General features: G+C 37.8%; 3 protein-coding genes and 1 long non-coding RNA gene across 7 annotated transcripts in view; 3 read left to right on the top strand and 1 right to left on the bottom strand.

Moving 5' to 3' along the window:
• Nucleotides 1-17,158, bottom strand: part of PLA2G15 (phospholipase A2 group XV) — a 21,261-nt gene extending 4,103 nt beyond the window's left edge. The window contains exons 1-5 of one of the 3 annotated variants that reach the window (XM_042877008.1): nucleotides 16,992-17,158; nucleotides 9,398-9,554; nucleotides 6,713-6,831; nucleotides 5,094-5,192; nucleotides 3,517-3,741 (exon numbers count right to left, since the gene is read on the bottom strand). In XM_042877008.1, coding sequence (XP_042732942.1) covers nucleotides 3,517-3,741; nucleotides 5,094-5,192; nucleotides 6,713-6,831; nucleotides 9,398-9,554; nucleotides 16,992-17,133 — 742 coding nt within the window. In that variant the 5' untranslated portion in view covers nucleotides 17,134-17,158. Of the gene's footprint in view, nucleotides 1-3,516; nucleotides 3,742-5,093; nucleotides 5,193-6,712; nucleotides 6,832-9,397; nucleotides 9,555-16,085; nucleotides 16,192-16,991 lie in introns of those variants that run through there. The other 2 variants (XM_042877009.1, XM_042877010.1) reach the window with 2 other exon arrangements.
• An 11,115-nt stretch (nucleotides 17,159-28,273) lies between these two features.
• LOC122183405 lies at nucleotides 28,274-66,069 on the top strand. Its single transcript, XR_006180255.1, has 7 exons — nucleotides 28,274-28,357; nucleotides 48,927-49,041; nucleotides 59,332-59,484; nucleotides 59,753-59,891; nucleotides 60,647-60,835; nucleotides 61,779-61,899; nucleotides 65,638-66,069. It is a non-coding gene; the product is annotated as an uncharacterized LOC122183405 (long non-coding RNA).
• On the top strand, nucleotides 33,313-35,693 carry LOC122183404 (leukotriene B4 receptor 1-like). The gene has a single exon (XM_042877304.1). It carries the CDS (start codon nucleotides 33,376-33,378, stop codon nucleotides 34,381-34,383), a length of 1,008 nt encoding a protein of 335 aa, XP_042733238.1. The 5' UTR covers nucleotides 33,313-33,375; the 3' UTR covers nucleotides 34,384-35,693.
• A 5,339-nt stretch (nucleotides 66,070-71,408) lies between the features above and the next one.
• The window catches only part of ESRP2 (epithelial splicing regulatory protein 2), a 44,003-nt gene continuing 43,322 nt past the window's right edge, over nucleotides 71,409-72,089 (top strand). The window contains exon 1 of one of the 2 annotated variants that reach the window (XM_042877077.1): nucleotides 71,409-71,505. The gene's annotated coding sequence lies outside the window, so the exon portion shown is untranslated. Of the gene's footprint in view, nucleotides 71,516-72,089 lie in introns of both variants that reach the window. The other variant, XM_042877078.1, reaches the window with a different exon arrangement.

The raw sequence follows: 72,089 nt of genomic DNA, 5'->3' as shown, positions 1-72,089 counted from the left end.
TTTTATATAAAACTTAGTGGATGAACGCCTGACAGACAAACTAAGAGTACTGCTTCTATTCTGATAGAAGCATGTAGAAAGGACAAAATACTTCCTGCACTGGTCAAGTGAGAAATCAGCATTTCTTAGGAATTCCAGCATGTGAAAGTTTTATTTTAAATGTTATTCCAGAAGTATGTTTTATATCTATTCCGTACCTAGACCATGGTTTCACTGAAAGAAAAGATTACTATTTTAGACATGTAATAACTCTTGAAGAGATCTTGCAGGCTGAACATTTTTAGGTTTGCACATTCAAAACAAGCAGAGTAGTATTTCATTCAGAATAGCTATTAACCATACAGTGACTTTTTCTACAAGTTGGTGCAGAGCATTTCAACATGCACGCCCTCTGTAAAGAGATCTACCAGGACATGTCTACAGTTCAAGGAAAACAGGAGATTTCTGTAGTATAAAGCAGAGACAATAATTCTTGCTTTAAATACTATTGAGTAAGAATCTTAAGTTCCACAACTAATTCGGTCTCCTATCATGAGTCAGTGAGTTGATACTTCTTAGCATCTGGGAGAGACCATGGGATACCACCAATACCAGCATCTTCCATTCCAGTCAGCATTTCAAGACTGCTGAAACACTTGTATTTCTCAGAATATAGGTTTTCTGTAATATTGTAGCACTACTGTTTTCAAGCATCTCTTGTAATCTGAACTTTATCTTCACTTGGAAAACAACAGTTCTTCAAAGCCCAGTTAGTAACTACTTTATTTGAGAAAAGTTTTCACCTGGTCAAGCTTTAAGACTTTTAAAATTAAGTCTAGAGAGCTAAACTTTATGAACAATACATGTCTATATTACCATTTACCTCAAACAAAGTTGAACAATTTTAGACAGTTTAGACTTAAGACATAACTGTTTGACCAAAAAATTAAGAACAATATCCTGTAGATACGAAGGCTGTACATTTTCCTTGGCAGTTAGTGAATAAGTTATAATTTTTACCCAAGTTCCTTCATATTTTAACTATTCCTCTTGTCTTTCCCCATAAAAAACAAAGCCATTTATACATAGCACATAAGTGATTATGGAATTACTTAAGACTGACAGTCGTTCATGGTGACTGGCTGATCAGACTTATTCTCCATAATCATAATTGCTGGCACTCTTCAATTCATTTACTAGCTGAAATTGAATCAGGTTATTTCATTATTAGGTCCAGGGGGCTGCAACAGGTAGCAATTCAAATCAACTATATTAGAAAAACTCAAAGAGTCTCAAAACCAAAACCACTGTTCCTGAAATAGCACTAAAGTATGTATGTTTCAACTCCATAAGGTGGCACTATTGGTTCAGCAAAAGGACCTGAAGTACAGTTTAGTCTTCACTACCATTTTTAGAAGGACTGCATGGAGACATTACAATCATAATCCTGTCAAATGGACAAAGATGAAATTCAAGAGCACAGCAAAAAGGGCAAACATCCTAAGTTTGTTTCACATTGCTGTGCTGTATAAGTACCTAACTGTGCACACTCAAATTTAGCAAACACTATTTGCATGTTTTCCTCAAAAAAAAAAAAAAGTAGGGAATCTGCAGCAAGTTCATTTAATTCCTGTGGAACAATAAGTACAAAACCTGACTCTTTTCCAGCCTTTTCTTCCAGAACAGCTCATCAATGCTTAAGTCCTGCACTTTTCTCCTGAAGTGCAGAAGTACTGAGGTCGGTATCACACTTCAGTCAGCAGGCACTGACATTGTAGTGTATGAAATACTAGGTCTAAAGAAAAAACACTGTTAGCATCCCAAGCTGGCAACCAGAGAAAAGAATCACTGAACTCTGCATATGTGTCTGCCAGGGAGTGGAAAGAACAACTTTACTATTAGCAATAGAATTGTTATAAGCTCTGATCCTGTGGAGCACTTGAGTACGTAGCAATAAGCAAAACAAGATCCAGAGAAAGTAATTCCACCTCCTTACCACTTTAACAAAAACTGCAGCTTTAACAAGCTCCTGGTCATTTATATACTATAAACAGGAATAGGAGCAGGGAGAACATATTCCTGCTCGAAACCTTGCCTTGTCTTTCTAGCAATGCAGTAGTTTTTGCTCAAGTAACAACCCCTCTACATACTAGCACTCTTACAATTTCACAAGCTATAACTAGACTACCATCATCCGAACATGAACACCTATGGTGATTTTTTACCTGTGGATATTTAAGAGACGTAACTAGCCTAAAAATGCACATTCTGATACAGTATTCTGCCCACTTCAGTTTCCTATATCATTCTTAACTTTCTGCTCCAGAATCTGGAGTAATACCACAGACATGCAGATTGAGATTACATTTTACCCTAAATCTAACTATTCACTGTATATTTGCATAGCTAGCCATCTTGGATGAAACTCATAATGGATAAAATATGAGGCACAAAAATTAAATCCAGAAGAAATCAGACTGGAATTGTGTAGTCTTTTGGAGTTTTATGAAGGCAATTTTAATACTGCTTACTTCCTGCCATTTCCCACAGGCTTCATCTGACAAGTGTGTATGCTACAGAAAAGGTAAACCAATTTTTGACAGTGCCACTGCAGTTGAATTAATAATGTATAACTCTGTACAAATGCCCAGTTTAAGTTTTTGGATTTTGCATTAACTGAGTTGTGCACTCCTATTCAGAATCAAATTCCTTTGCTAAGCAAAGCATTCTTTTGATCTGTCCATGCATGGCTGGCAACTGCCACGTGCTCTGCATTTTGATCAAGTCCAGTTGCTGATTTCAGCTTTGTTTGGGAAGGAAGACTGATAAACAAAGCTAATAAATCAAAAGCAAATCAGACAACACAATTAAAATGCCAAAGCACAAAACATAGTGTTTTGCCATGAAATAATTACGGTATTACATGATCCACGTTATGTGGTAAGCAAGTTTCTGTTATTAGAGTTGCTTGGCAGAACATACTTTTCCCTATTAAAGTCAAAGGCATACCCAGCATTCTAAATGTAAGATCTCAGATTCATTTCCTTTTTCTGCAAACCTTGAACTTCAGCAGGCATCTGTGCTGTGGGCAGCACACCACTTCATCATTGCATCCACAAGTTTCCCTTTATGTTCAGCAGCTGTGTGATATTTAATCAAAGGGAACTATTGAATGATCTGCTGTTTGTGTCGGCTCAGCAAAACTGAACGGAGAACAATCATGCTGAAGGCAGAAGTGACAGAAACAGAAGGCACCAGGCCAAACAGCAGCTTGTCTCATCTGCTGTAAAGAAGTTAGGAGAATCAAGAGGAAGCACACAGCTCATCATTAGAGGATGTTAAGGCTTTGTCAATTCCATTCTTGTCCAAGACAGACAGTCAGGTTAAAGGGCTTGAAACCATAAAGGTGCGATCACCTAAAGACTGCTGTTTTTAACTTCATATTATCTTCAACTTTCATCCTCCATTTTTAGTATCATCCATGTTTAGTATCTTGCACTATTAAGAAAATACATTGCAAACCCTCACATTACATACCTGAAGCCAGCACACGGAGAGTTTTGGCCACTCCTCCCCATGGAGCACCTAATGACACGTAGTCTTTTATGTATTTGTCTTTCCATTCCTGAGTCTGATGGTTGAGGAAGTACAGGGTATACATATTACCCATGCTGTGGGCAATTAAGACAACAGGACTTCCATACTGCTCGTACATCAACTCTATCATCTTGCGAAGGGCCACAAAATAATCTCCATTCTCATCTAAATAAAATACACATTACATGGTTATAATCACTAAAGGTCAATGTTGTCCTTTAACACAATTCTTTACAAGGTTATATTCTGAAGATTCAAAAAAACCTAATGCTTCTTTACATCATTAGTTTACAAAAGGGTGAGTCTTTAAAACCTCTTTTGTTTCCCACATCTCTGAAACAAATATATTTGAAAAAGATCTCCAGTTTCTCCCACTTCTAAAAATAAATTTAAGCCCAAATTTTTCTCAGAAATATTCCATGCTAATGGAATAATGCTAATATTCTCCCACAAAAATCCATCCATATTCTCTAGAATCTACATTTTTTTCGCCCCAAAGAAGATAGGAAGTTGACAAGTCCAGAAAGACTTCTGAGTTGATGGAAAACAGAAGTAAAACTTGTTAGATCTAATAAAGGGTACATAAACCAGTTACCAGCTTATGTTAGACAATTTCTATCGGCAAGGTTAAGTGAGAATTCCAGCAGATTCCTGCTGGCACAATATGCTTTATCTCTATTACACATAATTAAATGAGCTATAAAAGTAAAGAATAAAGAAAAAAAAAAAAAAAAAAAAAAATCAATAAAATGCATTTCTGTAGCCCTGTAATAAGATACCAATTCAGTGTAACAACTGCAATATAACTTTGAAGTAGTCACATCAATAGCAAAAGTCAGCATTGTTGATTTTCTTCAAGCAATGTTCCTGGATGCCAAGACCACATGCTTCATTTCTGTGGGCCAAGGCAAACTTGATACTAGAATATTGTCATTAATAGTAGATACATTATTTCTTCAGTACAAGCTCACAAACTGTATGAAGAGTCTACAAATCACTTGTGCTCCTATGGAATATAATGAGATGAAGAATACAGAGGTCTAATACTTGAATAAAGATAGATTTAGAAAAACGTAGAAAGCCTTCTTCATTTTTGAGGACAAAATAATTTATTCCTCAGGATGTAATCACAGCAATTGCTGGATTTGGTGTGACATTAGAACCAGGAAAACTATGGTCTTACTGAAGTTCTATCTGCAGAACTGGTATATGCTGTGGTTAGAGATTGTGCCTCTGATGCACAGTGAGGTATGTGGAGGGTGTTCTTATGGAATTTTATAGGTTTCACTGGTTTGGGTTTTTTAGGCAAATCTTAAGTAGCAAATTGTTTAAAGCAAAAAAAAAAAAAAAAAAAAAATCATAGCAGAGCTTTTATGTGGGTTTAGGATATCCAGTCCTCAAGAGCTAATTAAAACTTGATGTTTTAATAAAACTGCATGGCTGGAATGGGGGAAGAGACCCAAAACTATCTGCTTACTGGAAGTGTCAAGAAAGTTTTGTTCAAATAAGACATTTACTTGGTGCCTTTCTCCAGTCATAAGGTGCTCCTCTTACATCTTCATCACGCTTGTAGCCCCAGTCTACTAAACTCTGCACCAGCATGTAGAAGTAACTGCCTGGAGAAATCAGATAAAAGAAACATAACAGCAAAATATTAGTGCAATGAAACGAGGCCTGGATGCATTACATCTGATTCCATATATACAGATACTGAAGTCCTAATGTTATGAATCTGACAATCGAGGATCCTGCATATTAAGCAAAATGAATTGTGCTGACTGTCTGCCAAAATTATTAAAGCTTCTTAACTGCTGTCCTATTAATCCACAACAAAACTTGTCAAACACAGCATTACTGGAAAAAAAAAAGTTACCCCTTCTACATCAGACCATTGAACTGTTTAAAGTAACTACCATAGAGTCATAGCTTATATTGATTGCAGATGAATTTCAGTTATGGTACATAATATATTTGTAAAGATTATCCCTGGTTTTGCCACCATTCAAATGAATTAAGCAACAAAAGCTGAAGGTATACGAAAGGGCAAAATTCTGGAACCACTAGAAATCCTTTTTCTAGCCATCAGTTCAGACAGACTGAAATGAGAGGCTTTTGTAGCAAAGGGAAACACTTGCAGACTGGCTGCAAGAATCTGTTAAGATGTTGTATGTTACGTGTTTTGAAACAGGATGCAAGTATTACCACAATTAAATTGCATCTAGTAACAGCATAAGAAGTGGAGCATCAAAACATCTTGTTTATTATCACAGCCATTTCAACATTTTGAACAATGCCTCATTTGTTAGTCTTGATTGCTTATATAGTCCCTGACACAAACAGAAGCAAGTTTTAAATATGACTCTGTTCTTACAAGGATTATCAAGTGCAGGTCACAAAACACAGTAGTGCCCTTTTAAAGGCTGCCTCTAAGGAAAAGAAATACATGCAGTGCAAGAGGGCCCATTCTACAGTGAAGCTTAGCACCTAGCTGGCTATAAAATTACATCAGCCACAGCTAACAGTTCCTGGCAAGGTTACCAGCATTTTCTGAAAGATGACTTCTGCAAAAGCAACACTAAAAAGCCTACAAACAAAATAACGCAGAAATATTTTTCAGCACAAATTTAACTATGTAAATATTCTGACACCAACGAGAGGTGAGCGGTTGGAACTGGATTTTCCTTAAGGTCCTTTCCAAGCCAAGCCACTCTAGGCTCCCATTTCCACCCAAATCCTTCAACTCATACTTGACACCAAATAACACTGCTCAAAACTAAGCAGAAAGTGTTAGCATGTGGTATTTTGCTTGTCAAGCTTAAGTCACAGGATTTTTTACTCCATCTCATTTTCTAGAGCATCTTCAAGATGCCCTTCAAGCTTCATCCAAAGGCCTTCAATCCCACACGAGAATGAGCAGTTTTCCTGTCTCAGTTCATCAGACTAAGAGATGAAATGACATACAATAGAAAAAGCAAATGAAAAGCAAAGTGAGCTATGTGCTGCTCTTGTACAAAAAAAAACTATTGCTACTTACAAACAAAACTATGCAACAAGCTACAGAAATGTGATTTCAAATTAAAGGACATACCATAAAATCCTACAAGTGACAAAGATTTCAGACACAGCTTCTACATACCAACGCTCCTTTTACTTGGATCAAGGAATTCCAAGGAAAATGTCTGCCCAAAACCTGGAACTCTGATATCCACTCCATCTGGTGGTTCTGTTACTTTGCTTGTTCTATTATATACCAGCCTAGAGGAGAGGAGACAAACCATGAAACATCATATAACCATATGACAGCTTTTAGCTGTGTTGGGCCTTATATTCTGAGTGCAGAAACAAAAACTTCAAGTACAATGACCAATAAGTAAAAGAAAACAGTGTACTCTAATGGCTAAGCAGTTACACAAACAGCCATTTTAAGTTTTTATGCCTTGCATGCTGAAGACTTACCTTCCTTGTAGAACAGGGCATATAGCATTACAACCGGACTTCAGTTTTGGAACAGTACAAGCTACTTAGTGTAGTTCTACACCATTTCACTGTGCATCAAGCCACAGATTGGAGAAGGTTGTTTAGAATGTAAAAATGGAGGTGAGGCTGTAGAAAACATACCTCCAAAAAGTCAGGTAGTAGACAAAGTCCCCTACTTAAAAATAATTCATTTATGTTTAAATAGACCATTCTGTTTAAATAGACCCCATGAAGTACTAAGGAAGCTCTTGAAATTTCTTCACTAGTAACAACTAGTGTCTCATGAAGCAGAGGTACGCAGTGTGCTGTATTTTAAAAATCCTCTTGAAATAGGAAGAACATGGAGGGTCATTGGGGGGCAACTGGGGCATTTTGCTTGGTTGTTTTAATGCTTCATCAATGCAACTGCAGTTCCTGAGCACTTTTACCCCCACATGAAGGTCTGACAACCTGAATTGATGCTCAAATCATCACTCACTCACACACACACACACACACACACAGTAAAGCAGAGGTATTATTACACACCCTTCCTCCCCACAAACTGCAGGCTGTGAGAAATGGAATTTAAAACTTAAGATCTATTTTACAGCAGCTCACAAATTTGAAGATCTTTAATTACCATTCTTCCATCTTCCTCCTCCCTGCCCTTGGTTATTTTATTTGATCAATCTGTTCATTCTTTCAACAGAAAGCACTAAGCAGCTACGAAATAGCAACACAGAATCAGTTTCCTATGTGCACAGTCATGTGATGAAAGCTAGTTATGAAAGCTACAAGATGTTACCTTTAACAGAAGGAACATGGATAATCTAAAATATTTTCAGCCAAAAAAAGCAAATGACATCCCTCTGGCATTCTATTTATATTACAAAATATATTTGGGTCCATAAGTTTATGTTTCTCAGAAAGCTACAGGCAGAGATTTGCTCAAGACATAGCATTACTCAGAAGAGGCTAGGATCAAAAATTACTTTGAAGCCACACAAAGTTGAAATTGGAAAATGAGTAGCATGAGATTTTTAGAGGTTTCTAGTGGGAGAACTACCTTCCCCCCGTTCCAGAAAAACAATTGCTTATTGCAGAAATATTACTTGCACACATGTCAAAACACACAGACTAAGGGGGAAAAGCAGCCTCTAGATCAATTTATGCTGTATGTCTTTATAAAAGAAATGCATCCCTTCATGTCATAGTTAACACTGCAGTGCCTGCAACCTGGGACCTCCAGCAAGTACTCATGTTTATCAGTTCTAGCCACAGGCAGAGACATGCTTTGACTCCTGAATTTCCAACTTTGTTGGAACTCATTCACATTGCTGCATTGTTGAATGTGTTCATGCACTACTCTTGAACGTATTTTTGTTTTTCACATTCTGCTTTCCTTGAATGCTCAATATGGATGTCCATAAACCAGAAAAGAGTTGCTGGGGATTTTGCCTAACCAGGAGGAGCAAAAGTGTTTTTGAGGGGGCGCTGCTACACTGTCTTTCCATACTACAGAAGGTTATAGCAATTGAATTTCATTATTGAAAGAGTCTTTTAATTGATAGTTGCTATACTGTGATTTTCATTATCACCCCAAAAAAGAGAAAGGGATTTAGGACTTCAGTCTCATGTCAGTGCCTTTTGTGTGCTATGAGTTTGTCAAATCCATAACCACATTATCAAAAACTGTGGGAGTCTGTAAAGATACGTTAAAATTAAACTGCCACCAAGCTCAATACATTCAAACAAAAGAACAACATGCTGGTGCACTGTTTTTCCAATTGCACAGGCTAAACATTTCTTGTCTTAAATATGTTTACAATTTTTACAATAAAATAGTCCAGAAACTTTTAATTAGACAATTTGTATAACAAAATAATTAAGGAAAGACTTCTAAACTGCACTTAAAGGATTCCACACCTCAGCTGCCTATTGAAATTGCTCTCTAATGACAGTCTGGGGAAGTACAAGTTCTCATTCCTCCAGTCTCTCCTCCGAGCTACCCATTGCACCTCCTTCCCACTTACCTCATCAAAACTTAAGTAACTCATCAAAGCAACAGAAAAAGTTCTGCTTTAGATAAGCCTACGGAAGCCTGCTAAGTGCCCAAACCAACACACAGTAACTGGTAGCAGAGGGAGGTGGAGGAAATGAAGAATCTGATTTTCAGCACTGATGGCAAGTACCACAGTTGCAAAAGCCACATCCTTCAGTTCAGCCTGCTAGTCTACCCAGCAGAACTCCCTAGTCATTTCTCACTGGTCTTGAACATGAAATTTCAAGGTGGAAGCTGTGTACCATCTATGTCAGTCTAAGGGAAGGAGAAAACTGCAGAGAGCAACAGATGCAGTCTTACCTGATATTGTCAATCCAACAGTCAATGATGACAGGTAGGAGCAATTCTAAGTTCAGCCACAGTGTAAAGTAACTGTCAGTCTTCTTAGAGCAGAGATAGTGCACTACTGATGGCTTATCTAATTTTGCTTCCAACTGATTACCTAAGTCCCCTGGAACTGAAAAACATGAAAAGACACTAAAATGTAAGAGTATAACAAATTGCATCACTGCGGTTCTCATATGCAACATTGCAGTGCTCAGAGACAGTTTGGTAACTGGATGAAAATATTACCTAAGAACATATTGCATTTTTATTTTTCACTGAAAAGATTTCAGTTTATAGAAGCATGACCTGCAGAACCCCTGTGTAAAATAACCCTGGATCAATAGTTCCCAGCTTCAAAGAACAGATAGTATAAGATCAGGTCAGGTTAAGGCACAGATATGAAAAACATCTCAGCTCTTATCAGAATCATCTGCTTTAAAAAAAAGTATTTCTGAAATATTTTTTTTCTGGGTACTACAACTGATTGTTGTTCTGTACTTCAAGAGATGCCTACAAACTATTAATCTGACAAAAGTGTGAAAGCAAAGTAGATACAAAAAGTTACATGAAGTTATCACCTCTTATTACACTTTGATTACAAAAAATTTTGTTGGCTACTAATATGGCATATTAATCCAAATACAACATTTATCACTTACATTCAAGTTTGGATGCAACAGTTTGTATCTTATATTTGTAATACATTATTGATGTAATGGAAGAGTACTTGGAAGGAAAGGTCTTCTATTTGCACCTTCTCTCAAGTGTACTGTTTTTAATTTAGCATACGATAAATGCCAGGGTTCCTTTAAGTTTTATTGTCTCTTATTTTAAACAGAAAATACAGACATGAAATTCTTATTTCCGAATTCAAACTAAACTTCTGAGAAGTTTTAGGAGCGTTTCTTATCTCCAGAGGAGCTTCCTGCATTTCATTGTTAAATCATTTTCAACTCTCAAGAACCAGGAAAGCGAAGATGCTTCAGTAACTGAAAGCTTTCTCTGCGGTAGGAAGAATTAGAAGATGGGCACTTTAGTGTTCCCACCCCCCAGCTCTCTTCCCCTACCTTTCAAGATGCTCCTCCCTCCGCCCAATTTTTTTTCTTTGCATGTGCACAACTGCATGCTGTTGAAGTTTGTAGATGCAGGCCCACCCATACAGTTGCTTTTTTCCCCCCTCGCTTTGCTAACTTGAATCAAAGCAATTTAAGTTTTCTATACCCCTTAAAGCAAGAGCTTTAAGGAAGATGCTGCCTTTCAGTGAAACAGCTAATTTAGCTGAAAAGCCAGATATGGTTTCAGAAAAGTATTTACTGCAGAACTGAAAAAGAACAGAACTTGGGGCTAAACAGAGAGTGACAATCAGACTCTTCCCACTTCAGCTCCTGTCACAAAAGATATACCTCCGGAGTTCCTCACTGCCTACCCCACCTTCTCATTAGGTTTTTAGTGTTTTTATTTCTGTAGTCTTAAGTGAAACGTTAAAAGCTCCAGTAGCTGACCACAGTTTATTTTAGGTCATATTTCAAGGACACTGATATACTGGAAAGCATAATAAGGAAGATTATAGCATTGCATCACACTCTAGAAGAAGTTTACTGAAGTTCAGTCTTGTAACCTCAGAAAAAGCTGTTTAGTTATTGGTTATAGAACTATAAGGCAACAGCTTGTTCCACAATCTTGTGCCTGTTCTGGCTGCTGTATCAGCACTCTCAATTACAGGAAGAACGGAATGTAATTCTATTTATATCAATCATTCATGGCTGACCAGCTTCAGCAGCAGACCTGCCAAGGACAAACAGGTTGATTTTGTGTTCAGTTCCAATGCAAAGTGAGGTATACAGGTGATTGTTTTACCTTGGAACTCATTACATACTCCTTTCAGTAAAAATCAAATTCTTCCAGCAAAGACATTTCAAAAGCTTAAATAAGCACCTGCAATATTATTTAGAGTTTTAAGAACATAAGTTTCCAAACAACACAAATAATTGTGAGCACGCTTGCTTGGAGTAGGAAGGCTCCCAACCCTGAAGATCATTACAAATATACATTTATAAACAAGAACATTGAAAGCAGGAAACTGCACGGAGTCTCCCTTGGACCTATAGGAGTGGTTTTAGATTAACTGCAAGTTTAATTTGGTTTGCATATTTTCTCGTCAGGCTTCAAGGAAAGAGGCTGTATTCATGTATTCAATGCAAAAAAGAGAAACATCTTGTCCTAATTTTTAACTCAGGGAATGACAACTGAGGTTGGTTAACAGAAGTGGTACTTCTATGTAATGCTAAACAAAAGCTAAGAAACAAGTCCCACCTGCACAAAGATATGATACTTCAGTTCAAGTGTCATGTAAAGGTATGATGTCTGTTTATAAAGCAGATATTAACACCAGTGTCTTTGTCATGTTCACGTGTTCATATTGACAGTGAAGCTACTAATCAGTGTAAACTCACAAGTAGTGAGTTATTTTCAAATCTATATGCTGCAAGCTAAAAAGGATTGGTGATGAAGCTATAGGGAACAAAGTACAAGTTTTGATTTTCCAAATTATGTAAAGAGCAAGCAAGATCTTCAGTCCTCACCCCATGCAACTTAAGGGTGTTAATGATTTACATTTTGGCTACAGAGCTACTTAATCACTTTTTGAGAAGTAACAGGTTAGAAAAGATCACACTGAAGATGAATTCTGTAGGACAAGGACTCACCTTTTTGAATTTTCTGTGATAGAATTTGCAAGCTGTAGAAAAGAACATTTCCCTCTGCTTTTAGTCCATACACACAGAACTCCAGTTTTTCTCCTCATCCTCACATCTCCCAGTACCTACGGTTTCTAGGTGGTCTTAGAAAAATATTACAGGAGTTTCTTACTTTTTAGAACCTGCAGACTGCCTCGATACCTTTACAAAATAACTACCATATGAAATGCTGCAAAATACAGCATCACAAGTTAAAAGAAAAAAAAAAAAAAAAATCAAGCATCCAAGGAAAGATCTCTCAGTACCCTTGCTTCCCTAAATTGCAACTTGAAATGCATGTGTTAACTAATGAACTGCTACACTTGGAAACAAAACAGTTTCCTATTGAGCATTTCCATCAGATTTGATGATCACTGTCTGCATATTCTATTTTTCAGAAAGATTAATCCCAACAGAACCCATCCTGATACACTGACAAACCCAGTTCACTTCAATGTTACAAAGTCTCATTTCTGTGTCGCTTTTTTCTTTGCCTCAACTGCACTAATAATACTACCAGATCTCCTTCTGGAATGCATTTTTGTTTAAGCTTTATAGAAAACATATTTACAGATTTGAAAGCCTAGAAGAGGCTACAACTTCTCCAAATTCAGAAATTAAAACAATTAGCTTTAGGATACATTGATACCCCTACTGAAGAATTAATGACTAACAGTTCCCATTAGGGAGCAATAAGCAAATTGCAATCTGGGAAGCAACTTCCCTGAATAGTCCTCTGCAAACTTAAAAAAAAAAAAAACCAACTAAAAAGTACCAATATAATAATAAGTGAAAAATAGCAAGTCTATGTCTGTAGAGCAAATAATCCACTGTATATTTTTATTACATTTATCTGAAGTACAAATTCCTTTGGATAAAAAACAACTATCAAACATTTCTCACAGGTTAAAACTTCCCTCAAATAACTGTCAAGTTTTTAGTTCCAGACATTAGCCCTCCTCCAAACCAAACTACACTTCCTTAAAAATTGATTTGGAATACTGACTGCTGTTCTTCAGGTTGAATGCCTCAGTTGCTAATGGAGTCAGCAATACAGTGCTGTAGAAAAGGCTTGTGTTTAAAATTAGGAACAAGAAAGCAAACAAGATCTCACATGATACTTCTAGATACCTCAGATCACATGAGGCATAAACAGTTAAATCACTGCTGACATCCAGCCAGCTGACCACACAAACACACACTCCTCAATTAGCAGTCAGCAGGAATTCAGACAAACCTCTTTTGCATGTAAATCAATTATTAACACGCTTCATTTAGGCATCTTTCTAGAAAACTTTAGCCAAGTACCTAACAAATTGTTTGCAGAAGGTATCAGAACATTGATATAGTAATTGTGTTGAGTCAGCTCTAAAAGGTAAAGAGTTCAGTGAATCCACTGCTGATCTTATAAGGACAGGTTATCAGCCCCCAAAATTGATAAGGCATAAGATAGGCCATCTACCATCACTGCATGCCGTGTGAGAAAACGAGGTGAGAACAGCCACAGAACATAGGAATTTCTTATTAGAAGACAAGTGGAATAAGTATATAACTGAACTGATAAGAAGAGTGCAAGATTAATTCTAGTAGTGTGTAAACATGAGGCAGGTCTCTCAAAGCACTCGTACAGAGATTGTTTTTGGTTTTTTTGAGATCGATACTGTCAATAGAGCCAGGTGTTGGATAGGTTATCTTGTTTCTTTCAGATTTCCCAGTATGAACACACTGTCCTGGAAGAATACAAAGTCAGAGAAAGCGTGAAAACAATTCAGTATTTTTTTTTTTTTTTTTTCAATTAAGTAGCCCTGCCTTCCCTAAAAAACCTGAGGGTTTTCTCTAAAACTAACTCTAAAACTATCAGCTTAGGTTTTAGTCAACCTTGTCCCGAATACAAAGCTTTTAGGCAAGACTCTGGAAGTAAGGTTTTGACTTTTATCGTGTTTATTCTCTATTCGACTACGATGTGAATAACCTTTGATGCTTTATTGAAATATCAGAGAAAGCGAGCAATTGCCCTAGAGTATTTTGCTTTCTACTTGTGTCATTTTAGTCCCCGTTCTTTCTACCTTTGTATGTACAGGCATGCTCAGCAGACATTAGCTCCTGCTACTAAGGCACCATTTGATGGTGCACAGACCAGCATTTCCCAAAGGAAACAGCTTCACTGCTGTCCACATGCCTCCACACGTGCCAGCTTCTTTTCCATTAAGGCAGTTCAAGTGCAAAACTGCTCACTTCTTCCTCAGCAGATTAGTTTTCTAGTGCTGTAGCAGACAGATGACTCCACAAAATGACCAGTAACTTTGCACAAGGAAAGCAGGGAGAGCACTAATGAGCTATTAGCTTGGCTTAGCTATTTTACAGAAGCTCACTTCAGCTAGTTAGACAGCTCTACATAGAGCTGTGATCTGTTGGCAATTCAGAAACTAATGTGTCAGTAGCTACAGCCAATTGTTACAGGGTTATATTCAAGCAGCTTATCTGCTTTCAGATTAGAGAGGCTCAGAGGTGTTTGTTGTTGTTGTTTTTGGGTTTTTTTAGTATATTGCCTAGAGAGCAAAACATTACACATATAATAACAGTGCCCCATATTTACAAGCTGTGGCTGAACTTCCTTCTCCATTACTTGAGTAAGCGCAGGTTGCAGCTGCAAGTAGGGTCATTACAGGAAAGTGTTGAGAACAAGTTACACTGGGTCTTATGACCATCATTGGTCTAAAATATTTATGAAACAATCATTATGTTAACAACATTCCTTTAAAAAGCATTCCTTCCTTCTTTTAGTCCATAAGACCAGATGGCTAACTTGCCACAGAGTACGGTAAGATCTCAACTCCTTTTTCTGCTTAAAGGAGTTCAAAACATCCAAGCAGACCAAGAGGGAATACTCAGATCATGAGACCACATTTACTACAAATCACACGTAAAATTGAAGGCATATGAAGAACTGAGAGTCTAGATGCCAGCCTGATAAATTGAGAGGATCAATTCCACATACCCACCTCACAGTGACTCCAGAAACACCTCAGGCCTGCACTGCTCACATAATGCAGCCTGCAGGTACCTCAGCCTCCTCTGCATTTGGCACTCTGGTGCAATGTGTGTTTTTCACCCCTCTCCCAAACACCTCTGTTAAGCCAGCACTTAGAATGCCTCCCTAAAAAATGATTTCTCTTAAACCTTTCTGCCATCCTCATCACAGTAATTCCTAAAAAGCTTATCTCAACATAACATGTCACAGACACAAGAAAGGTGAAGAAAAGGTCATGAAAAGCAAACTAGAAGCAAGATGGAAACATGACCGACAGTCACTCCTTCTCCTCCTTTATTTGCTTGACCTTCACTTGCCATGTCATGTCCAATTGAAGCTAAGCTCCTGGTGCAGGTGTTTTTTTTTGTTTGTTTTTACAAAGACATTAATTTATACGCATCAAAAACTTCATGGGATTCTGCAACAGCAAATTATAGCAGGTCAATGCCTAAGAGTGCCTACGCTCTCCGAACACACAGAGAAGCCTGAAAAATGATGCTGGTTGGAAACACTGAATCTTCACTTTCTGGACAGGCCAGGACCAGACAGCAAAGAAGAGCATATTTTAAGACACAGCAGTAGAAGATGCAAGTTAAATACTGTGTGATAAAAACTCAACTTTAAGAGCAAGAAAATCTGTTTGTTTTTTTTAATCCATTCACTGATGTATCTGTACTCAGCCACACAGCATTAACCAGAACTTCTCTTATGGATACATAGATCAGTCACTGCTTTTAAAACCACTCTTAAGTAACGTATAAGCTTACAATTCATCCATCAGTAGCAACTTCATGCTGCTATATTCAGTATTCCCTTATCCCAATTGCTTCTAAATCTTCTTTGATCCCTTCATAGCTAGAGCAGAATATCGGATCAGCAACAAAAACACTCTCACCTCTGTCAGGAAGAAGCTTGCCACCGAAGTAAGCACCAAGGCTTATTGCTAAACCCAGCATTACGCAGCAGAGAGATGGGATAAAAGATTGCTTCCAGCCTTCAGGGACAGCACTTAGAGAACTTCTGCTCACATTTCAACTCCAGCCTCCAAGGAAATCCTGATTTCTTCTTCTGAATCTGCATTCTCTCAGCTAGCTCAGCCATCTACTATAGCTGTGAGCTCACACACAGCACACTTGGCACACGCACAGTGCCTCTTGAAGAATTCTTGGTCAGCAGTTAGTCTTCCCTGACAGAAGTTTGTAGCAGCACTAACAGTCAACAACAGAATCTAAACTACTGTATACAAACAGAGCTTAATGCTAACAGCATTCTTAATGTTCTTCTATTTTCTTACCCTTTTTCCTCTCTTTATCATTGCTGTTATTCATGCAGTGAGAACACAGAGCATATAGAACATGGCTACAGGACTGACCGTTCACATCAGTCAACCTGAGCAGTACGTGGGAATGCTTGGGGACTACAGCTTCAGCAGACAAGTTGTTCAAACAATTAAGATTTATTTATGAGCTTATCAATGGACGCAGAGAGCAGCTGACATTTAACTCCGTAGGACCTATCAGACACACAGGTTCTGCGTATTTGCTGTGAGCTACCGCGCGTTCCCGGCAGCACAGGCCGGTAACACTCGTTGCCTGCGCAGCGCTCTGAGCCAAGCGCGTTGTTTCCAGCCGCTCGCAGTGAGCGCGGTAACACGCAGCCGCCGCTCCCCACGGACCCCCGGAGCGGCGCTCCGCGGGACCGGGGCGGCCGGCGCTTCCCGAGCCCGCCGTGCCCCGCGGCATAAACGCGGGCACGGCTCCGCTCCGCGCCCGCCCCGCGCCGCCCCCCGCCCGGCTCTTACCCAGCACCACGGGCGGCCCCACGGGCCGGCGGCGCGGCACGCACCCACCGCCGGAGCAGAGCAGCAGCAGCAGCAGCAGCAGGCCGAGGAGGGGGCCGCTTCCCGGGCGCGGGAGGAGCCTAGCGCCGGCCGGCGGCACCATCGCCCCCAGCGCATAACCACGCGGCCGCCTCCGCTCCCCTCCCGTCGCTCCGCCGGGGCCGCCGCCGGAGTGCGGCCCCGCCGCCCGGCCCGGCCTGAAAAGGGCTCGCCCCGCCCCGGCCGCGGCCGGTCCCGCCCCGCAGGCGTCACCAGCCGAGCGCGGAGCCGAGCGGGGATCGTCGAGTCGGGCTGCCGCTCCTCCGGCTCCGCTGGTAGCGAGGTGCGGCTCCGCGGCGGCCCCTCGGTTCCGGGCCGCGAGATGAGAGAGGTGCTGCGGGGCGGTGGGTTCGAGTCGCGCCGCTGCGTGCGCACTTGTGCGGTCGTGGTGGGTCCTGGAGGTGAAGTGAGGGGCGTTTCGTGTCAGACTTGTGCATAAACTTAGCACAGACGTGCGGTCTGCGTGTTTTGAGGAAAAGCAAATAAACCTTAGGATAGCTGCAGCTTTTCTCGTTGCAAAGTCACGGGATGAGTGCCAGTACAAAAGCAATGCAGTGCTTCAGGCGACGCCTGGCTAATGCAGTGGCTAATTGGTTCACGGTATCGTTGAGGCCAGAAATTTGGCAACACTCAAAAAAAATCATTAGACCTTCACACGTGTAACAAGAACAGGTGGACTTGTAATTACAGGGTTTTAAAGCCAGAAGGATGTAAGCCTTTGTGGTTGGTCCGCAGCAGTTAGTGGAAGCTGCCCATTCAGAGTGAGGTGCGTGTTGGCTACTGGTGGAGAGGAGCAAGGGTACCCATACAAGCAGAAACTGAACAGAGGAAAGAAAAAATGGTGCCCAGAGTCACTGTGATCACAACTCATAGCCAGCTGTGATCCTGGGAATGAACAAGATGAACTTCCTTGCTTCACTCATACATCCACTCCACGTTCTGAGCCAGGTGTTCTTGCTTCGTGTTCAGGGAAAAGCTGCTGGGGTCTTTTTGCAAAAAGGTCTCTGTAAAAGTCTGTATTCCTGTGTGATGCTAAATTGCAGAAATATGCCTTGAATGGTTTACGTACTGATGTGAACAGTATCTCAAACCAAGAAATCAGTGGGAGATACCAGAAATCTGTAGATGTGGAATGTAGAAATGCAATGTAGAAAATTACTTTTCATTGGCTTATGTAATTCAACCAGCTACATGCATTATAAGGTAGAAAAAATGAAGCTGTTCTTGCCTCATTGAACCAGCATTCAATGTTTGTAGCTGCTGCAAATAGAGGCATCAAAAAGATGCACATGAAAAACAGGCACGCAGCCTATTGACTGGAATTGAGAAAAATGGGGTGGGGTTGGGGATGGTGTGGCATTAACATGGAATGAGGACGACATCTTTCCTCCTGAAATAAGACAGGGGAAGAAAATGCAACGAATCACTCGAGGAAGCTAAGGCCAAGTCTAAATCTAGGATCGTGTTTTTCCTGGCATCTGCCACACCTGTTGTATTTGTGCTAAGGGAAGAGATGACAACATCCAATACAAGCAGAGGCCTTGGTCTGTCCAGAGACAGGTGCTTAGTCACCACACAAGTGGTGACTTGAAATGACCTCCTGCTAAAACAAACTACAGGGTGTGTAAGTATTACAGACTGTAAAACTGCTTGCAACACTGATCCTGGTGTAGGAATTAAATGTTACAAAATGCAGTGCAAGACCTTATGGAAAGGCAGAGCAGTGTTTAAAGAAAGCTGATCTCAATCAATTGGTCCTTCTGTCCTTCTCCCATATTGTTATGTTCAGTCCAAACCACCAAAATGCACATGACTAAGTAGTCAGGCCAAGATCACTTGTGTTGTAATATGAGGTTCAAATAATGCCACCTGTCAAATCCTCTCTTACCCCTCTTGGTTTCCCCTGGGTAGAAGCAGAGGCAGTTTCTGAACAGATTTGCTGTGCCCTTTAGGAATGCAGATATTTTGGTGTGCTTCTGTTTGTTAATTTGTTTTGTCTTAGTTTTTTATTTCAACTTCTAAATGTTGAGCAAGCTCACTGCCTGTTGTATATCTGACTTATTGTAACCTTGTTGCCTTGTTGCCATGTAGCTTTTCTGATGTAAGCCTCTGAGAGCGCAGGCCTTTTGATTTTTACTATGAGAGTGGTGAGGTGCTGGAACAGGATGTGGATGCCCCGTCCCTGGAGGTGTTCAAGGCCAGGTTGGATGGGGCCCTGGGCAGCCTGGTCTGGTATTAAATGTGGAGGTTGGTGGCCCTGCCTGTGGCGGGGGGGGGGTTGGAGCTTTGTGATCCTTGAGGTCTCTTCCAACTGGGCCATTCTGTGATTCTGTGATCCTGAACACCTCATTTCTCAGTGTTTACCAATGTGGCATTATTTATGGCCTTGATTATCAAATGTGTCATGTTTGTAACCCTTATTTTATTAATTCTGTACAGATGTTTCTGTACTCAATTCAGACAAGTCTTGATATTTCTGTTATGAATCCCTGCACTCTTCTAACAGTAGGGAGTATCCTCACCTTTTCCTCTTATTTTTCTCCAGGAAAAGCTTCCTAAGCACGTAATTGCTATTCCTTCTGTGCAAGCCCTGGTTCTTTAGATAACAGTCTCTCAGTTGATGAATCAAGTACCATTACAATTGCTGCTTTTTTGTTGCTTCCTTTTGGGAGATCGGTACTATTAACACTGGAAAACAAAGCAAACAAAGCTCCTTGTCTTTATAAGGTTGTTTAAATACTAACAGCAAGTTTCTGTTTTCACACTGAATGCCCAGCTCCTTTGATGTTAAGAAATAGGAAGAACCAAGACAATCTGCGAAGCCTCTTAACGTTTCTTTCCACCAGTTAGCTGATGCTCTGCAAATAAGTGATGCAGTGTATTTCCTAGAAGAGTAGTCCTCCTCTGCCTCTACAAAGAACGACTTGACAGCAGGACATTCACAGAGAACAGTTCAGGACCATGATGGTGCACACTCACACAACAGAATTCTACTTGTCATAATTCAAGGAAAATGTAATAAATATCAGAACCAACTACAGGTCTGAACTGACTGAAGTGCCAGCAGGCTTATTTTTGGAAATGGTACACTCTACACTGCTTCCTTCATGTGCCTCATATTAAAAACTGTCTGGACATGAAAAAGGAAGTTGTTAGAATTGAAAATATTTGTGAAAGCAGTAAGACGCCTTTATCACCTTTGTATAAGAAAAAATGTATATTCCAAAGACCACTTTATTTTTTTTTTTAAATCACTGTAGAGAATTCTTCTTGATGTGTATAATCAGCATGCAAAATATTTTTCTTTCCAAACAAACAGCAGAATTAAACTAAATTAAGCGCAGAAAATGAGAATATCAGTACCATTATCTTTGTTTAAGATTCTTTGAGGGCTTAGACTGGCAGCTTGGCAAAAAGGATGAACTGAATATGAGTTTGCAGACTAGTCATTTAAAATAAACGATCCTTTCCAGAAACGTAGTATTTACTTACACACCTTTTATTTGACTGAGCAGAATTCCCTGTTTGCCTCTGATCCTTAGCATTTAAGCAGTGCTTGTATTGGCTCAGATATTCCCAAGCATGATTGCACTGTGCTAGACACACTACTGGAAAAGCAGCTTTATCCCAAAGATACACGTTCATAGCAAATAAAGATAATGCACAATAGGAGAAGGAATACACAAAATAAATGATTAACATAATAAGAAACTTCATTATAAACTGTCTACAACTGAGGTGATTTTAAAAGAAAGATGTAAAGGTGACCAAGACACTGGCCCAGGTCTGCCCTGTAGGCAGAGACCTGTGTCAGTGCTTTCTCCATTATTACTGTGTTTCATTGAGAAATGTATCAAGTTCAGAATATGTTAACAAAATCCTCACCATTCAGGTCTTTCAGTAACATGCTGTTTTAACTTCTATTGCTTCACAAGATTTCACCAGCCATCCTAGTTTTTGCGTTTGAATTTGCAGCAGTAAAAATTACCCTGGGATGCAGAGTCTCACCTTAATGGAAACGTGAGTAGTAGAATTTGAACATTCTCAAAAGTCTCATAGACAAGAAGGAAGGTAAAAGATTTAATTATATTTACAAAAAAAGCCCCAATATTGTGGTGTGCTGCAGTGGTTTGCTTTAGTCATCTTCCTCATTGCTGAATGTACAGAAAACATCTGCTGCTCATCTCATTTTTTCCTGCAGACTTTACTATAACATCCCTTCCTGAATTCCCCCACATGTTCTTTGGAAAATACTGTGATAGGATCTGTGATGTCTCTTTTCCTCTACACAGCTAAACATCGTAGACTAGCTCAGGTGTTCTGCTTTATAAACAAGCTATATTCATTCTCACAAGTTTGAACTCATTCCTGAGTCCTGGAAGGAATCAAGATCGCTAGGGAGAAGCCAGGCCTGTAACCCATGCACCCTATGAACCAAACATATATACTGGACTTAGGAAGATTGCTACATTTAATTAGTTTGCCACAAGTATTCAGATTCCATAGGGTTCACTTTCAGAATGTCCACACATGTCCACTTTCAAACATCATTAGAAAATAGAGCTTTTCTTAAGGAGGTTGCCAAGTTTCTCCCCCTAGTAATTCTGTCTGTAGTGCGAAGATTTCTAGAGCTCCTTGGCACAACAGATTTACCCTCCTACATTGTTCTGCATTGGTAGGAATCCTGAACGTTGTTTAAACATGACTTTAGTTTGAAAAAGAAGCCCAAAAATTGCATTACACAAAACTGATATGGTCTTTCTTCACTTTCTGTGAAGCAAGATAATTGTCTTTTTCTTGAAACAAATATCAGGCCTTTAGACTCAGCTCAGGAAGCTTACTCTCTCCTTGTCAAGAATAGTTTGGGGTTCAGTTGAAGTCAGTCACACTGGGACAATGTATTCTGGTTTCAGTGCAGGTTTGGCTGACCTGTGACAACACATTTTGCGGATGACCTCAGTGGGGGACAGTCATAAACATTTATTTTCTCAAGAGCTTATAGAATGCACTGTAGGAGGCTGCTACTGTGGTTTTTAATTTGCTATTAAATAACTATTCTATGCACGCTGTACATCTATGCTGGTCCATATATGTTGCAATATGTTTAGCACCACGGGGTTTTTTAATAACATTTCTTCAGAGTGAAGCTATGCGTAGAAGAATCCATAAATATCCCAGACATTCAGTTCAACTCTTGGCCCTCCTTTGTTAAATCAGCCAGAGGTGGGTTCCATTTCTCCTCTTACTGAAGAGGCTGTTGTTTCCTTACCTTTAACAACTTGTTTAGTTTTCTATACGTTGTTACACAAGTTAGCACACATTTTAGAATGCCGTTCCCAACTAAATGCAACAGTTTTTAAACCCAAGCTCTATGTACAGTCACAGTAATCCCGGGACACCATCTGACATGCATTTGAACCAGGTCAGCAAGGCTATTTTCCCTTCCTTTTCTTTTCCCCTGCTTCCTCAGCACTTTACATTCACTTCCATATTGTTCTTCATGCTGCTACTCATTAGCATCAGGATAGGAAACAAAACTTGAGATCAGTTCCTCAGTCTCCTTATGGTAAGTTTACAGTGCAGAATGTGGACAGAAAAAAGGAGAGGAGGCAGCTGGGCAGTGTGGGTGCAGAGGTGCAGGCTTACCTGAATATCAGTGTAGAACATCAGAGCTTAGCCTTCAGCCAAGGTAGGATGTACACAATTAATATATCTTGTCACTGTCATCTGTCCCATCTTCAAACCTTTAATCTGTAGAAAGGTGATCATATTACTCTTTCTAAAGCTCATCAATTAGTGTTTGCAAACAATCCATGTAATTGAGCTTCACAGTTCATTGTGAGCACCCAATGACGGGTAAGCCTGCCATGATCCAAAGTTTTGAGCAGCCTGCTGTTAAGACAGCATAAAGCCATGCAACGATGTGTTACTAATCAGGAGATGTTAATGAACAATTTAAAACAAACTTTTAAGGTAGAAAGTGACAGAGAACTTTATTAATACATTCGGTAATCCAGGCCTATTATAGTTGCCTTGCACTTGTGAGGATTTAGAGGCTTTCCAGTGTAATCCTAGTATTTGGCCCAGTGTAGCAGGTACTCCTTAACAATAGTTCTACTCAAAAAATTGCATTTAGAATGGAAACATTTTTAACTTGAACTACCTATTCCCTGTATTCACTGAGTAACACAGCATATTTTGTTTGGAAAGAAAAATAAGTATTGTTGATTTGAGGGATTTACAGATCTCTCGTAGCCATCATATCAGATAAAAGATTACAATTCATTTTTTGGGTATTTTAATTACAATATTGCTTACTAAATTTCAGCAATAAGGAAAAATTATATTTGTAAAATTCATGTATCTGAAAGCAAATGAACTTCAGAACTTCTATTTCTAGTTATTACCTTGGAGGAACTCACATACCCATCATTTAAAACAACGACTGAACAGAACAATCAAGCTTGCATTCCAATTTGATTTGACTCCTCTTTGGGATCAACAAGAAATTATAGTCCTGGAAACCCACATCTATAAAGTAGTTTTGCAAAGTAGACACGTAGTAAATATCTCCTTGATCTTTGGACCTTTTAGTGTTACAAACTATGAGATGTTCATTTACTGGCAGGACCCAGAGATTACACTTTCTTGAAAAATGCTCCAAATTTGCTGAAATCCAATGAATCTTTGTAAATTGTGTTTGCTCCAGGTTGGACCACTGAAGAGTTTTGAAATTGGAGGACAGTTATGTGTAGGAGGAATGTATGATAAAAAGTTGAAAATATGATCTACAGTGTGATGAAAACTGAGTAGGTTGAACCCTCAGGGACAGCTTATGGCTTGCACAAGTTCTCAGTTACAGCAATTTCCCAGCACGTTGCATGAATGATAGAGTCTGACATTTTGTACAGTGCAGAGAAACTCTTTCTGCTCTCTGAGATGAAAAGCTAAGGAGTCTAACAAGGCAGTATTAATCTGCAAGCAAGATGATCTGCAGGCGAGATTATTTCAGACAAATAGAGGAATTGGAGAAAAAATAGAGCGGAAGTTCAACATGCTGCTATTATAAGGCTAGCATGTCTTAAAAGACTGTAAGAATGACTAGGACATAGTGACATTCTTGCCAAAGAGTTGCAAAAGAATTTCTATTTGCTTGTTATGTGGCATGAGTCAAACAGCAGCGTTTCAGGATTCTAGCTGATGTGTAATGAAAAGACAGGGAGACCATTCTTCCATTTCATAAGCAATTTCACGTGGTGTCACACCTTGATTGATGTTCCACGTGGTCTGGGAGTCAGGGAACCTGCTGAGAAATACAGGGCTTCAGAAATTTGCTAACTCAAAGTTGCTTCTAAAAAGATAAAGCACTGCTTCTACTAGATCCAGCTGATTACTGACAGAAGCTATTCCATTTCTGGAAGTACAAGTGTATCCAGAAGAACTGAAAGTGGTGCCCATTAGTCATTTAGTGATTTACTGAGGGGCATGTTGATCTGTATCTAACCTCACTAAGGTTTCACTTACTCATTTTTGATGCTGATCATACCTTTTGAGAATTCGGTTTGTCCTATAGAAAATAATTTGAGAGTTCCTCTTCAGTGAGTGCTTTAAAATGTAGGAGAGGTTTTTTTAACTGAGTTTTTAAGGGACGCTTTAAAGATACCTATTTTTTAATTTTAATTTTATGTTATGGCTCTTTGGGTCTGAAACACATACACCCATGAAAGATGCATCTGTAAAACAGCCTTAGATATGGAGATGTAACACAGACTACCCATGTATTTTCTATTCTTTTAGTCCAGTTTATCACATAAACATGAAACAGGAGTAGGAAAACTGGCTACAGTTAAGAGTTAAATAAAAAAGATTCAAATTTTACTGAGGTACCTTAAGTAACATAAAAACAAACAGGATAACAAAATGAGTTGTTCACATCTGTGTATGGACTGTCAATCTGTAAAAATAAATGCCTGGTCTGTTATGTTTTGCTTAAACCACTTTCCTGGGAAAGAGATAGCCTATAAACATATCTAAATTACGCACAGGCACCTGCCCTTCCATCCCTTGGGCATGCTAAGTTAAAAAGCGTTGCTTGATGATTCCTGTAAGAACACAGTTCCCTTCTGGACCGAGGGACATAGGCACCTACCAACGATTAGTCATGGGAAACTGGTTTAAGCAGCAGCACAGTGAGTACCATTGTGTCAGAGGCTGTTAGGTGTGTCAGTGCAAAAATAGAGTCAGAACAAAATTAAGTTCTGGTAGACTTCTGAAGTCACTGTTCTAATCCTTCTGCTCAAACCATAGCTGGCATCAAAATTAGATTGGGACAGTTATCCTGCTGGCCCTGTTAATCAAATGCCCAAGAACAAAGATCAAAGAATATAGAATGACCCAATCTTACAACCTGCTATTGCACAGAGGCTTAGCATCTCACAAGTTTTGACAGCAGTGATTAGCATCAAACACAAGTGGAAATGTAGGTTAAATTTATATCACTGAATGCTCTGTATGCACAAACCTTGGAAGCCAAAGCACAGATATTTCACATCGCAGTGCCATTTTATCCTCAGATTAACATCATTGCTTCCCACTGATCTCTTCAGCATAGGAAAGATTATAGCCACAAATGCACGGTTCCAAATATGAGCTGGAGTTTTACAGTGCTGTTCAGCATCTGAAACATTAAACAACTTCAGCAGCAGACAATTTTAGTAACTTTCCACCATTTAATCTCCCTTTTGATCGAGAGAGGGGTCAGTGAACGACACTGTCAGGTTTTAAACTGCAAAATGATACTTTGGATCCCTTTGTGGACACGTTTAGAAAAGGGGGGGAACCTTGCCAAAGACTGCCTTGACAGAGTGCTTTGAGAGAACTGATGCAGTAGAATGATTTTTAATGAATATGCTATAAATGGCTTGAGAAGCTTTAAATATTGCTGTTATGCCAGGTTTCAAATATGTTACTAGAATAACACTCTGAAAGGTTTCTTCATGGTATAGTTATTCAGCTATTGGTGTTTGACAGCTGAAAGTGAAGAAACCAAAGAATTCAAATTACAGGCTGAAGCAGTGATAGAAAAGGGATACTGCTATCATGTGACATAAAAACACATTTTCTGCTGAAAGCAAGAAATATAGGAGCTTTCACATGGCAGATTAATTGGTCTCATGATTTCCTGTTAAAAAATACTGTTCTGAGGGGATTTGAACTCCTCTGCTTGAACCTTATCCTAACGTAGCTCACAAACAGTTTTGCTGCATTTGTGGGCTGCAGAGATGTATTGATTAGCTGGAGAAAATGGTTTTCTCAAAGTTTATTACTGTCTTGTCTTGGGTATTTCCTCATTTTGGCTAGCTGCTACACTATACTGAATTCATTCTTTGCTCAGATAAATGACTCTTCTCAGATAACATAGGCTAGAATTTTAAAATTTTAAATTCTTGTTAAATGTCTATTTAAATCCTGTTTTTATATTCTTTACAGTCAACTTCTTGATGTCTGTATAATCTTTTGTGGAATGTAGTATTACATAATTATCAACAAGACTTCAGTCAGTCTCCTGAGCTATAGATTCAGCCTAACATTGTTCAAGTTCTGAATCTGATAGCTAGAACTTGGATAATATTTCTGACTGGATCTGCAATTTGCAATTTAAAACTGTCCTGGTGGGGACAACTCTCATCAGGCAGAACTTTGTCAGCTGTAGCTGATACGCAGTAGCAGTGTCTAGGATGGCTTCCTACCCATGATTTCCCCATTATGTACTCTATTCACTCAGTAACAGCCCTCAAAATGTACTAAGAACCAAGATTTTATATCAGGATGTGTTGTACATAGTGAACATTTTGCTATGCTGTTGTGCAGTACATCCAGCTAATAGAGAAAAGAACCAAGGCATCAGAGCTATAGCAATAGATTTGGTAATAATGTGGTCAGATACCACATATCTTGGTTAATATGCAGCAACTCAAAAGACAGGAAAGCAGCAATCATAATAAAAGTAGTCATACATCATTTGTTGTGTAGGAAAAAAAACAGACATTAAAGAGGTACCATTCAATGCCATTATGGACTAAATGCATCCTGCACAGGCATGACTTGAAACACAAAGCCAAGAAAAATAGCTTACAAAATTAAAACTGACTGTCATTCAATACAAAATAATTTAAATGACACATGACTTTTACTGATTTAAGCACAGAACAGGAGATACAGCAAAGTAAGTTACAGAACTCTACTAGGCAGAGGACAGTCTGTGATATAAAGATGGGATGACAAGGTAGAGGATCTCTATGACCATAGAGCATATGGCTTAAATGGGGAAAGAATGAGTTACCTTTGGAATGAAGAAGTTACAGATAAGGGGTTTAATCGAATCAAGACTATAGAGAGGGTGAATAGAATCAACTATTCACTGTTCCTTCCAGTACATGAATGGTGACTAACCAGATGAAGCTGATAGGAGACTAACAAACGAAAGATGTGTTTCTTCACACAGTGTATTAAAGCTGCAGAACGTCTTGCTGCAGTAACTTTTGCTGCCAGAGGTGTTCATGAGTTCAAGCATGGTCTTCACAGGTCTGCAGAGCAGTTGACCACCAAACATTTTAAAATGCACAAACTGTGTGGGACAAGTGTAGTCAGACTTGGCTTGTTCTTACCTGCTTTCCTGGGTACCTGCTTTTTCATGTCACTACAGACAAAATACAAAAAAAGAGGAAAAAAAAAAATACATAAAAAAGAGGACCTTTTGATCTGACCCAAAACTGGAACATATGAAATAATGCCTAAATCCAGGTCATATTATTAGGCTCATGTCAAATGTAAATAGCATGAGATCAGATGACCTTAGAATATGTTATAGCCTTACATTCCATTACAGTCTATAAATTAGTAAATAGAAAATAGTAATTAGAAAAACCCCTCCATTCTACTGAGAGTAAGTTTTAAGTGCCAGCACTTTCTGCCAGTGAAAACACTGGGAAAGTTATCATTATTCACAGCCATTTCTAGTATTAAATGAAAATCCTGTAGAAGCAATAGGTCACATTACAGAATGATGATAACAGATCACTAGTGTGTAAAGATGGCATATCTTACATGCTTTCCATACAGTATGTTATGTATGTGTTTGGTGAAAGCTGTAAATGTACCTGTGTGGCATCTCAGAATCAATCTTGGCTACTTTTTATTTCAGAATAAGAATGCTTGGACAAGATCTTTTTGATCAGTGGCACAGTAGGACGCTGGCTTCTTTCTGGCCATGCAGAACAACATGCCAGGTATGCTAATTACTAAGTGACTGAGGGAGTTCAGTATTGCTCTACAAGTGTCTTTTGCATACCCAAGGGTGGCTGCTATAGAGTATGAGAGTAGCTTCGTGTTTGTCATGAGTATAGTCTTTCTACTTTTAGCATAGTTAGCAAGATTCCTGACAAAAGGCCATGAAACCAGGGCTGCATATCTAGCCTGGTGGCTCAGTGCTTATGTATTAAATGACTCTTAATCTGCTCAAATCTGCTGAACAGGGTCGAGAGCACGACTTAGTCTGCTTTTCAAAGACTAGGAACATAATCATGTAAATTGCACTAAAGGAAGTGCTCATATTGCTAACCTTTCCAAGTTTGTTGCTTCAGACACGTGGAGAAATAATTCAGATGCTATATTTTTCATGGCAGAGCTGTCCTTTTATTCAGTATATATTACATCATTGGAATTGATCATGTACCAAAACAGTACTAACCTAGAATTATGAGAATATCTAGAAAATAAAATTATCTGCAAGGTAGAAACAGCAGTGATTTCTATCGAGGAAGTTTATCTAGAAAATGTTATCTGCAGTAATTAAATTTAAGTTGCAGTCATCTAACCTCTTTATGAAAGGAAATAGGTTTTGTAGTCTCAGCCTTGAACTGTGTGTACCACACACAGACAGTGGCTATGCCTTCCTCATCTGCAGTTTTATGTGAGGAAACAATAAATGGTTCCCCAATGCTGCCCTCTGTTGAAAATATGTAACTGCATGGACGGATCCTTGTCACAAGGGCAATGCATGTACACCAAAATGTGGCAGATTCTTGATAAAGAGTCTTTCTCTAAGAGGCTCTAAAGACTCTCATTGCGTTTCAGAGTTATACAGTATCTACATGAAGCTCTGAACAAGGTAAAAATGACAGTAGGTTTAGAAAAAGAAAAAATTGAGTAACTTTTGGCAGCAAATCATCCAAGCTGTATTTGTCATCAGTAATTTATTACTCACAAAAGGAAAAGTGTGTAAACAATTCATGTTTGTTTGATTTATCCAGTAGTAATTATGATGCCAGATATGCCTAGGTAAAGGTTTTGGATAGCAATGCTTTGTGTACATACAAATAGCAATTTACTGGCAGCTAATGTAAATACAAGCCAAATTCTCACCTTCAGCTGTAGGAAATTTATACATTTACTGTTTGAAAGCTTGTACTCTGAATAATGTACTATTTCATAATGTTGAAAAAAGAAATTCTTATAGTTTTTCAAAAATCTCTACATAGTTTTTATTCATATTCCTGCTTGTATTCAGAATTATAAATACAGATCTCCACTATCTTAATTAACACCTCTGCTCTCACAGGTCTAGTATGTCTGGTTGTACGAGGGCAGTGTTTCAACATATACTTTAATAGTTTCACAACTGCTGATCTGATTGTTCACAGTCATTCTGTTATAGTAAGAAAGGTATCAGATGTAAGCATGTGTGGCTGCACGTACAGTGTGCCTTTATAAGCACTCCTCCTATCATGAGTTCTAAAGCAGCTTTCCTGAGTACAATACGCAGGAATTCTTTTCTCTGTCCAGTCTTACAAAATTAATGCTATTGGCTACTGAGCTAGATAGGGGCATATTATTTTGTAATATCATTATTAGAAGTCCAGTTAACAACAACACAGCAGGGAATGTTGCTAACTTTCTATTAATAGTGCAAAGTACAAACCTTTTATTACGTTCTGCAGTTGATCCCTGGGTAGCTCTTCATTGAGATACTTTTCCCAGTGATGAAGAAGCACTGAGAATATTCTCAGTTGTATTTGCTACATCACAGGTTATTGCAGATAGTGTTTGCAAGAATTTAGAAATGTCTAGTATATGTCTTTCCCTAGACTGTGCTTTCCTTTGTAGTAGTTACAGAGCAAAGGCATTATTAGCTGCTGTGTGCATTATTTATATAGGAGACCAAGGAAAGCAAGAAAGCAATGTTTACAGCAGCTTTTCACTAGCAAATGATATCAACTTACCCTAGCTTAGGAGATGGACTAGCCCATGATTTTCTGATCAAGTAATGTGTGAGTTTCACACAGCCATTTATAACACCATTTATCTGAGTTTGTTGTGAGACAGCCATGTCAATTGTGCAAATGCTATCTTCTTTCAATGGCTGAAGAACTAAAAGATTTAGACTACTAACTTCCTTCAGGATCAGCAGGCAAACAAGATTACTGACGTGGCTTTCCAGCATTTCAGCAGATACATGATAGTTGGCATTGATTAATCATCAGGTACTCTAAAGCTGAATATCCAGTGGATTGTTCTGAAGAAAACAGTTGGAGAGAATTGTAAAAGTCTTTCTGGGACAGTTATTCATACCTGTTACATGTGATACGAATTTCCCATGCATCAGCTATTCTGCAAGCTGTTAAGAGATGCTTTTACTGGATGGGAGGATGGATGTGCTTTGAGAAGAAGCTGTTAGCCCAAAGTTAAAAAGTTCTGGGAATGAAATTCTAAGGAGAAACATACTAAAGATGGAAATATAAATTATCATTTACCTTTATTGATCTAAAACCATTAGCTGTCTGAAAATGCTCAGTGGTGGTAACTCAGCAAATTGCAAACTGTCCACCAGAGGGAAACACACGCTTAGAAAGAAAACCAGACAATTTGAAAGATCAATGAAGCATCCCCCTTATACTAAAAACACTGCAAATTCAATTCAGAATTTTTCATAGTAATAGCACAGACTTTCTTGATTCTCATTTTGAATGTTTTCAGAAATTATTTTCAAACCAAAAGGTAAATTTTTGCACTTAAAGTTTCCCATGCTGATGACTCTGCCGTTGCACCACATATAGAAATAATATATAATATGCATGCACACACACAAAATTATATTTAGAGTTGCTTTTTAGACACAGCCTAAATTCACTGCTGTTAAAACAGACCAAGTTTATGAGGGCAGAAGTCCAGCTCTGTGTTCAGATATTAAAAGCCCCTTCACGTTTGGACACTAGATGGCTACACTTGTGATGTGTTTAGTACGTTGTTAAGCATATTATGCTGCTATTGGAAATACCTGTTACATTTCCCAAGGGTTTGTGTCCTACTAGGGTAAATTTCAAAAATAACAGTTCTCTTTTAGAGAACATTTGGAGACATCTTAAGGTGCGTCTGAAATTTTTGTAGTGATCCAACAATCACAGAGAGCTCTTAAAAAACAATGATCCTCATCTAATGTTAACTCTAAAATCCACGTTACTTCATCTAAAAGCCTGCCTTCAGAATGATACTCAGGAAATCTCAGCATTTCACCTGTCTGAGATCTTTTTTGAAAGAGAAATCTCAGACTTCTGCTGCAATTCCAAGATCCATCTGGTTTCTTGTTTAAATTAAAGATACAAATGAAGGCAAAGACCTCCTGGAAAGCGTGGTTCAAATGAAGTGGAAGAAACATGTTTCTGAAAAATGTAAGGACAAGTGCTTCAGAAGTAGAACCAGATCCACACATCACTGAATAGGAACTATACCAATGTTGCTACGAGTCAATATCTGTGCAAACAGTGGGAATTTATGAAGAGGAAGATCTTATTCAGCATATATTCAGCATCTCACCTTGAATGTTTTTTTAAATAATAAGTGTCTGCAATGTAGTACAGAATAGATATAACGCTGGCAATAAGAAAATGCTTCCAAAGCAACTTCTGGAGAAATAATGACATGCATAACAGTGATTTCATTAGAAGATGAGACACTGCCCAGCACTTCCTTTCATTGATGGATTTTTAAGCACGGTTTTCAGAAATTCCCTTTAGAACACAATCAGTTGCTTTGCGTTTTTCTCTGCCCAGTGTGTAATAAATGCAATTAAAAATAAAAGGAAGTGGCATTATGTATCAGAGGAAATCCAAATTAAAATCTCACACAGTGTTTTGATAAAGTAATTCTTGACTTCAATGGAGTTACTCTTGGATTTGCTGTTGATCTCATTATACTCTTAGGAGATCGAAAACAGCTAAGCTGATTGGCGCTGGGAGGAGGTATTGCAATCCTTTTTCCATTCTGGTTATGTTGGACGCTATATTTGCCAGGTTTGTACAATTCTACCTCAATATTTAAGGAAATAATCTGTATCACAGTCTTAAGCAGAGCACAGTATGCATAATTCCTTCTTTCAGTGCTTATTTTACAGAAAATCCCGTCTAGTTTCACTTCTGTGACTTGCCTCTTTTTGTTGGTGCTGTTCTTTTAGTTCCTCTTTTAATTATTTGGAACCAGACTTCAAAATAAAATGTTCTGACATCATAGTAACAAAGTAGTACTTATATATTCTTTGGGTAGACAGTGAAGAACTTCTGATTCACAAAAGATTTGAATACTGCATTAACTACCGAATTTCCTAGGGGTTTATGTCACAGCATATTGATGGCACAGCAGGACGATGGAAATATATGTTTTCTGAGAAACAGACTATTTCCTCCTAAGCTTCCATGCAGACCGTTCTGGTGGTTTTGTTTGGTTGAAGAACATTAGAAAAACAACTCCCTCTCACTTTATTGCACTTGTCACTGCAAAAGCTGGTTTCTTTATGTCAGCATGTTTCTAAGGCACAATCAACAGACCTCTCCTGAATTTTTAGAAAAGAGATTACTTGAAGACTGAGCGTACAATAATTCCTCACTCTCCTCACAGGCAGTTTTAACCAAGTAGCGGGCTATTTTAAAAAAAGAGACTTCTGAAAAACTACCTTCATGCTGTAAAATCTGCTAGGTGTGATGGATATGCAATTAAGAGGAAAGCCAGGCACAACACAACACTGTATTTCTATTTTTGCTTTGCATGCACAAATGCATACTGTTTTCCTAAACAACAGGAACGTATGCGGTCAGATGTTTGTGAGCATTAGGATGTGAGGTCACATGCCTTACTAAACTACATGATATCAGTAAGGGAAGTTTCTCTGAGATTGCTTGCTTGCACTGTCAGAATAAAAGCAGAACGCAAAGTGCCAAGGATATTACCTTTCGAAAACGTCTGAAGAATATCCAGAATGAGTCAAGCTGAGGAAACCAGTACCCATGTGACATGGAACACTGTGAAGCTGGTAGTTTGCGTGATACTGAGCTTGTCATTTATTATTGGGACTCCTGGAAATTGCATTGTCATCTGGACTGTTTGTACTAAAATGAAGCAAGTGTCTCCTTCAGTCCTGCTGATCTTGAACCTGGCCATTGCAGATATCCTCGTACTGATCACTTTGCCTATCTGGATTTACTCCTTTGCTGACTCATGGGTTTTTGGAATCATCTTCTGCAAAATACTGGTCTTCATTATTTACTGCAGCATGTATGCTAGTATATTTCTGATTACAGCACTGAGCTTGGAGAGATTAATGGCTGTGTTTTACCCTTTTGCTGTTCAGAGATACAGAACAAAGGAAAAGACTTCTATAATCATGGTCTTCATTTGGTTCCTGTCTATAGCTCTTGGTATTTCTATCATTCCATTTCAAGAGACAGACGAAATCAATGGTGGGCAGCAATGCACGTGTCGCAACTACTCCTCTATTAAACAGAAAGTGTCGTATCTTTTGCTGGAAACTCTTGCAGGTTTTGTAATTCCTTTTCTAATTATATGCACCTCTTATGTGTGTGTTGCAAAAAGAATAAGCAAAATGACTTACCGGTCAAAGCAGCGATCAGAACGGCTCATTACCAGCATTGTGGTGGCATTCATTTTGTGCTGGTTTCCTCATCATCTTTTCAACATCCTAGATATCATTTCAATTGAGATAGAGCACTCTGAGGAAATGTATTTGACTCTGGAAAAAATTGTAGACATAGGAGAGTATATCTCTGGAGCACTTGTGTTTGTCAGTAGCTGCATTAATCCTCTACTTTATGCTTTTGCTGCACGAAAATTTCAGAATCACCTGAGAATTGCCAAGATATCCAAACTCTTTGAACAGATGAGTCAGACTGTAACAGACGAAGACAAGAAGAAGAGTCATTCTGTAGTCAAACAAGAGACTGCTTCAGTAGGCATGGAAAATCTCTAACAAAGAACATAAACTTAGTTAATAACGGGGTCCTGGGGCATCCACTCAGTAGTTCTTACACGTAGGGACAAGTAAATGTTAGTACAGTTTTGTATGTTTTAAAAGAGTTGTCAGTAAAGCCTTGTTTGGTTCCTAAGCTGGTATCCACATCACAGAATCGGGCACTTCAACGATGCTGAGAACCTCATCAAGATGGCTGGAGGTTTGAAGTAAGGAATGCAATATTTTTATTCTGCAGTAGAGTTGTGATTTTTAGAAAAAAATGTGGAAAACAGCATTTACATGGAAAACAAAATTTGGAAATTTAAAACTTGTTTTTGTGGAGCAAAAACTGAAGTGGTCAAAAAATCCCCATATATATAATCTGAAGTTCTAAGTGAGCAAGCTTGGATTCTTATTATGGGTAAGAATGGATTTCGAGATGATTAATGGCACATAAAATTTTTATACAGGACTTCATTTAGGCTTAAAAGTAACAACTTTTACACAACTTCATTTACAGAAGAATCTTATGTTACTGTGAAGTAAAGTATTAGGAATGGCATGCATCTTCAGAAAAAGGTACAAGAAATCTGTGTTTCATGACAGTTACAGACCTCAAGCTATACTTGATTTATATACATAACTCAGTGGCAACTGAACTATTGATATATCTAATATTCATAGTATGAGTATTCTCAAATGGTTTGACTCAGTTGAGCTCTCAAGATGTCTATTAAAGTTCTGGAGGAATTTAATCAAAGCCTACAGTGAGGGAAGGAGACATCGGTGAGATTCTTTTACATGTAAGAGTGCTATGGCAATAGTATGAAGTGCCTGATATCCTAAGAATTTCACCTTGCACATAGAAGCATTTTTTTTTTCTCTTGTAAAATAGAGTAGAACTTGCTTTAAAGAAGCAAATACATTTAGGACTTGCAAGGAATTTATTTTTCTTTTGTGAATGCAAACTCACTGTGAAAAAACTGCATGGCATCAAATGTTTGCTTTCAATGGGTATTTTTAATTTCTGTTTGTGCTTGACATGTTTTATACTTTCTTTTGCTTATTTTTTTAATCATTGATTTGTAATAAGATGAAGATAACTACTAAGACTTACCGTTACTATCTTTCTATTGTAATATCCTGCAGATTGTGTTTCGGACAGCTGCAAATAGTTTTGTAACTCATATTACAGAGAAATTGTGAAGGACTAACTAGAACTTAATTTTGAAGAGCTTATTATTTAAGACAAGGAAATTTGAGTTACATCAGTTTAGCTTGTGAAGTGGAATAACACAGAGAAATAAATCCTTATATATTAATAGAATATTTCTAATCATTTTGCATACGTATTTGTTATTCCTGCTTTCTATGAAAAAGACATTTTTTCTTCTCATTGAAAAGGAAGCCCACACCATACTTTCCCACACCATTGACTTTCCATCAATTGGACTCCTTCACTGAGATTAAAAGAGAGAAAACTTCAGCAGGACCTTGTTTACAGCAGAGTAAGAAGCAGATGAAATCCTTTAAATTTAATCCAATAAAACTACCACTTTTTTCACCCCAATAATTATTCCTTAATTGCTGCTAGCATATTAAATATAGCAGTACCTTCTAATAATGGTAGCAACTTTATTATCTACTGTATAAAAAAGCAAAGATATTTCCTAGTATGTTTTTGAGATAACAGTCATTCTATTCAATAACAACAGAACTGATGAAGGGATAATAAGCACAAAAATAGTGTAACTTAGTTAGGGTCCTAGGCCGCAGGAAACCTTCATAACTTGAGTGGAATTTTCTATCAGTCTGTCCTGCACCTAGTTGTCATCAATCCTAGGAGATCAGCTAAGCTGTTTAATCATGTGTGTGTGTGAGGCATCCATCACTTCTGGTGCTATTTGTTATTCAAGAAGCCTTCCAGGTGCATTTCTTGCATTTTAATGCCTAATGCCCAACCCAGGATGAACTATAAAGAGCTTAGGGACCAGATACATAGTCTGTGCAGTATTGCCTACTGCAGTAAAGGATGCTAAAGCAGCAGCCTTGACTAATCTCACCTTTCTACAAAGCAGATGGAGCTAATTCTTGCAAATGCTGGTTTGCACTGATAAGAGCCACTGATGTAATATTTTGGCAGCAGGGCTGTAACATAAGCAGATCCACAAGAGTTGATGTAGACGTATAAGCTGATGACATGGTTGACTGCTTCTTCCTTTTAAATGTATACAACACACCTGTCAATGCTGCAACATTTACCACTCCATTTATACTAACCTGAGGTCTGACAGTACTACACGCTAAAACAGGCCATTCAGCCAGCAGACATTGGATATTCTTGCCTTAAAATACTGAATCCCAGCCAAACCTAAAACCTGGCATTGATCTGGTGCAAAATGCTGCATCTTATGATGGTGATACTTCATGACTGCCGTTGACTACATTTTATGTTCATTCTGTAGATTGTATTGGAATGTTAATAGCAAACACTTCCCTTGATTCCAAGCAGTTCCAAGCAGTGACCCGGAGACAAAAGCAGTCTTAGTAATAAACTCAGATAACTCAGTGATATCTCAGGTATTCCAAATTCTGTCTGAGAAAAATGAGGTTTCATCTTGCTTAAGTTCCTCTTGTTTTTCTTACTTCCCAATTCTGTGGTCCTTGTTTATGAAGCCTGTCTCTGTGGCTTCAGTGTCTAGCTATTTCTCATGACACAGCAAGAAGAAAGGCTGAGCTAAGTGGGGGTGACTTCAGTCACCTGAGTCAAATCACCTCAGCTTACACTGAAGTGCACGGAACATTACGTGGAATCAATGCAACACTGCTCAGAACACTGTGTACTGGGAGGTAAAAAGAAAAAAAGGATTCCAGGTGCTTTGAACTTCTCATTTGTTTGTAAAAAATGAGAATCTTCTAACATTAAGCTCTAACTTATCAGCCTGATGAACATTCTATGGGCATACAGCAGGAATTTGTCACATATGCTGTAGTAGAGTCGTGCTGCATAAAGGGAATTCATCATGTACTAACAGGATTGAAGCCAATATTCAACAAGCATTAAAAAAAAACTAACAAAGGAAAAATACGGGTCTCAAAGGCCTTACTTTTATTGCCTTTTATTGTTTTCTGTAAACATCATGGTAAAATAGTTGTTACAGAGGTGCGGATTAAAAGAGTGGAGTTTTGTGGAGTTTTGTGACAAAAGAAATGGAAGATCCTTGTTTGGAGGTAGAAAACAGGCAGCTGCATTATTCTAAATAAAGAATTTTGTTTCTTTAATCAAATCAGCAGAACATTCAGCAGGAAGAAGCAGAGCAAAAGTTAAGAGATATCTGAAGGACAGTTGAGAGTACAGTTACGGAACTTTATTAGGGTTACTATTAACAAGACTTAAAAGAGAAAGATTGCGGGCAGGACTTGAGTGAAAGGAGTAAAAGAACCTAGAAGAGGGCAAGTATCATGGACAGTGTGCAAATTCTCCCATATACAAGCATGTGAGAGAATAAGCACTTGAGAAGATGCAAAATTAGAGAATATTAACAGTGGTGAAGTTTGTCTTTATTTCCTACAACTACGACTCTTGCATTGCTTCCTTTCCTGCATGTATGGGTAAGGGAAGAAGAGTAAGAAAGTTTTGCATCTAGTTGGAGAGGAAAAGCAAAAGAGGTATGTCAATTCAGATTAAAGAAACATATGTTCTTAGAATGAAAATGAGAAGTTTGACTGTGGAAGCTGAGCATACAGGAACAGAGAAGGAAGTGAAGTAACTTCTGTTGCAAGGCAGTTCTAGGTTTTTCTAAATGCTTTCTTGTCTGGTCAAGTAATCACTAAAAATGTTCTTTATCTGGAAACTCAGTTTGATCTCCACTGTTAATAGGTTAAAGAAAAATATTGCTGTAAAATGCAATATGAAGTCATAATGCTTTCTGCTGAGAGGCTGAGTGGCTTACACTGCTCCTGCTAACATAACAAGTTGGGTATGACAAGGATGTGATGGCATCTAAGATTTCTGAAGCTTTATAACACAATTACTAAGAAAAGTACAGAAAAAATTCTTGTACTGATAGGTCGAGAGATAATAGATTTCTATCTTGTTTCATTCTTTAATGTTTTCTTTTGCTTTATAAAGTGTAGTTATTTTTAAAGTTATGGTTGTTGTTCTTAGGAAGGATTCAATATTTTTAACTGCATTCATTTAGGTTAAAATAAATGGAAAGTTTCGGATAAAAAAAAAGCTATTTTTATGGAATGTGTAAAGTGTCAGTCATTTAAGTGATAGAATTAATGGAAAGGATGCTATAAGGTCTTCCAGTACAGATTAAATAGTCATAACTGTAAGAGTTAAGATTATGTCTTCTAGAACTGCAAAATTCACTGTATGGTCAATTGAGTAGAAATTAAGAATGGCAATTGGAAAACAGCTATCAGACACCTCATACTGTGATAAGGTGAGGCAGTATGGACAATCTACAAACACAGTGCATGTTCCATGTCCTAACTGTACCACATAACCTGAACTGTTATTGCAATGTTAGCATTCACTGTAGAATTGCCTTCAGAAACTTCAAATCTGAGACTGTTTTTAAAACATAGTCACTAATGAATTATATTCACGTCCATTCGATTTTAAAATAGAGCCAGGAACCTTCAGCTGTGCTTTAGAATTGAGGAGTGTTATATATTTAGAACAAGCATTGAGCACAACAATCTTTTCACGTTTCCTGTTCTCTTCTGCCATCTTGTGGCTCTTATTTTGAAAACTGGGTTTAATTTTATATTGAAAAGTCTCTGATAGAACTGGTGAGGGACTCTGTCTGTTATTTCAGGACTTTTTTTCAGTTATAAATTGTATTTTTAGACTCAGGTCACTGAGGCAGAAAGGTTTGCAAAATCCACAATGCTGTGTTAAGCATCCAAGTCCCATTCGTTTCAGAGTGATGTAGTTGTTTCATCTCTTACTGTCCAGGAACTCAAGCCCACGCTTATTTCAAGCACTGCACAAGTTAAGCTGGCTAAGAACTTTTGACAGAATACTATTTCCTCAAGAAATGCCAGTTTGAAAAACCTGTGTTGAAAATAAGAAATTAATAAGCATGTTGAGCTAGAACCAAGCTCTTGAATTCAAGTAGCTCACATTTCATCCCAACAAGGGCATTGATTTCTAAACTGTGTGTTATTCTAAGGTGTTCCCTTAGCATCCAAAAAGTATGAAAAGGTCTTTAGTTTACTGTGCTAAAATTAGGAATAGTTTCTGCAGTCTTGAAGGCGTCCATAACAAGAAAAACCACAAAAGTTTCACCCTTAAGAAAAAGGATGAAGCATTATGAGTAAAGTGGAAACAATCAAGATTTAATTTCACATTCCTTTTTCCTCTGTTGTAGCGTTTGAATATAATGATTTTAGAATGTCTATTAACAAGTCTTTGCTTCATCCTCTTAACATTTGTCACATTGAGTAGCATTGCACTAATAGACTGATTCTACTTTCTAAAAGATCAAAATCTTATTAAGCTGATTTTGCTGAAGAACTTCTTATGGCTGTTTGAGGAAAAAGATTTCATACATTCAAGGGCTCTACCCATGTCCTCCTTAAATACATACTTCACCCCAAGACTTGCCTTGTACATTACAGTAATGAAATAGCATTGTTACCATTCTATACTGCACAACTTAATTTCACTCGTACTGTGAGGGCAAAACTAAGACTGGAAACCAAGATGTTCAGTCTCTGTGGGTTCCCTTGTTGCTCCTGTTATCCATTGTTATCCAGACAGGGTCAGTTCAAAGGTCAAGCTAGAAAGTCAATATATATACATAAGGTTCAGGGTCAGGTCTATCAAGGGTCAAATACAGCCCAGTAATCACAAAGCAGAATTGCAGTGATTAGTCGGGGCCAAGGCCAAGCCAAGAAGCCTATGCATGGGTCAGAGCCTGGATCAACAAGGTGCACAGCCAAACACAAGCATAGCTGTAGCAGAGCTGAAAAACAGTCAGTCTGACAGCAGAGCTCAGACAGGGAGTGAATGCCCAGGCCTGAGTTTGTATGGGCTCCTGGGCCTGCAGGCAGGGTCTGTGGGACTGAACTCTCAGTTGGAGACTAATTAAGGTCCTTAAGGACTTTATATGTACTCATGGTAGAGTCTCAGCAGCAGTGAAGACATCAAAGAAGAAATATAGAATAATGCCTATAAGCCTCAATTACTATTTTAAGTAATGGTTGAAGTTGGGCAGATATTTTAGACAGAGGATACACCAAGAATTTTGTTATTTTTGCTCTTTAATATTTTAAGATACGTGCTGTTTGCTGGTGTTTGTGTTCCTTGTAAATTTAATATTACAGCTTTCAAATGGGCACAAACACCAACGGGAAAAGAAAAGAAGAGAAACATTTTTATTCAGTTTTTGCATATACACAGTGAAGGTCAGCTTATAGTACTGAATTCATTGGTTGTATGCTTCAGCTGGCTAATAAGGGTATATTGATACAGCCGAGAGATGGCAACTTTAGACCCTCACTGCAGGAGAGCCTGCACTTTAAATTGTAAGATATCATCCATTGCATTATAGTTAAATATAGTTATGTATAGTTATATATATAATATATGTTATATATACATATATGTTATACATATAGCTACGGATAAGCTGTATGTCATTAAATATATATATATTAGAAACAGAAAATACTGTGACCAAACTAACTCCTTTTATTATATACAAACAAAACAAAAGACAAGTAAATGGCGCTTAAAAGTATAAATGATTCTTAGAAGTGTATGTGCAAGTTTACAGAAATTTGAGCTGGTTTTCTCTGGTTGACCTCAAACAATATTTGTTTCAGGAAATTGTGAAGCTGTATCTGATGCTCCTCTGTTGGGATGACAGCAAATCATGCATTCAGTGGTTTGACTTTTTTTTTTCTCAGGGATGGAATTAGATCCTATTTGATTTTCAGGTTTTGCACCTAATGCTGACAGTATAATGAATGAGAAGGGAAATTTGTCTTACAGTTTTTTTAGTCTATTCATAGTCTGAGCCAAACTTGTAAAGTGCTTGGTGTTGATTTAAGGCAACACTGCTAAGAAAGCAGAACTGAACTGCCAGGCACATCTAGGTCAACGTTTGTTATTTTTAGAGTAATATCTCTAGATACTTTTAAATATTTCATTATCCACTTGTGAATTTTAACATAAGAACTCTGTAGACTCCTTCCTGCATGTAATGCCCTTTTTTCCTTATGTCTTCAAGCCTTGCCGCAGTTTCTTTTCATTTCAAACACAGAAAGATATTTTGCTTCCTGAGACATAAACATACAGAAAATTAAGTCTAATGTTTTCACCATTGACAATACATAGTAACTGTGTAAGAGAAGGAGCTAAAAAAGTATACACTGTTCTGATCATAAAGATTTTATCGCAGACTGCATGAAGAATTTCACCTGTTTTGGATCACTGAACTTCAGCCGGAGTTAGCCAGATAATTAAATAACCTAAGCTAAATCTCGAATTGGCCAAGTGATACAATCTGTCATTTCATTTCATTTAGATGAATGCCATTGATAGGATAAGGTTAAGTATTTAGTGTCCTGAGCATACTAACAAAAAAGAAAAAATGCTTGATATGTGCTTAAAAGCATAATGATACATTTCCCAAGCATCAAATTCATATGATGTTATCTATAAAGTGCTTGTTTCCTTTTTTCTGTACAGTTTTACACACACAAATATTTTTAGCCACATAGTTTTACAGAGAGATAGATGTTTACTAGTATTATTTGTGAGTATTAAGTTACATCAAAGGAAATTAAACTCTTCAGTAGCCCACAGAGTGTTTTCCTGCCTCTCTATACAAACTGTTGAGGGAGCTACAGGGGATGAACAGGCCCCTAGCTGGAGTTGATGTGACCACATCATCTGTTTCAGCTTCCCCTCCTTACATTCATTGCATTGAATCTCTTTCAGTGCTTCAGCTGCTGTAACAGTACTTAGTTCCTAAATGCTTTTGGCAGCTCAGAAGCACCAGTTCTGAAGGACCTTGGCAGCCTATGCCCACGCAGCTCCATCCTTTGTCAGACCTGCCTTCTCTGCTGAGATATACTTGGTCCTCATTGTACACATTTTTAGTTCTTTTTTTTTTAATGTTTGAGTGTAATAATGTGATACCACGTACACACCCACATATCCCACATTGCCAATATTTTCTGTATGGCAACGAAGTTTCTTCTCTTGTTTCCTACACTTAGAGGAAAAATTGAACCCACAGGAGACGGCATTTATAAGCATGGAAAATGAAGTTTCATACTTGGAGGCTGCACGTAAAAATAAGCTTACTTTTCTCCTGTGCTGCTTTAGCCAAAACCACTTCCTTTTCTTTTCACTTCTTCCCATTTCCACATGCAGAATAGCTCACTGTCATTCCTGGTTAAGAAGAAATGGAGTGATGTCTCTGGTTTCTGGGTATAGGCTCCAACTGTAGTGTGGAAATGTCTGAGATCATTATTCTCTTGTAAAGTGGGCCACCAAAAAAGGAATTTGATTTGTCTGAATCAGACAAGAAAGATTGACCTCTTAAGTAGTAGTTTCCTATATTTTAATTAGCATTATACTTTATTCACTTTTTCAGACAGATTAAGGGAATACTAATTATTAAAGAATGCAACGACAGCAAAACCTAAGGGTTTGCCTCTTTTTCTATAAAACTGCTTCAAACAATTCTTTGTCTCTCTCTGAAGTATGTGGTTTAAACACTAACTGAAAATGTGTAATTAATGCGTACATGATAGGAAATAATCTATTACAACAATATATTTTCTTTCTTTAAGACAGAGAAATTTTAACCTGTATAAAAAGAATCTCAGGAAATGGAAAATTGCCTCTTTTCAGCTGTAATAATTAGAACTTAGGAGATTCCATTATATTCCACAAAGAAAATACGAGGATGTAATACTAAAAAAAGGGAAAATAAATAAATATTCCCATACTCAGTTTACAACTGGCCTGTGGAGGCCAGGGCTACATGTGAGCATGGGAACAAGAGGTGTGGCAGGAGTTTTAAGATGCTGTAATTTTATGACCAGTTTTACAAGCTAAGGCAGTGACACAAAGCAATCCAAAGCCTTAAGATGTGGGGCAGGAGGGCACTTCTTTTACACCCCACCACTGCATGCATCCAGAAGGAACATTGTCGTCTGTGTTCTTTTCATGTTCATTTTCCCAGAAAAATGTTGATGATTCTGGACAAAGCGATCAGTTTTTTATTTAATATAAAATATTTCTTAGAAATTCCATTGTGCTTCAAAATACAGTCAGAAGAGATCTCAGATGCTGCCTTGAAGGCCTGCAGGCAGGCAGAAACTCTCTGGACAGCTGGCAGAAGCTGTGCTCCTGGTGATACTAGTCAGTGTCATTATTTATTACTCCCAGTTTAAAAATAGGAAAATGGAAGGTGAATTAAGAGGTTAATTAAAAAAAAGATGCATATTCTTTCTACAGGTATCTAAAAGTTGTAATGTTCCTATTGGTTAAAATAGTATCATAAAGTCAGCTTTTATGTAGTAATAGCTCATAACAACCTAAGGAAAGAACTGCAGACAGTTTCTGTCGAGCATGGGATGTGCTGCGCGTTCACACCTTCGCTTGCCCTGCAGTAGCTTGTTTGTACATCTACCTACAGGCAGTAGAAGCCTTGTTTCACCTATTTGCTCAAACTTAATTTAGCAGGTGTGAGCAGCCAGAACAGTAGAAAGAGAAATAATTGAGAGTGAAATTAGGCTGAATTTAATCTGAATACCAAACAGACCCTTCCTGATTTACATCTATTAAGTATACATAGAACATATCAGAAAAGTAGGGAAATTTCTTACACATAAAGAGTTTCTATAAGCAAGGGAACTGAACACCAAGGAAAAATGAATTATTGAAAACAGGTTTTAGTTTACTTGCATAATTTAAGGCTTTAAGGCTAAAAAATGAAACTCAACAGTCATTATGAGATTTGCAATGAAAAAACACAGGTGTGAAAATCTGATGCGATTTTCCACTTTAAAGCATGTAATGCTTCTGATAGCATAATACAAAAGCAATGCTGTGGAGCAAAGTAGGAAAGGGGAGGCTGTTAGTTCAGGACATTACAGATGTTCTTTTAGTCCAACTTTTGGTGGAATGATGTGGTTAATATGGCACTAAAGACATGAGAATCTGAAGATATCTGCTTGGAAAGTGTGCGAGACTTCTAACAGCCCCTCTTCTGTATACAAAAGTGATGGCAGCAGCACCATTCTCACCATCTAACTTAGAGTGTTTAATTAAGGTGGTTAAGTTACAAAACCAGCTTCCTGTGACCTCAGGAGATGTTTTGAGTTTGATACTTCCTAAGTGGATTTCTCTCATCCTTTCCTGCCCTTCTGTATCCCACTCTGTTCCGGGCTATGTGATTTCACTATTTATCTTGAGTCACCTCTGGACTCAATTCTGTAGCTTCTTCAGCCCGATAAAACAGTAAAAACTTGTCCTTGCCTACCTTCCAAAGTGTATGTTTTTGCCAAGTTAGTGAGTCTAGTTGCCCAACCTTGAGATCAATCAGAAAAGCTCCAGATGCAACACAAAGATGTGGGAGAAAAGTAGAAGGAGAAAGGGAGGGAGCAGAACTGGATGGCCTCCCTCTGAGAGCTGCTCATTTGGCTCAGCCACCTGCAACTCTGGGTTCCCTGCTTAACCTAAAGAAGTCAGTATCTCCTGAAGCAATTTAGGGAAAGACTGTATTGTACTATCAACTGTATGTATATTTAAAAAAAAAAAAAAAAAGGAGAAAAGCTTTCCAAATTAACTTTTGGAATGAAAATTTTAACATGTGGTATAAATACCTCACCTATATCTTAACGATTCCAAATCCAGCCTCCAGAGCAAGCTGGAAAATACTCTCTGCACCTCAAAGACTTTTTGTTCTTTGTTAATCTTTTCTGTTTGACATCTCTCTCTTCTATCTGGTGAAATGTTCTCCCTTCAGTACTCCTTTTGTTTACATTTCCGTATTTGGGACTTTTTTTTTTCTTTGGAGCTCAATCTCCGTGAGCTTTTTTGATGTTCTCTTTCAATGCTGTATGACTATTTCTAATTCTTTGTACTCTATGGTCTGTATTAACAATATATCTTGTTGCCATTATTACTCCTCTTCTGTGTTATTGCCTGATATTTTTATTCTTCTGCAGCTGCTGTGGCTACAAGTGTTTGAATATGAGAGAACATCATTCTCTCTATATTTGCTTACATTCTCTATTATGTTTAATTTGTATTTTTCTTTCCATGATTTTTTTTTCTCTTTTAGTCAAGTTTTTCCATTAAAAAAATGCAGTAAGTTATAACAGAGCAAGACATCACAAGCAAATAGGAAAAAAAGCCTCAGGAAAAGTAAGACATCATTTTGTATCAAACCAGACATTTATTTAACCCCTGTCTAAAGGGATGAGTCAGGGATTTTTCTTCTGGTGTTACCCATCTAGCCAAGTATTTGAGCCAAAAGACACCTCCATCAACCGAGGGATTTTAATTTCCCCAGCTCTGTGGCATCTTACAGCTCAGACCTCTCAGTTATTTTCCTTACCCAGGAGACTCCATCAAACAAAGTGGCATTACCTGGAGACGTAGACTTGGTAGGACAGGTGCTTCAACTTGGATGTTGGGAAAGTGCTGGGACTGTAGGCTGTAGGGGTTCAAGCTAGGACTGTGACTGAGAGGCACCTCCTCCAGTGATGGGAGGGAAGCTGCAGCACTGCATAGCAAGTGAGTGGAGGCCTGGCTGTAGGAGAAAATGTGTTTGGAAGCAATTGGGTAAATCTCATTTTCATGCACAAAGCTTGATAGGCCTGACTATTACAGGTTTTTATATTCCCATGTTGCTTATCGCATAAGTACTCTTTCTGATTTTACTGGCAGAGGATCTAGTGGATGACTAACCTCTTTAGGATTTCTTAGGGCCACAGTAGGAACACTGGAAATATAATCAAGACCTTCTGATTTTATGGCACCTGTTTTTCCCATTAGATCATCTTTCCTATGTACATCCTGCTACTCTGCTGATACTTCTAGTGTACTTGTCCTTTGCACCCACGTGTTCTCTATATTTCTCTTCCACCAGTTATATATTTTTAAAATTGATTCTCCTGCATCTATTCTCATTTCCTTTCTCCTTTGTTTCCCTAGCTGTTTCAACTCACTGAAGTTCCCTGTTCCACACCACCTCTGTCATATTGATGCTAAATGAGGGATGCTCACGATATAAAATATGGGAAGGTGGATAAAAAGATTGGTTTGAGCTGTTGAGTCAGTTGCCCTTAATGTAAGTTCTGCTAAGCCTACTTCTTGTAAAGCCATCCTATAAATTTGCCTTCTGTCATAACTTGAAATTGAAATGAAAGCAGATTCACGCACTATTTGAAAACAATCTACACTTTTACACGGAATTGATTAATTCTGCTCAGTGTTTTGTAGGTCTGTTTTCTGGCCTTTCATCCTCATAAATATATGAATGACATCGTGCACAAATGGAAAAGACTTTCTAACCATAAAATGAACCTGCTTTGTGACTGGTTGCAAATCACTCTTTAAGACTTCAGTGCTATTGTAATAACAAAGTTTTTAGTCTTGCTGAGTATATTATCATTTAACCATATTGAGGAAAGTTCTGTTGCTACTCTCGTTTTTTATGGAAGTTTTCATGTCTACCCCTTATATCCCTGACATTCTAGGACAGGAATTCCAAAGAATTTCATAATGAGTTGTTTATTCACATAACATGGCATAAAGAGTTAGCCTCTTTTATGGGCCAGCCTATTCCAGGCCAATGTACTTTGGCAGTGCTTCCATTGTTAATCGTTAACAAGACAGTACTAAAAGAATTGTTTTGCTCTAACGACATTTGGAAGTGGTTCAGTTTATTAATATGCTGCAGTGTGTAGGTCTATAGATTCTCCTGAAAATAAGCAAAATATGGCCTGTATTTACAGGATTGGGAGCAGCCCTTTTCCAATGAATGTGTACAGACAGAAAATACAGTAGAAATTAGGAATAAACTGAATTTCTGCTGTTAAAATTCAAAGATTGGTATTGGTATTATCCACTTTTGTCTTTCTTGAGCAGTGTCATATAGAAATCTGTTAGTTTATTGCTGTGAAGCTTGGTTGATCTGACTGAGTTAGGTCTCGTTTTTCCTGTCATACAGATGACTGAATTTTCCCTTGGGATTGAGGTAAAAGAGCTGGCTTTGGTCCAGACCAACTCCTTTTCCAAAGCAAGGCAGATAAAAGTAAAATTAATTATAGCTCAGTAACAACTTTAAAGAAAGAACAAGTTTGCTTCTAAGTTTAATTAAAAATGAGTATGGATCTTAAAAAACAAAAAAGGTTATGTGTGCACTGTGCTGCCATGAGGGTATGTGTAAATTATGCAACTTTGTTCCTGACACATCAGTGTTACTTAATATAAGCACAGCATCAAACAGAAGATGTATAGCAATAGTCAGCTTTCTTCCTTATTAATACAACACATAGAGTTCTCCATTACTATATTTTAATAGCTGTAGCAGACTAGTTTAATGGAAAAAGATACAAAAGAACACAGAGCAAACAAGTCTAGTTATTTGCGTACTTCATAGACTTCCTGAAGCTGGAAGTAAACAGTGTTTATAGAATCAAAATTCCCTGTCTGCAGTCTTCCTATCCACTGTTCGCTGGCAGTTTACTGTAAGCATCAAAGTAAAAACATGTCTTGGGGCTCAGTTTTAAGTTGAATGCTAATTAATTTGGGCAGGGTTTTCCAGGTTTAAGGGATAATGTTAAAGGCAGTTTTCAGCATAAACAATAAACAAGAAGCAGAAACTGGTGTCTGGCTGGAAATACTGGGATAACAAATCAAAAAACCATTGTGAAGGACCATCTTGACTAAGGCCTGTAAATGCAGAGATGAGTTGAGGATGAAAAAAAAACACAACACAAAACAAAAGAGAACCACTGACTGATTTCAACAGCACTTTGGAAAGATTTAATTTAAAACATAATGTATGTATGACTCATGTCTATGCTATTTTGCACATGTTCTGATTAGTTTCAGTAGTAATCTGTTTATTGCCAAAGCAAAAGCTGATTGTGCAGTCAGTCCACAGAAATGCTTTAGGAAACAAGAATGTTGAGCATGAAGGCACCTTTTTTTCTCTCAGTAGCAAAGGCAGTTAACAACATTTGCTCACCTTGCACTTCTGTTCTCATGAATGCTCCCTGGTGATGAGAGTTCAACTGTTTATGGGTCTGCATGTTTGAGCATACCAGGGAATTGATATATGTCAGAAATAACCCTTGCTCTCATGGTTATCTATTTTTTCTCAGATCACTTTCTTGGTAAGTTTCATCATGCAGCCCCACAAGTAGTTGTACAAACCACTGTATTAAACCCCAGAAGAGGGGCAGGGAGACATTAACAAGACTTAGCTACAGAAAATGCAGAATGTCAAGACAGTCCCTTCCTTCAAGCAGTTGAAAAGTAAGTTTTCATTTTCACTTACTTTTTTCAGAATAAAAATGTGCCTTATTGTTTTTATGGAAGACATATGGAAGGGAGCAGCAAGTACTTCAAGAGTGGCCAGTCATAAATGTCACTGAAGAAGGGACATCAAGATGATCGGTCAGGTAATTATGGTAAAAGGAGCAGAATGGGACACTGCTTTCCTCCTTTTCTTACAGATACTTACTGTATGTTTTCTTGGCATAATTACATATAGACAGTAGGCATTTTCAGGTGCAGCTCTTTCTTTTCAGTGACCATTAAAATTATATCCAGTTCATTCTCAAACTTAATCATGTACTTAATTATCATCACACATAAGAGTTAATTGCTTTGAAAGGCAGGGGGCATAAGAACAAATCATTGCTAGTGAGAAAGTTTCTCTACTTGGAAATTTGCCAATCCAACTTATAATAGGAAGTAGATTACAATCTGGTTTATGTCTGTAAGATTTTTCTTAGATACTGCTTGTCCTTAAGTGTTCTCACTAAAAAAAACACAAATCTCTGTTTGATCCATCCCCTTGATTTTCAGCACCAGCAGAGGAATGGAATTTAAGTGATGTGGAAGTTAAATCTAGCAGTGGACCATTATAGATTGTTTCATATCCTCTGTAGACAGATTCAGACTGTAAGGCAGTAGTTATACATCTTTTAAAATAACTTCATTATTTAGGTGTCTGGGGTAGGATTAGAACTATTTATGATAAGGCTAAGTTACACTGTATACAATGCATACACTGGCCAAGCTTTGCAGTATCTGGAATGCAGGATTACATTGCTGTAGTTAAGAAAAACACAAAGGGCTGCAGGCAGAGCATACGTTATCTTACCCCACTGCTGTGTCATCCTCACGAAGGAGGAAGAATAGAGACCAACATGCAGTTTTACTGGGTGTAAATGACATATATATGTGTATGTACATATTATATATATACATGAATGTATATACTGGATGTTAATATAAAAAAAAAGAGGCACTAGCTTATTTGTTTCAGACCACACAGTTCTGATGGGTAAACTCTTACAATGCCCAGTTTAGAAAGTACAAAACTTAGGGAACACCACTATGTAGAAAAGACTATTGAACAATTTCCTTCCATGGTTACCTCTGCATCCTGCAGTTTTGTGAAACTAGGTATTTAATCCTTTGGATTCAAAGATGTTGGCAGAATTTCCTGGCATTTCCTACGTGGCTAGAGCATCCCTGTCTACCGGCCTGAAATATCAAGAAATTTGAAGTGCACAGCAAATGATGAAATATTTTTTTAATATGTTAAAACAGAAATATTCTTTAATGTAGCTTAAATAATGCTTTTCAATTGGTTAAATGATTCTGGATTTAGAAGAAATCATCTCAAAACATTATGAAGTCAACCAAAAGCATGAGGGTTGTGTCACCCAAAAGCAATTTTGCATTTTGGATTAGGGAGAGTTAACAGCCTGAAGCTACACTCAGACTGCACTCAGGATGCATTGGAACTGACAGAGTTTTCTTAGGGGATCTGGGTGTCTTTTATAGAACTGTAAAACCTTGCAAATTTTATTTCCCAGTTTTTTGAGTGTCTCTTTAGGCAGCTGTTTTGATTTCTTGAAAATACGTGCCTCAATGTAGTAAAACCCCATCTTTTTGTTAGTGGGTTCACTGGCTTGCCAGTGAATGTAACTGAACATACCAAACATATTTGCATGCTGACAGGTGCAGTAGCTGTTCTCCCCTTGGGGCAGGGTTGGTGAATCTTCAGTTGTAAGTAATAACATGTCTGTTGCACTGAGTAATTGCTGCTGGGAAGGTCTTGCTTCAACAGTAGACTTTAGCCAGGCTAGCAGTGAAACTGGCTCTTCCCTTTTTATTTGTTTCTGATGAAAATTGAAGGAATCAACTGAAAAATCTTCTATCAGATTCCTAAACAGCGTGAACAGAATGGTTAGAGCTTTTGAGAGTTTAAAGCTTCAGGTCGCCAGTTAAATTATTGAATAGATACTTGAAACACAGTTTCCCTTTTTCATTGTCACAATCGCTAGTTTTTACATGTAAACTAGTGCATGTGTGCATAAAATGAAGAGAAGATAACTTGGTTCTGTTCTCAGGTTTGCCTCAGGAACTGGATTAATATTCTGGCCCAAGCTTGGGTTGGCTCATGACATCTCTAGACCTGTGTATGTGCTAGTGACTCTGTCAAGAAGATATCTGAGAGCTGAGATTCATGAGCAAGGACGCTTTGCTTTGACTGCAGTTCACACTGCCCTTGCTGCTCTTTGGGAATGCTACAGCTACTCATGCAGCAGTTGCTTTTCTGCCATACTTTTTCTGTGTTTTACAGCCTACCATGTTAAATAACACTAAAATGTGTGATATTCTCTTCAGAGTGTTGGATTCTAAATTGCAGCACTGCAGTGACTGCTTCACAATCAACTGTGCTGAACCTCTACAAAGAGCATAGGGGAAGGACACACGGCAAGCTTAGCTTTGTTAGTCAGAACTGCAAAGCCACTCTCAGATAACTTCCTAAACTGCTGTTTATAGCAAGGTGTTCTGAATCTACAGTAGATCAGTGTTTGATCCGTAAGCATCTGAACCTCTGTGTGGCAGAAATGAAGTATATAGCTGGGAACAATTTTTCATCAGCATCTCTATGACTGCTTAGTTGCCTTCTGGTAATTCTAACTTCAGGACTCTCACTCTGACATATGTATAGGAAAGAAGCACACCTGAAGTAGTCTGATTAGAAAATAACATGACTGCTGCATGCTGACATTAAAATATGGCTCCCAATAAATTTTATAGCAGATTTAAAGACAGTAACAAAAAGAGATTTGTGTGGTCAGAACTTTTAAGTTATATTATTTTTATCTCCATTTAGCAGAGAAAAATAGACCAATAACTGTTCCTTTGACAGTGGTGAGTTTCATTCTCTCACTGTCATGTTAATAGTAATAGTATTATAGTAATACCAGTGTTAGTAGGGTATCGAAGGCAAAGAAAAATCCCAAATAAAAATACTACTTTTCATTATTGATTTTTTTTTTCATAAGCAAATAATTATATTTTGCATATTGCAAAGTAACTAGTAAGTAAAAAATTTAGTTGATTTTTCTCTCTAAAGGACAAGATCCTTATTACTTCAGCTATATGTAGAGATCCATGCAGGGCAGTGCAGAACGGAACGTGAACCCAAAGCCCTGTTGTCCAGTGCTTTTGTTTTATTGCTCTTTAGTGAAAAAAAACTAGTGTTAAAACTTGAGTAATATTAATGTGTATCTGTTATCTCAAAATAAGTAGACATCATGGTTTTATGAGTTTCATAACACTGAATTTCTGTCTAAAGCTGAAGTCCTTTATAATGAATTTCTAAGTTAATATAACAAAACGTTACAGCAGAACACCAAGTTTACATGTGCAAACACAAACAATGGCAGCAATTAAAAGACCCTAGTAATTAATTTTATGATAATGTTTTACATGATTCGTATATAGTCAATACCTTTGCTGTGCTGAAAACCTTTTGTACATGACTAGCTGTGCTGTATAAAGTGTGAGACTTTCATATGAGACACTAATTGAGATCTCTGTCTTTCTGAATGGATTATTTATCTTGTTATGGATGAAGCCTTTCTTTGTAGTTCGGGTAACATACATAGTTTTAGCATCTTGACTGTAAACACACTTTGATCTTTCCCTTCCTTTCAGTCTTTGATGGATGAAGATTCATTAAGTAGTCCTTCTTGTGCACTAAAATTTACTCTTTTGAAATAAGAGACTTATTTATAGGATCTACGAAGATATCCTTCAGATAAACTCAGAGATCATGCATGTTCTTCTATTCAGTGTTCTTTTCTACCAACTTCAGGTGTTGAGCTGTGGTAAAGAAAATCTTACTTTTTAAAAAAAAGTATTTTGATGAAAATTAATTGTTACTAGAACATTTTTGTAGAAAGCACTATGCTAAACTATCCAAGCTGTTGTTACTAATCCAAGTAGTTATTTCTTCCAATTTGTATTTGGATGTAAGCTCTAGTTTGGAGAAGAAGCCCTTCTGACAATACTGGATCAATCTTTTGATGAAAGTGGCAGCTTTTTAGGAAAAAAAAGAAAGGAAAACCAAGACTTTTCTTACTTCCAGTCATCAAAAATCCCTGATTTGCTATGAAGGAAGAACGTCAATCCAGGTGGTGCTGCCAAATTCCAGTATGATAATTGTGTTTCCTACCAAAATTTTCCCCTGTGATTTCAGCCACAGCAGATGTGCTCTGTGCTCTCTATTGTAAGATGTCTGTTACTGGTTTCCTTCCTTCATGCAGCTGACTTACATTTCAGGGGTGACAGTACTTCAGTGTAGCAGATCTTGCTTATGCCTTGTGATTGCTTTGTGAAACTTCTGTGTCTGGACTGTAGAAATGAAAGGCAAGGAAAGGTAAGCTCATGCAGTTGTGAAGAAACAGGACTAGCCTCTGCACAGGAGCAGAGGCTAGTAAGATATCATCTCATGTGATATTAAGTAGAATGAAAGTATTCTGTATTCCAAATATGACAAGGTATCAGAAATACAATGGAGGGCAACGCAAAGCTAATAAGGAACAGCTAACACACAGACACCTTAACTTACAGGAGACTGATCATCAAAACCTAAAAATCAGTTCCGACAAGTTTTGACTAGTGAACTCTGACTGCAGAGGTGGAGATAATAATGGAAATCTGGACATCTCAGTCCTCACTTCCACTACCTGAGGGCTTGCCTGCTGATGCGTCACACAGCATCAACTGTGTTATATAGCTGCTATGATTCACAGTTCTTAAACAGAGCAAAGATCATGGAATATGCTAGGTAAAATCCTAGTATCTGTTTTGCCACAAATCCTTTTGGTCCACTCAGATGATCTCCTATGAGGTCTAGTCTGAGGCTTTGCCTCTGGATTGTGGAGCTGTTCTCTCCCTGATCAAACTGTGCAGCTACTTCCTCATTACATGATGATGAGGAAAGCTGCAGCCCTGGGCAGCATTGTGGAAAAGAATATTTTCAGCGTCCCTGAATTCTGGCATTATAAATAAATGGCATTTTTAAGGTGGTTTATGTCCTTTTGTTCTTGTTCCCACTTCTTTCATATGCTTTCTTCACTAAGGAAATTTTCTTAATGTCTGGGTGTGTTCAGTTCTTTAAGCATATGAACGTACTTTCCTGTGAAAATAAAAAAACTGCCTGAGCCTTGATAAAATTCTTTCACAGCACAGATTTAGCCTTCATTCCATGGCTATATTGATGTAAGGTCACAAGTTTTGGGTTTTTCTTCCTAGTTATACTGAATTTTCATCTTTGAATTTCCTGACTTCAAGTTGTTTGCTTTTTTTAAACAAAGTGTTTTAAACTTCCTTTCTGAAGCAGAATTTGGAGGACAGAGTTTTTCAGTGTGATGAAGGCCATTAGTTGAGAGATTAACTAAGGAGAAAAGGTAAAATGTGAGACAAACTGACAGCAGTCTATAGTTTCAGCTTTTGTGAAAGAACAGCTGGGTTATGGGTGTTTTGAAAAGCAGTTTATATTACAGTCGGTTAAACTGGATAGTAGGCTGAAATGAATAGTTCCTTTTTTTTTACATCACAGACTTAATATGAAAGAATCTCAGAAGAAGATCAGGTCCAAATAAGTAAATGTAATTCCAATTAGCACAACAGAAAGCCTATTTACATGTATACACAGTTGCTGTGTTAGTGTTCAGGATACTAAATCAACAGGAAGGCCACAAGGGCAGTTAAAATAAACCAGTTCTTACCCATTACAAAGGACCAAATATCGCACTTGATTACACTAATCTTATTTTTCTCAAGAAGAAATATAGATGAGAACTTCACATTGCAAATCTCACTGTTCTGTACTCACCAGTTTCATTGTCCAGAAAATCTGAAATCAACTGGAAGCTTTTTTCCTGTACAGCTTCATTAAAACCTGAGGATTAGCTGAGATGAAGAATATTCGAGCTTGGAGAGAGCTGTTATCAATGCAGGGAGTAGCAATGCCCTATCAAATAGCCTTGTCTTTGGTTTCCATGTCATCAACTATCTGGATACCCGGAAATAAGACAGGAAGAAAAGTACAGATGAGTTCTTAGATGCAGTTCTGCTTTACAATGCTCAGTGGTAAACTGAGTTATCCCTGTGGAAGTAGCCTAGAATATATGCAATATTTTAATGTAGATAGCTGAGAAGTCAGAAACTATGCTTATAACTTCATTCTATTCTATTCTGTAACTTCATTCTATAACTTCATTCTATTCTAGGATGTTGTTCAACACTTTGTTGTTCACCATAATACAGGTCAGATGCACTTTCATTTAAAAAAAAAAAGATGTATTACCAATTAACTCCTAATAGCATGAAATTAAGTGTAGGCAACTGAGGTTTATCATTCCTAGTAAACATGCTTGATTTTGATCTTCAGGACACATCTTAAACCTCCTTCCTTTCACCTACTGTCTGCTCAAGACTCAAAAGGTAGTCTGGCTAGATTTGTGATTCTGGTGTCTCTAATTCTTTGCTTTTCTCTTAAAAATGGGAGAACATTTACAAGGATTTGCACAATGCTTTAGTTTTCCAGTAAGCAATTGCTGTATTTGTTAGAAACACTTTAAGGTCTCAAATTGTAGGGGCTTGCGTTTGTGGATGGAAGAGGAACCTCTAGAAGAGTTTCTTATTAGAATGTGAGAGAAATCTTTGAAATCTTGCATCTATGGTTTCTATTTGAAACTTGAAGAATGAACTCATAAGGTCCAAGACAGAAGTTACTGTAAGGAATATGTAGTGCACTTGGGACAAATCAAGCACCTTGTGGCTATTGCTTCTTCTTTTCTTTGTATCTGTTTCTTTTATCACCACTTATCACCATTTATCACTTTTGTCACCAACATGTAAATGTTTCAGAGAAAAATTAACTCCTATGGCACACAGCTCAGTGGAATTGGCTTATCTTTTTATTTTCTTTCTTCATCCTTGTTCATAGGCTACTATGTGGTTATGAGCATCCCGGCAAAGCACAGTGAGCAGAAATATGCTGTGGCTGCTGCACGTGAAGATACAGCCTTTGGTAACTTCTGTGGTGAGCCGCTAGAGGCTGCTAAGCAAACGTAACCCATAGCCTCACCCGGTGAGGATGCTGGAGGAGGTTAGGGGCAAAGCTGAAATGAAAAAACATCACTTGCTTGAAAGACGATACATTCTTCCTGGTAGAGACAGTGAAGAGTTGGTGGAATAGAAACAAAGAAAGTAGAGACTTCCTTTTCTGCTCTCTGGGTCATTTCCTTTGCTGGTTATAAGCTTTAAAAACTAAAGACAAGATCTTGCTGACTAATGCTATTTCTGTTACACATAGAGGCCACTCAGCTCAATAAAATGGCTTGGGGAGGTGGAGGAGAAGTACACATAGAAACAAATTGAACTCCTGCAAAAATCAAGGGTTTTCATCCATATCCATCCTTTTGAATAACTGCTTGAAAAAATGTGTATGTACAAATATATATAATATATTAAAAAATAAATGCACACTGCAGAAAGGATTCCTAGGGGATTCTCTTTGATTCTCCTGTCCTCCCATTTCTGTCATCCAGCAGCATATCTTATTAAGCTCAACTGAGAAAGAGAACTGTTTTTCTGTTCACTGAAACTGCTTTCTCTTCAGTGAATATATCAATTGAATATTTTATTTTGATGCTAAAGTCATATAAGGAATAACTGTAAATATGAATCCTAGAACTTAAAAAACTTGATTGAAGAACTTCCGTGCTGATAAAACATTTTACACAATGTAGATGTCATGAGTTACCAGAACGGTCTATGCAGGAGGAGTGAATTGCATTACCAGAATCTACAGATTCAAAGGAAGAAGAGCAAATAAGGTGTCAGAGGCGACTGTGGGTTCTAAAGTGGCCTCCTAAAATGCTAGTCATCTGAATCCTGAAATCCTAATTTAGTGTTGTGGAACTGAAACGGCAGTGAAGTCAGAAGCTGACTAGCTGCCCAGTGTTGATTCATCTGAGGTGTTAAATGCTGCATCAGTTAAGCAAAAACAGTTGAGAAAGAAGCTGTTTCCTGGGGATTAACGGGTGATGGGGGAAGGCTTAATAGCCCGAGGCTGCTTTTGTTTTTAAGAGGTGGGATGGGGAAGAAAAGAATCTGGCTGCATGGTATTTATTCATGAGCAAAGCTGGCTGATAGGATCAGGATGTTCCTAAAATGACCACTCCAGTTGTCAGATTGAATCCTTTTCTCAAAAATCGGAATCACCTCATAGCAGATTGAAATTGTACTTAAAGCAACAGTTCAAAGGCTCTGTCTATGCACACTGCTATACATAAATCTGTTTGGAGGTGCCTAGGGAGCACACACAAAATGCATATGCTTGTGTGTCTGATGTGTTGAAAAGGTCTGTCCTTCATACCAGCAAGCTTTTGTGAGGCTGTGGGAATCGAACACTGGCAGCTCTGTCCAAGATCAGTTTCTCTGTCTCATGCTTTGATTTTTATAGGAAGCTTAAAGACGGTGCTTTTCTGTTCTTCTCTAGCCATTTCATCTCTCTGTTAGTTTTCACTCTGAAAAAGTTTGAAAATGTAAAATTCCATAATTAATTTGAAAGATTACCCAGAGGCTAAAATGGTTGCTGTGGATATTTAAAATAACACCGCTGTGCAACTATGAAAGCATGACCCATTCACTAACAGACAGCTTACTGCTCAATCTCACTGTGTTGCTTTGTCTCCTTCAGTACATGCATCTATGAGGTAAATGTTGTGTCTTTAGACCAGTAAGGAGGCTTGGTCTATACTGAACTGATGAGAATGTGTACCTTAATATTCCAGGTATAAAATCTTAGTCTGTTCCTTGTCACACCTCAAACTAACACACTTGTTTTGAGGGACCCTATGAGGTTAGAATGCCATGATCACTCTTCTTGGTAGCAGTATTCCAAAAGCAGCTCTTCTAAACCCAACTTGCCTATCAAAAAAAGACATACAATGTGAAACTGTAAATTAATCTAGCTAAAGGATAGTTTTGGGGGTCTAGGCCGCTCCTGGTTACAAACACACATGCAAAAACATGTATAGATTTTTTATTTATTTATCTATCTATTTATTTATTTATTTTGGTACAGTAGGTCATGAGAAGAATGTTGCATTGCGGCTTTGGACGATTTTATGGTTTGATCCCCCTCTTGACTGTGCCCCTCTTTGTATGCAGGCTCTGGCAGTAACCCTGCAGAACAAAGTCGTGTTGATGACTGAAATATGTTTTACTGATGATTTAACAACTTGCATTGGCTCAGCCTGGGTCTGACCACAACCACCGCATGTATAAAGAGATGAGAAATATGAAGCTGTGAAAGAAAAGAGTGGGGAAACAAGAAGGACCTCCCACTTCTGGTGGCAAGCTGTCAAACCAGCTTAGCTGTAATATTTTGCTTCAAGAAAAGTTTTGCTTGAAAAGACAAACATCAAACTAAAGATTTCCTAAACAGAGTTGAAGTTCAGAATACAATTCAAACTTGCAGATGCTCATGTGAGCCTGTTTTATACCTCATTAAACCATTAAAGCTTCAGATTTAGGTGTGACTTCTCCTTTGACATTTGTTTCCTTCGGTGATATCATGCAATGAAACAATGCTTACAAAGATGCAAATGCTCTCAGCCAAGTTTGCAGTAATCTTACCACATACACTAAGTGGCAGAGCAATGTATCAGTTTAAGAAACTGCCAAGATAGTAATAAACCTTAGCTCAGCATTTTCCTGGCAGTGCTGCGTATTAATATGCTATCACTGATAACCCTTCTGTTTCCTGTCATACAGAGTATCCAGCAGAAAGGATCATGTGAATACTCCCTAACAGTGTATGGGCAAAATTATCCCAGATGTCATAGAACACCTTTTGTTGAAAGCTAAGCAGATGATGACTTTGAAAGAAATTGGATCGTGTGTCCTGCCCTGGTCTGAAGACCACAATGGCTATACATAGTTTTTTAGAAGCTCTGACAAGCAAATGGGATGTGTTTTATGGTTGACAAAACTGTTTAAAGTAATCTATAGCAAGTCCATTCCTTACTTAAAGGCTGAACAGATCTTTGAAATGCCTTTGTCTGGCCAAATATTAGTACCTACTTCTGTATTACCTAGCAACAATTCACAAGGAAAAATGATTGGCTGTAGATTACGTGAATTAAGTCATGAATTGTGTTCACTTTCTAGAGCATAGCTTGACTATCCTGATAACTAGAAAACATTCAAGCAGAGGATGCCACATTATTCAGTAAGGGTTAACATACTAATGATAAAAGCTAGCCTGAACAAACAAACTGGTATTTCAATTTACCATATGTGATACAGTTTCTATTAACAAACACTAACAATGATGTAGATTTTCCTCTTCCCCTTTTCAGAACTATGACTCAAGACAGAAGATAAAGTCTTTCTCTAACAAGTTGAAATGCTCCTTATTGAGACAAGCTGTACAGCAGAGCAACTGCAGTAGAAGCATTTGTCCTCTTGGCTAGAGTGTATTGTGGATCCACTGTACAAGAACATTTTCAAAGGTGACTTTCAAAGTTCTGTGTGGGCTATAGACAAAAATGCATGCTTACAAATGGGAAAAGAATATCCATGGCCTCTTCAAAGTTTCTATGTATCACCTCAATGTTATGAAAGTCTCATATCTGATTCCCACATGTCAATATTACATGTATGTAAACATACATATTTTATATTTAAAACTGGATATGTCTATTATTTTGTGGTTTTCTTTGTAGTGCATATGAAGTGTGAAACTTGCTACTGTTTAAACATGTCTCCTGTATTTTTTAGGTACAACTACTTATTTTGAAACACATCTTCAGAGTAAAAAAAGTAAATAAATCCAGAGAACATACAAATGTCTAATCATTCCCAAGACATTAAGGAGAATTATTAGAATTACGTTGAACAAAGCAGGAGAAGCAGAAGGGTAAGGATGTGCAACTGTTGAGCAGAGGTTTCTTCCATTATGCTTTGTAAAGCCAACAAAACCAAGAATATTTTCAGATTGTTAGTCACTGAAGGCTGACTTCGTTAATCTGAATAGGGTATGATTAGCCCAATGGTCCAACAACAGAAGTAGGCTAGGTACAGCTTAACGTTTCATTTTTCTATTTCATACAAATTAATATAAATCTGTAATTAAATAGGAGACCATAGGAGGAGGAATTCCATAATTAGGTATTGTTTCAGATGATAGCACCTACCATTTGATTAAAGCGTGAGATTGAAATGCAGAGCACTGCTGTAGGGTACTGTGCCACCACCATCTGCCAGTGCATTTCTTTTAAGATGTTCATATTTTCATGGTGAAACACAAATGCATCATGATATTATGTCCCCTTAAAGGTCTCATCCACTAATTTCAACTTTTTAGAGCGTAGCTCTGTCCAAGCCAATATATAGTCATGTAGAGATTAAAAGACAGTTCCATTAGCATCATTCTTCTCCTTAGCAATGGGCAAAGAAAATAACGTTTTGAATTCTTCAAAACGAAGTTCAGTATCATGAATAACCCTCATACCTGTGTTCATTGCATGTCCTACCGTGGCGAAATAAAATGCATCCGGTACAGCAGGAGCAATTCTCCTGATCTATTCTCATACAGATCCAGCGTCCAATAACTATAATATAGCTGATGTATTTAAAAATAATGGAATCCATTGTTGCTTTACATTTCAACAGAAATTCACCCTTGCATTACTGAAGATTGTGAAACAATGGAGTCTTTTATCTGCCAACTTCTATTGAGTTTGCTTAGCAGGAAGCAGTAGATGAACCCCTACGCATCAGAATAGTTATGTGCAGGACGCTGCCATCACAGCTGACATCAGTCACATCACTCAAGCTACTTCTTGAGAAATGGGTTCAATGGTAAGAAATACTAGGTCTTTTCTAGGCATGTGAAGTGCTTCACATCTGGGATCTGTGCACACCCTCAGAAAGATTCAGTCACAATCCTGCTCTGAACTAAAACCTGCCATAGAACTCTTTTGTACTTTTCTAATTAAATGAAACATATCTCCATCTCACTCCAAAGAAGACAAACACCTCTTCATTTGTGACGCAAATGCAATTTCAGGCTCTTTATTAGTAGGAGCAGGCATCTTGAGCTCCCAAATCCTCACCGGGAATTCTTCTATTCACCCTGCTGTTGTATCAAGGGTAGCAAAGTGAGACATCTTGACTATGACTGTGGCAATGCTGGGTATGCATGCATTTATGCACAAATGGGGAGGAGAAATGAGAGAAAAAGGGAGATAATGAAAATATATATACCCATTCCAATAGTACTATTTAGGTCATAATCAACATATAAAAAATATCCATTTAATTCTAAAATGCACGCAGTGCTGACAATTCAGTAATGTAACTTAAGCAGTTCTTGAATATTCCATAATGGTACTGCTGATAGGAGAGGAGGAAAGGTTTCCTGAAGGGGCATTCTGAATGGAAAGACTGTTTGTTTCCTAGGCAAACATTATGGGGGAAAAAAACCATAACCAAGAACACTCCTATGTACTGCTGGTAGAAAAGTCATGTTCAAATCAAGTGTGTAAATATTAAATGTATAATGGAATGGCACTGTAGCAGGTGTGAATTTCATTCTATTAAGACACTGTTTCATGGAGTGTCACTTTCTTTCCTTCATTGGAGGAGAGAGGCCAGTTGTACTGTGTGTCCTAAACAGTGTATTAAATATGTATTCAATTTATACTTGTCATTTTATTTTCACTATTATCGTGGGAAACCGTGGTATATACAGTCTTGTAATCATTGTGTTGCTGTATGCTGAGTTTATATTCTGCGTTTTCAGGTGCTTGAGATAAAGTGTAGAACACATAGAAACCAAAGGAAGATTTCTAGGAAGCCAGAAAGGCTAAAAGGGAGACAGATCATGTGTCTGCCTTTCTCTCAGACGCTGAAGGAGCACAAAGGTAAGGAATGAAAAAGAATATATAAGCAAAGCTCCATGTGTATGAGCATGTACAGTACGCAGTATGGGCATGATAGCAATGGGTTGATAGTTGCACCTGACATCCTTAGAAGTCTTTTCTAACCTATGATTCTATGATTCTACATCTTTGGTCAGCTTGCAATGTCAATGTTAACATTATGTTATTGAAATAATGTATTTTGCTCTAGGAAATAGATTAGAAAATTGAACTTTTATATTTTTCCTTCTCTGGAATTCAAGGTTGATGCCATTGAAGTATTTGAAATTGAAGTTAGCTTTGTATGTCTTTTTTTTTCTTTCTCTTTTAGCTCTAGAAGATACAGATTCCTAAGCTTCATATATAAAGCACACTCTTAAAATTAACTTTCTCACTCAGGGACACAGTTGTAAGATTTTATAAGTTTGAGAACACATTCCTGAACATCTTTACTTCAGTATTCCTCATCCATTGCATAAACCATCATGCCCAAAGCTAAGCAAATGCCATTGTTGAGGTGTGACAAGCTTCTAATCTAGCTGTGATTGCACTGTGGAAAGAAATGAACAATGGAAAGTAAATCTGGTATTAAATAACAGCACATGACAATGAACATTTGTTGCCAAGAATTAGAAACCTGTGAGCCTGTCTTACACTCTTGCCTTAATTAGCCCTTTTCCTGAAACAGATTTAACTTTTTTGTAGACTATATAATCCTGACTGCTAATCTGTTTTGCACGTCCATTAAGATTCTACTAAGAAAGGGATGTCTTCTATTCTACTTGAGAACACAAAAAAACCCCACTTTTCTGCCTTATGCAGCATATTGACCATACAACAATGAAGAAGTTGCTCCATGACTGTGTATACAGTGATTTGTAAATCCCTTTGAGCCAAGTCTTGAGAAAGACTGCTAATAAAAGAGTATTGCTTCACATGACTTCTTTGCAGGGCTGTAGACTACGTACCTCCGCCCCCAATTGCCTGGGCTGTTTGCATACTGGGGCTTTGGTTGCTACTACAGATAAACTGCACAAATAAATGAATCTGGCTGTTACTTTATATTCACTTGCCTTGTTTCAGTGTATGTATGTTCACAACCTCTTCTCTGCCACTTCTCAGTAGTACATTGTGACTGTATGGGGGTAGAGAACGATGTTGCTCTGCAGCAATTAAAATCCCAAGATGCACAGTATATCTATACTGCTTTAAGGCCTGTGGAACCAAATTGTAACTCAAAGTGTGAATCTTTTCCTATTACATTTGAGCCTGTATCATGGTAATCTATACTGCAGGTTTAATCCTACTAATAGCAAGAGGATAATCATAGTAACTGTGTAATGTTTTTAATTTTCTGGTGTAATTTTTAAGTTTCTGGTGTTGTCTGTAAATATTTTCCTGTTTTAACAAATTATGAAGGGAATGTTGCATGATAATGCTGTTGATTTTCTGTCATTTCTTTTACCTGTTGTGATTTTGAAATAGTTTTGTGTCCATGAACTGGATGATAGTGGTCATGTTCCTACAGAATACAATTGCTTTTATGTATTCCACCTTGCTGCAGTGCCAGTAGCTACCGTATAAGTCATCATTACCATCCACCCAAGCATTCGCAGCTACTGTCATCTGTAGCATGTTACCAGAACTCTAAGAAATAATGATCTGAAGTCCCAGTCTTTTATATGAAATTACTTTTTTTCTTTACTGTTACACAAACTCTACTGCTGGCCTATTTGCAGAACGCTGTGTCAATAAAATGAAAGATAGTTTTATATCCTCAGTCAGAAGGTTAAAGGAAGAATCTGTGAAACAACTGGAATGATTCATCAGTAAGGAGAGGTTTCTGAGTGTTCAATGTGCTTTAGGCAACTCCAGGCAGCATAAGTTTCAGCAGAAAGTTTTGTGCTTTGATTTTTATAGTACTGAATATGTATTTTAAAAATTATGTCTTTACTATGTAATAAAAAGTCCTTATCTTGATATAAATATTAAGGAGCGGTCAAAACTGACACATATTTTGATATAATTCAAATTGCAGGTGAACCAGGAAAAGGAAGATGTAAGTAAACTAGCAATAATACCACACTGCCAAAAAGCACTGAGAGAAGGAGGGTTGTTTACATATAATGAACCCTCATCCTGCCAGTCTACCATTACTGTAATACAGTAGTAGAATATGTATTACCCCAGAAGGATTTGAGAGCAATCCACCATTTGTTTTCTTCCAGTCACAGAGCAGTCACCAGTGGAAGAGCTGGATTCAGATGATGAAAGGATAGGAGACATATTACCAATATCCTAAGTATAAATTTATTTGAAAAAATACATCTCTCAGTAAACACTGCCCAAAAACCTTTCATGAACTATTGTATGAGAACACACAGGTGACATGCAATGGCTTTGCCAGCTAGCCAAGATCTTAAGATGTAGTCATTCATGCTCTTTTTCTTCCTATTATCTCTTTGGCATATAGGAGACTGCTCTTAAGGCTATTCTGTGCAGGAAGTGCTAAGTATGTTCATAAAGGTGTGGCTTAGCTCCCTAGCAATTCCATGGTAACACGGGTGTAGTAAACTAGCCTTAAGTAAAACAAACAAGCTTTGTGGAAATCAAAAGCTGAGAATGCAAGCTGTCTCTTTGATTAAAGCATAAAATCTTTGATTTAGGTGGTGAGCTGCACCTTGTTTCCCTGCATCCAGCAGTTTCACAGGGGTTGGATGCATTATGTCTTTCAGTGCTTTCAATGCTAATGCAAAGGAATGTTTTTAAAAATCCCTTTTTGCAAGATGTGAGGAAAAGAGGATAAATTTATATAGTCGCAAAAATGTGGCTAAAGGGAAAAGCCTTGTTTCATTTACTAAAAACCTCATCCTATACAGAACGGCTTACCTGAAAGTGAGGAACAAAGCAGAACACTTAATACGAAACAGAATCTACACCCTTTGTCATGTTTGTCTTCCCAGGGAATAAAGATGAATAGCATAAGCTTCAATTTTGCAGGTGAGTCAGGTTGCTAGTACTTTCATCTGGCAAGAATTTAAAGATGGAATTGCCTTCGACAAAATTCTGCACCGCAAAAACATGCTTTTTCCTACTGTAGATACATCATCAGACGTGGATTCCTACCCACATAGAAAGTAAACCAAAGATCTGAAGGGACCAGATCTGATCTTCAGAGTCTTACAATTTATGCCTGTGCGAAGTAGGTGTAAAGTGCTACCCAACATGACTTGTCTGTTACAGCGATAGCCAGTCTGTCTGCCTTTAGTGACAGCTGCAGGTATTCGGTAGTGACTGGCCACACAAACACTTCATGTGCTTTAAGGCCATGGATTCATAATACTCTAATGCATTAGTACCCTCCATATCTTCCTATTCCCACGAGTCACTTCTTTTTGCTTAGGATAACTGTGTGTGGGACCAACCTCTGAACCAAATGGGGGAATGGATTCATCCTAAGGAATATGCATCCAAACTGAGTTTGTGTGCTGTTCCAAATGGAACAAAACAGTTAAAACCAGTTTTAAATGAATTGTATCTAGCTTTCTAGATCAGGATAGGTATTTCAAAGCCAGTTCAGGGTACAGCCCCACAGATAGTAGCTATGAAAGATTGGGAAGGACAGCAATGACTTAGAATGAATAAATGAGGATTAGAATGAATAAATGAGTCTGGATGAACAAGGTATGCCTGAAACTGGTATTTATCTTTTATACTGGTGTTTATCTTTTAAACCCACAGCTTTAGGGCACAGTTCGTCACATATTATGGCAGGCCACCCAGCTCCTATTTCTGCTACTTCAGTGCAGGTATGTTTTTTTATAGTGCATGTAAGGATTTAATCTATCTTAAAAAAAAAAAAGAGGAGAGGCCAAAATCAGCCCATAACCTGTGGACAAGGAGGTTGGACTTGTCTGTCTCCCCATCCACATAAAGCAAAGCACTGGACAATGGGAAGCAACAGTTGAATGATGGCAAGTCAACCTAAGTCAACGTCTCAGGCAACTACTTTACCCACAGTGTTAGCAGCAGCAGCTGAATGATGGTAAGTCCAAGTTGTGTCTCAGACATCTGCTTTACCTAGAGCACTATCAGTATGTTGACTCTTCTCACTGCATAGCCACACCCAGGTTATGCCAGGCAATTTTCTCTTCTGTGTGCCCTAGGAGTCTTTCCCTTTTGCTTACCACCATACAATTATGTGTAAAAAAGACACAATCTTAATGTATTGTAACTATGTCACACTGCACTTGAAATAGTTACTTGAGAAAATCAAAGAAAGACTGAACACAAGGTGATATTTCCTGTCAAACAAGGGTGTGCCACGTTAACAGAGGGCAGTGGAAAGGAGGTGTGGTAGTATTGGCACTTATAAAACAGCTCTGTCAGAGCATTTTATCACAACTCCAGCAAATTGGGAAGAGAAAGGGCAGAACTAATTCCATCTGCATGCCATGTGCTTACTTATTATCTATGTTTATAAAGCAATTCTGTGCTTATTAAGTGATAAAATGGACTGACTTGCATCAGATGACATCTTAAATTAAAAATTTCTACAGTACACCAAAGGGAAGAACATATTTAGTACATGTGTGTTTAGTACAGACGTGTTAGTATGTGTGCATGGTATGTATCTATATATTCTTGAATACATTTACATACTGCAATATGTGTAATTGGCAGTGTTTCTTCTTAGAAATTCACATCACTCTAATGTTGACTCAATATATTACTAAGAACACTACTATCTTACTTCCATCATTTATTTCACAGCACAATAAAATCTATGATCAAGGCAAAAGAACTATGGTATTTGCTTATCCATACTCAGAAGTTAAAATGAACAGATGATCTGTTAAGTAGAAGCAGTGCCATTAATTTGAGTGAGAATCTGATGACTGTATCCACATAAATATATAGTACAATTCGGTATCCATGCAAGCAATTGCATCTAGAGGAACTGGAGAAGAAAATGGGATACCTGCCAAAACTGTAGTTGTCTTACTTAGTTGTAAATGATAGAGTAGAAGCAAAATGGCATATTAATTCTGCCAGTCTGTTAGTAACTAGTCAGACAAGACTAAGGCCATGTACTTTCAATACAAGACAGTGAAAACCAAAACACAGAAGTTGTGTAAGAGACTTGATTTTCTGGAGAAGATTGTTCCATTCTTGAGAATGGATGTGATAGGATGCAGAGCATGTTTGAAATCCCTGTGTCACTTCCTGAATATGTAATAATTGGTGATGAAGTTGATTGGAAAAAAATAATCCCAATGAAGATGAAAGATCAAGAAACCGCTGTACGATAGGTGGCCTATGGTGTCTCATTTGGATGTACATACTTGTATTCATCAGCATATTATAAAAAATTCATCAATGAATTATCCTTAAAGCCTAAGTGCTTCAACAGCTGTTTAAGTTTTGCTTAAGTTTTGCATTTATGTTTTACTTCTGTTCATTCTTTGGTGAGAAAAAGATGTGCATTAGCATATCTTCATGTGGAATAAGTTTAATTAAATTATAATGAAGAATCAAATATTAGAGCAGCCAAGTCAAATGGGAAAGAAACATTATAGGAACACACCCTCATTTTTATCGGTGTTTTAAGTCAACTGAGGGCTTGTGGTACAATTAAATAAAAAGCCAAAGCTATACACATTACTGTTCTCTGCCAAGATATTTTCATGAAGCTGGTGTCAAGTTGTCAGTAAAGCCTGAGAAAGCGTAACTTGTATTAAGTCATCATTAGTTGTGCAATTTGGTCTGTTGTTTTTCACTGAGCCATTTGAACTTCCAGTATACAGTCTTTTGTATTCCCTTGCTGATGAATGCTTTCATCACTGCTGTCTTGCAGAATTGATTGTCAACTCTCAGTATGTGAGAGTAGTGTATGGCATGATCTTCTGATGTGGATGGTAACATTTACACTTCATATGTTGTCGAATTGTAGTTTATGTTGGAGTTGAAAGTGCATGTTTCAGGTAGCTTTGGCTGATTACGTGTTTCAGTGGATTTCTGAAAACCTTCTTTACCTCCAGTGTGAAGGTGTAGAAGTGAATGAAAGCTGATACTTTGGCTTTTAGCTATTGCAGTTTGAGTTATCAATACATGTGCTTCTCTTCACTGAATTGTGGTGGTGGTGCTGGGGGCAGGGAAGGTGGCGGTGGCTTTTTTGCATTATAGCAGAAGTAACAACTCACATCTCACATAAAATCTTTCTTTTTTTACTGCTGTTTGCCCTGACGTATGTAAAGTGCATTATGCTTTCAGTGGCCAAATAAAGATGTATTATCAGTATGTGTCTTGATCTAAGACAAAATATTAATTTGCATAAGAAATAATATTTTCTGCTAAATTTTTCGTTTTCATGTTGTACCTGAGACTATCCAAAATGTTACTGATTGCATTGAGAATTTATTTGGGCAGATTTTAGGGGCAGTAAAGCTTTACAGAAAGTGATTTTGCAGTCACGAATAAGGCAGATTGAAAGGTTCAGGAAGTACTTGCATATTCATCTCATTAGGTAACAGAAATCCTATCACATGGCTTGTCTGATTTACCGCAGCTTTAAGATCCTGTCTCAACTAGTTTCAGTGAATTATTTGAAAGATCAGATTGGCCAGTAGGAAAAAGTTTCTCATCAGCAACATAGTTGCAGTGTTGGAGCAGGTTATTCCTGGAGTTTTGGAATCATTGTCCTCGGAGGTTTTCAGGACTCACCTGGACAAAGCATTGGTGGCTCAATCTGGTGTTGGCGTAGTCCAGCTCTGACTGCAGTGTTGGACAGGAGGACTTCCAAAGGTCCCTACCTGCTAATATTTCAATGATTCTAATTCCAGAAAACTGTTTAAAGACTTATTTGAAGGGAAACATGACTTCTAATGAGACAAAAGTCTAAATTTACTGTGTAATTGTTTAAACTGGTAACCTTAGTATAAGCTTATAATAATATTAATGAAGGACAGTACCATGCAGGTGCCTTTGGTCCATCCATAAATTTCATAGAAAAATAGAATTTTGGTATTCAAAAGCCTGAAATCTGCAGAAACTCAACTAAACAACTTACAGTTCATTGGAATTAAGTGGGAGCTGAGTATGAATACAACTTTTGTAAGCTTGGACAACGGATTGATTTTCAGCCCATAAGGGAGAGAAACTACGTAAAATGATAGAGAAAGCAATTCCATTTTTATTTATGTAGCCTAGTCATCAGTTTAACATTTTAGTTTGAGTCAAAAATAAATTAAATTCCAGCTGGTGCAGAATTGTGAGTGCTTTCAGTACAGCTTGGTGAGGCTAATATCTGCAGGGTATCAATCCATCAGAAACCACCTTTCTGACACATTTTTGCATATTACCAAGCTTTTATGATTATCCCAATGGGATTTTGAGGCCTCCACACTACATTTACAATCATTACAGACCTACCTGGCAGACCAAAAAATCAGATCTCTCAAAACATCTGGACAGCAATCAAAGAACACTGCAAAGCAGTTCTTCCCATGCCCTTTCCCACTCATTTGCTGTTAAAGAAAGGATACCAAAAAATTCTTAACATACGGGTTTATGTTTCAAGAATTACAGTAAGCTCCTCCTTCAGAAAGCGTTGCCACAGTTGCTTATAATCTCATCTAGGAGCTAAGAACTGAATGGCTCCTGAATGTCTTTTTATGTTTGCTTATAGGTGACATTTCCCCTGCCAAATCATTTCAGAGAGGCTGAGGCACACAGAAAAAATTCTGTTACTGTTGTGCAAATAAACAAGGGTCCATACTTATTTAACTTAGCTTCTTGGTTTCTCAGAAACAAAATGATTTTTTCTAGAAGAGACCTTTGGAGGTCATTTTGTCCACAGTCTCAGTGTGACCAATTTTGAAGTTAGACCTGACTTCATAGTTAGTTTGCATTTCTCAAGGCATTTCAAGCTATTTGACAAGATTCATAATCATTGTCTTCCTTTTAACTGATGAGTAAAGTAGGAAGGAAGTGAGGAAGACAAATAACTTTTTGAGATACAAGTTTGGAACAGAGGACTGACTTTTAGCTACTCTGAAAGTTAAGTTTTGCTGTAGATCTGAACGTAGCAAGGATATCACTCCATATCTCATGTCCCTAAGTTTCATCCTCTTTTTATTTGGCTATCTCAAAAAGACTTCTGTGGTCAGAACATTCAGTCAGTGGTGTTTTTAATAATATTGTAGTAAAAGAGGGCCTTGTTTTTGTTTTGAGTTGTTTCTATTTATGGAACTGAGGGAGGAGTATGTGTGATAAGAGTGAAATTGTCACAGATTTGTCCATTTCAAGCACAATGTATTAAATGAGCTTCTTCAACTTTCTTATGTAACCTAAGACAGTTTTATTTTCCAGTTTTGCTGTATTATAAAAAATAAATGAAAAAAAAATGACTACAGTGCTAACCTTGGATAACGATGAATCTTCATCTTTAAAACTTTTATTCGCCATCCAAGACATTATCCTTGTATGGAGCCTACAAACAAGAACATCTATAAACATGACTGCCAGGATTAAAGCTAAAGGTGAGCCATAAACTTTATTTCAACAAGATCTCGGTTACAAATTAACTTTGCCAATGCCCAGTGTGCAGGGCTTATACCACGTGGTGTTTCAGGAAGTGGATCCTGGTGCTGTTCTCTGCAGACACGCGATGTCATTCCTCTGCATTTTTTAAATCAGTGATGTGGCAGAGTTATGCCCAGAGAGGAGTGGGAAGACAATTGCCAAACTTGCAAATGTATCAAGGTCTTTGGCATTGGTGTGAATTGGGTTTCCTTAACATGAAATGTAGGTCAAGTAAATTCATTTTTATATTCTTTTTTTCTTTTATTTTCATGTTAGATCCTGCAAGACAGGTGCAGAGGTACTGGCATTCTTTATGCCAGTTCATAGGTGCCTGTAAGCATATATGTCAAGCTGTCTAAGAATATATGAAGTGTACAGGTTTCCATTCAAATCCAATAATTATCATTGTATGTGAAGTAGTTACATATTAAGGCTTTGAAATGGCACCCTCATAAAGGCAGCTGAATTGTGCCAGACTTGTGGCTAAGTCCAGCACTTTTTCTTCTGTGAACAGCTAAAATCTGTGTTTTCATTCATATGTACAGATGCTACCTTACCCCAGACACCTCTGTAGCATACATGCATTTAGAATGAGAGCAATAGATTGGGATAAGAAGAACACTTGAAATGAATGTATTTTTATAGTTCTTATAAAGGGATAAGAATCATCCCATACACAATTAACAGGTTATTAATCTGCTTCATTACCAGAATATCCAACCAGGAGGAGTATAAATAGGCTCTTCTAGACAGGCAGTGATGGGAGAAAATACAGCTGCTGTGTGCCAGAAAATACACTACTGAATATATTCTTATTCTGTAAGTATAAGTATGTTACAGATTGAAGTTTTCACCTCCGTGTGTTTGGGAACGTGCCCCTTTCACAGCAGTGATACATCATCAGGACTGCTTTTCAGCTGCACGTGAGCAACAGAGACAACAGCTGAGAGGCATTTAACAGCTACTTTGTGAAGTTCACTGAGCTGCACCTGTGTGCTGTGAAGTTCTCCGCGTGGTCTCCACCAGGTAAATACTTGTAAGTTTGAGTTCTAAGATGGTATCCCTGAACTGCAGTTTACTTTCACTGAAATAAATGTAAATAATAATGCTTTTAGCATGTGAATTGGTGTCTGCCAAGCTGGGTCCATAACTTCATGAGACTTTAAAGCAGCATAAAAAACTGACCAGTTATAAAACTAATATATTAAAAGAAGGGAAGAAAATGAGATGTTAATGTTTAAATCCATTGGATAGTCACAGTTAAATGTCCAGCTCTGCATTTTCCCTGTGTTAGGAGTGACTTAGCAGTAGTAAAGTTTTTTGGTCACCAAAAAGTGTATTTCAACCCAACACTGATATTGAATTACAAACTAAAAATCTGTTTAAACAAGTAAATTAAAAAATGTATAACTTGCAATATTTGTCCTCTAAAAATTATTAGAGATTATTAGTGCTGGTAATAGAAAAAGTAATAGCATAATGAGAGCATTTTAGAGGCTTTTTGGTTATGGCTGCTTTGAGATAAATTTGAGTTTGACAGTGTCTCTAAAAATGTTCGTGGCCCCTAACATTACAGATTCTCCTACTGCTGCCACCCAGCAGAAATGCCT

This window comes from Lagopus leucura, unplaced genomic scaffold (assembly GCF_019238085.1).
Source record: "Lagopus leucura isolate 7727_CA_CO unplaced genomic scaffold, USGS_WTPT01 Super-Scaffold_100017, whole genome shotgun sequence".
NCBI lineage: Eukaryota > Metazoa > Chordata > Aves > Galliformes > Phasianidae > Lagopus > Lagopus leucura.
This window is presented reverse-complemented; position numbering and strand designations above follow the sequence as displayed.

Excerpts from the sequence above, each read along its gene's own strand:
- LOC122183404 (XM_042877304.1), top strand. The coding sequence starts at position 33,376 with ATGAGTCAAGCTGAGGAAACCAGTACCCATGTGACATGGAACACTGTG.